This window comes from Paramormyrops kingsleyae, chromosome 19 (genome assembly GCF_048594095.1).
Source record: "Paramormyrops kingsleyae isolate MSU_618 chromosome 19, PKINGS_0.4, whole genome shotgun sequence".
NCBI classification, from domain to species: domain Eukaryota; kingdom Metazoa; phylum Chordata; class Actinopteri; order Osteoglossiformes; family Mormyridae; genus Paramormyrops; species Paramormyrops kingsleyae.
Window position 1 is genome coordinate 23,522,077 of NC_132815.1, and position 70,538 is coordinate 23,592,614.

Consider the following 70,538-nt stretch of genomic DNA (forward strand, 5'->3'; position numbering starts at 1 on the left):
AGTCCACAAATCGAGATTCATGATAAGTAACACCCATGTCTAAGATAAATAGCATAAAATCATAAATACATGCAATATTTCACGGATTTTTACATCACCAAATTACATATTACAAGAGCATGCGTTACATGAAACGATGATTGCGTTTTGAAGGGAATTATAACCTATAAATAATTTTATATCAAAAGTAAAATACCCTAAATATGTATTTGAACACCCCGCGACCCAGTAGGATAAGCGGGTTGGACAATGGATGGATGGATGGATGGATGTATTTGAACAGCGTGCAGTACTTAATGATAGATGTTGTACAGCCTCCAGTCTGAAGATGGCGGGGCAGGCTTACACTGTGTCCCGGGTAAGCCTCGGAAGTTACAGCTTTTGTCTATATTTATGCGTAAATGGGCCGTAGGTAGGCTATTAAACCCGCTTTCCATGTTGCATCTGATGAGCAGAATCTTGGTCACGCTTGCAAATGGACTGAAGTGCACTGTATGAGACGGACGTGTTACTGCGGGTTTAGACGGTAATAACATCTAATTCGTTTTTTTTATTGCATGCATTACCCTACTGGACCTGTCCGCTGCATGAGAACCGGTTGTTTTCTACAGACCTAAAATATTTAGCATAAAGCTGCCGTATACGGTAATCTAATCTTGCGACAGCTTGGTGATTAATAAAAGAGAAAGATAATGGAGTGTTATTGATCAGCTAGATGTGCTTATTAGACTGTAGATGTTATATTATTGTAGTTAATGTGCAGGGTCCCTTCGGATGACGGGAGGGTGTAGATGGATTGTGCCACCAGCAGCGTAGCCGCGATCGGGCTGATCGTTAAGTTGTTAACTGGGTATATATCCAAACTGACCCGTCCCTATTTCACTCAGACCGGTGTGCGGATCCCGGTCTTCAACATAAAATGGTTGACATGCCTACGGTTTTATTTTGCTTTTTAAAGTTCTGCTTTCGTGGTATTTTTTATTATTGAAACGCGTAGATGAATAATAAATTACGCGATCGTCTTCCAGTCGGTTATTTTTGAAATCCTCTTAATTATTTAAATGAAAAGTAATATGATGTCACCTTGCTAGTTAGTTGGTTGCATCTGGTACTCTGTCGTGTTATCAGTACAGTCAAAGCAAAAAATACACAGCGTAACCGTGGGGAAAAAAGTTATTTTATTGTCTTTTTTACATTCTTTGTGGCAGTTGACAACAAATTACCGTAATTTTTACCATTAAAGACTGAGAATCCGAGATACATTATTTTGTGTAGATTTAATAAGGTCTAATGTAGAAATAGAAAATCTTTTTTTCTTTAAGGTTATAAACATGGTTCGGTCGAAGTCCCACACTCACTCCTCCAGATCGAGGTCAAGATCTCACTCCACCACTAGGTCACGGTCAAGGTCACGCTCTAGGAAGAAGAGATACAGGTGAAGAGTGTGTGTGTGTGTGTGTGTGTGTGTGCGCGCGCGCGCTCTTTGTGGCGTGCCTGTCTTGTGTTGGCTTTTCGGTGTTGTCTGAAGCAGTGCAGTGTCTAACTACTGAGGCATGTTGTTTTCTGCCTGCAGCTCCAGGTCCCGTTCACGGTCCTACTCTCGTTCCCGCAGTCGGGAACGGAATTACCCTAGGGAGTATCGGCGGGACTATCGCCCCAGCAGAGGCATGAGGCGTCCCTACGGATTCCGCAACCGGGGCAGGGGCTACTACCAAGGCGGGGGTCGCTTCCATCACCGCGGAGGCTTCCGGCCCAACTGGCAAAACCGCCGCTACTCCCGCAGTCCCAGGCGGGGCCGCTCTCGGTCCCGGTCCCCAAAACGCAGGTCCACCTCCCAGAGGTCTCACAGCAAGTCCCGTCACTCTGGACGGTCTTCGGCTTCCGGCCGCTCCTCTTCCTCCTCGTCTTCCTCAACCCCTCGCAACCGCTCTTCGGCACCAGCTGGCGGGAAGCCAGAGGGACCAGGGGAAGAACATGTAGGGGCAGCAACAAGGGGAGGTGTTGCCACAATACCGCTAGCCCCACCCTCTGAGGGTTGGATGGGCATTTCAGCCTATGGGGACAACAGCCCGCAGCGAAGCCCCTCCCCTGTGCCCAGTCCCCCCAGCCAAAGCTCCTCCCACTCTGAACTGCTGGCTCATTCTTCTGCACCGTCTGGCAGCAAGGTTTTCTTCCCACAGAGTGATGAGCAAGACCTCTCAAAAGTGGGCAAATACTTCAAAAGGTACCCCTTCTCCCAATGTCTGTACATATACCAGTTAACATTTTGAATGTGGATTGTGTGAGTGTCATGTCAGAAGGTGCACATTCTCCATGAACAGCTGTGACTTCCTCCTTTTGGGCAGGTGTCTACAAGAGGGTGGAGATGCTGTCTTTTCTCAGGATCAGGGAGTAGGGCGGCAGAGCGAGCCCCAGAAGGTGCCGCTTTCAGAAAGGGCCCAGTGGAGCCGACTGGACATGGAGCTAGAGCTTAACCTGGACTCGGGGACTAAAAGCAGGGCCGAGAAGGTGCCTTTCTTGGGGGACTCGCCTGAGGTGGAGGAGGAGGACGAGGTCCAGGCCTACAGGCAGCCGCACCAGCTCAGGGTGGCGGGCCAGGCCCGGGAGGGAGCCTGGACGCGGGACACTGCGAAGGGTCTCAGGCTGGGCAGGGAGCCCGAGCGGCTGCTGAAGGCCAAAGAGCAGGGCCTCCAACCCGAGAGCGGAATGGCATCGCCGCAGCAACCGAACGCCGGACCCTCAGACGGGAGGGGGGACAGTGCCCCCAGAGCCGGGCCCAGCCACTGCGGCCGGCCACAGGTTAGAATGAAAATGACTTCCTTGGACTTGGGAGATACCAGGTGAGTCGTGTTTTTTACAAAATGGGGGGGGGGGGGGTAGGGGCTGAATGACACACGATGACTGCTTGCCTGTCCTCCTCCCCAGCCCAAGCATCTCGATAGCCGGGGACCGTTCGCTCGCCAGCGCCCTCGCCTGCTCAGCCAGGAAAGAGCAGCAGGCCTTCCGCTCCATCTTCCACCACATCACTCAGCCTCAGGCCTACAAAAGCACGGCTGAGGCCTTCGCTCACCACGTAGTGTCCTTGGTCCATCATGTCAGAGGTACCTCAACAAGTCCCTCACTGTTGTTACGTGTAAGATTACTTATTTCTTGAAGAGCAATGTTGCTTCGCTGTTATTCATATTTCAGATATGACTTTGCATTCAGTTTTTCTGTAAGTGATATAATACATTTCCTATACCTTTCTGTAATGTTTTTTTCAGTCTTTTGTGGATATGATGGACTCATAGCTCAGTGGTACTCTGCAGTGGCGATGTGCAGGGGCTGATGGGAAATGCAGTTCAGTCTGCACAGTGATGTTCTCTCTTTCATTGCGAATAGGTCATGCCAGTCCGGGAATGGGCATTGCAATGCCAAGGTCCATGTTACTGTAATTACACTTGAGAGATACCGATGCGGAAACGGGCACAGTTGAAGCCCCCGTGTCCCTGGCGTAAAATCAGTTGCTAGCTCCAAAATGGCCTCCTTCCCCATGTTGGGTTTGATTGACGCACTACTCTGGTAGTGACCGAGTCGATTGTTAGGCATTGGTTTTGAGACGAAGAGGCGGTAAGTTGAAAACCGGACTTGTTAACAAAAAGCTTCTTTCGTTTATGAACTCTCCAGACTTATGTAAATGTGTCAGACGTGGCTGCAATATGTGACTGATGTAAAACTGTATATATTGTGTATATGTAAAACTACTGTAGATCATTCAAGGTACAGTCACGTTTGTTCAGTTTGTAATTGCAGTATTGAAAGATCTTTATTAGATGTTAAACAGTGGATATCGATTTAAATCTTGTCAATAATACTGATTAAGAATTGTCATATGGAATCGTCATTCTCATGATTACAATGGCATGTAAACAATTTCCTATGCTATTCCTGTAACGAACAAGCTAACCAATTAGTCAGATGGGGGAGATACTTTGAGCGTTCATGCCTGCAGTGTATAAAGTTAACCTTCTGTAAGATGTGCTTCTTTCCTCCGCTAGATCGGCCCCTACGGGTGATGTCGATCTAACTGAATCACTTGTGCCCCCTGCCGCCCGCAGAGCGCCACTTCCAGCCAGCCGCTATGTCCCTCCACCAGCGCTTCACGGTCTATCAGACAGCGGCTGTGGAGCACGAGGCCCGACACCAGAGCCCAGAAATCCACAGGTAGTTAGCAGGGTTAGCTGCTAATACCGTTAGCCACATCACTTAGCAATATGTCTGGGAATGATATAGAGGTACCAACCATGATTATTTTGCTTATATTGGAAGGGTTGTCTTGCTGAAGGCCACAAAGAATGCTCATGTTTACTGGGTTATTGCAGATCTCCTCACGTAACTGTACATAATTTGTCTTAAATTATGGCAATTTTTAAGCATGTTATGTGTCATTGTTTCGAGGATTCAAAAGCTTTTTTCATCGTACTTGTACAAATGATAAAGAACAATAAATAAAAATGACAAAATAGTGTCTTGCTGGCATTAAATATTAACCAATCATTCATAGTTGTTCTTATTTCTGATCAAAAGGAGGATTGACGTCTCCCCCAGTGCTTTTAAGAAGGCAAGAACATTCAAGGAAGATTCCAAGGTATGGAAGCCTTCGGTGATGTGGTGTCACACCTTAAAAATTAGTTTGTGGAAGGACTGCATCACCTTTAACGTCCATAGGGGGTCAGCAGTGAGCAGTCAGTGTAAATATGTGAGGCTGCCAGTCAGTTTGAGGTGTGTTGTACATGAGTGTTTTTTTTATTACTGGGGAGGGCTGTCAGGTATCACGGATCACGTTTTAACACAGCGAGAATTAATGGGTGCTCCAACACTGCTTTGCTCTGATAGGACGAAAAAAAATCGAGGTGCGATTCTGTTGATTTGCGGTACGATATCGATCGGCGGCGGACCGAGCAGAGCCGGGACCGCGATGAGGCCAGGATGTCCCGGGAACATAGTCCGCCCAAGAAAGGGGACAAACTGACCAAGGAACCCAGAGATTACAAACCGTTTAAGGATGAGAGGTAAGACGTCTGACACCAGGGGATGTTACTGTCAAAGGTGTTTTCCTGTTTAATGATTGCCTTTTTTATTAATATCAACAATTGTTCATCATTCCTTGCTGCTATTTATATGAAAATGACCATTTTGTTTTACAGCAGTAATCAGTTTTTTGCGCCTTTTGTTGGATGAGGACATTTGGGATTAGCAAACAAAAATGACAATAAAATGTCATATAATCCAGGCAACAGCACAAGGTTGGACTTCATTGCAGTGCACTTCTTAAGCACATTGTGTAAGAGCTGCAGTATGGTATTGCATTTTTATTCTCTATCCTTTCAAAGGAGATTTCAGTATGCTGAATGTTTCACCTTTAGTACTAGTTTTTTTTTTCCCCCTTTACTGTAGACAAACTGTTACCATGGAAACCAGTACGGGTCTCTCTCTAACAGAATCGTTAATCCAAGTACATGCAACTTTGACTGGTGGACTCCTTACCTGGAGACTGAGTGCTCAACTTATCTTGCAGCAAACACAAAAGCAAGGAGCGGGGGCGTTCCAGGTCGTCCTCCGGGTCGTCAGTGACGCGTGAGGACAGCAGGGAGAAGCGCAGGGCCAGGGAGGAGGAGGGGGCAGCCCTGACGGAGCTCAAGGACGGCCCTGGCTTCCAGGGTACCCTGCGGCCCAGGGGAACCTTTGTAAGTACTGCGGGGGGGGGGGTTATACCTTGTGGGGATGGGAAGGGTGGTGTGTAGGTACACTGCTGCTATGGCGACCGGTGAGTCATGCAGACAAATCCTCTCTTGCACTGTAGCAGTTCCGCATCAGAGGGGGGCGAGTGCGGGGCCGGGGGGCCTTCCCTCCACCCAGCTCTGGACCAACCCCTCCCAGCGCCCCTTTTCAGAAGAGACCTAAGGAGGAAGAATGGGACCCAGAATATACACCCAAGAGCAGGAAGTACTTCCTGGTGAGTCTCAGGCTCCCTGTCGAAAGCTTGTAATTGGATGTGAGACTTGGATATTTGGCCCTGTAATTTGATTGGATTGGGTCAGTATCCTTGGAAACATTGTTCACTGAGAACTCCAGTGCTTGTAAGATTCACATGAAAATGGGGCACTTGAAACCCAGTTCATACCACGCTTGTGTTCATACTACATTTAGCTGTGGATGCAGATGGTGCATGCATACAGCAGTGATATTGCACCAGAGCAGGTTACACATGCACTGTCCACAGCTGTCTGGCGTAAACCTGACAACGAAATTTACATTGCTTTACCCCATGCATGACAGAAAGCATATGTAGAAAAGTGAAATATGGACGTAATGCCTGTGCTGTCATACCCTCCACAGCACGATGACCGGGATGACGGCACGGACTACTGGGTAAAGAGGGGAAGGGGGCGGGGCCTGTTCCAGCGTGGGAGGGGCCGATTCCCCTTCAGGAAATCCAGCAGCAGTCCCAAGTGGACTCATGATAAGTATCAGTGTGAAGGTAACGAGGAGGAAGAGGAGGAGGAAGGAGCAGAGGGTGAGGAGAGGAAGGACCCACAGAAGGATGAGAAAGTGGAGTGAGAGTGTAAGGAACTTGTAGTCGCGCTGCGGTCTGACTATGGCGTCGGTGGTGAAGACCCAAGTGATCTCTCTTTACCTGTTAGGTGGAGAGTACATAACATTCATATTTGGTTTGGTTTAAGAAAAATCTGTTCCAGCGATAATTGCTTTTTCAGTTAAGATTTTTCTACACTTGTTTGTTGACTTTAAATTAGTCTTCCTATACTGATTACTTTCAGTGGAGACCATTACCTCTAATGCCAGGTACAGGCTTTCTCCTCGATTTAAGTTGGTTACAAGATCATTTTTCCCTAAACCTGCATCTATATTAGTAAATGTGGAACCACTAAGAAGCACTATTTGCTACCTTCAGTTGTATCAGATTAAGTTATAGTAACCATGTTGCTACAATAAACCTTTTATTCAAACTATATGTGCGATAGTCTGCTGGGTTCAAACCATCAATAAGTTGCACTCAAACATTTTTCCTCACAGGAAACAAAACTTCGCAAGCTCTGCAATTTTAATGATGGTTCCTCTTCAACATTGTGGTACATGTTCAAAAAAAAAAGTTTATCGCATGAGGTCTGCATGCACTCAGTCATAATCATTCTCCTCCTTGCTGTTAAACTCAATGATAGACCATGTGGCACAATTGTGAGATATTAAGTCAAAAGGAGAAAAACGTGCAAGAACTGGTCACAAAAAGACAGTCTTCCACTGTATGGAAATATCTTGTATTCCTTAGAGACAATACTGAGAAAAAGCAAGTGATTTATTGGCATTCCTGATGTACTGGACAGGCTATTTGTAGATGAGTTACATTTGGCTATACAGTTAATTTTCAAATGTAGTTCTCAACGTGAACTTTTTCCAGTAGCGTTCAGCCCAAAACACCCAATACGTTGACAAAAAATATATAGTTGATATGGCTAAGCGATGGGGCTGATCTTTTCAGCAGCAATTATTTTGACAAAAAGGAATCGTACGAAGTAAGTAAAATGATTTGTCGAAGTGCTGACAGAGGCCGGGCTACTCGGAGATGCTAAATGGCGAATATCTATGGCTAACCTCACATCATCAGATGAGTTTGTCAAACCTGAATGGTCTTCTAAGATGTATTTGCATTGCAGTTGTGCTTTGGACCCTCGTTTTCTATGCGCCATCAATATGACGTCTACTTATTGCCGTACTGATGAGCAATCGAGAAGGAAATTTTTAATCCATGATTTTAATAAGAGTAATCGAGTTTAATCGAGTAATCCTGACAGCTCTAGTTTACAAATATGTACCTAAAGACATTTTCATGTTTTTGAGCCAAGATTCATGTATTAGAACCACTTTCTTCTGGCAACAAACATTTTGCTTGGAAACAACCCAAGCCACCGTCGTCAATTCAAAAATTTTGTTGCCAAGACCAGTCGTTAATTTGAAATTGCCATTTCTGCTAACTTAACATTCCGATTGTTGAACAATTTAAAGTAACAGTATAATTAAAGAATTGACTTACTACTGCGATTCACCCCTCTGTGTGCAGCTATACACAACTAATGAACACCCTTCTGACCAATCAGATTTGAGAGTTCAACAGCATTGTGGCATAAATGCCTTTAAGGAATCTGGGTGGAAAATAAGATCAGACTCCTTTTATTTGACTTTCAATTCAAGTTTTTTTGAAAGTCAAGTGAAAATCAAATATTCAAGACAGAACACACATAGACATTAAAAGATATGTACAGGGAAGACAGGAAAAAACAAACAAACGGCAAGATGAGCTTCACCAGTAGAATGTCCTGGTGAGGAAGGTAGCCGCAGCGTTAAGCCAGCTTCCGCTGGCATCAGCCTTGGCGCCCACCCGGGATATCGCCTTGTCCGTGTTGCGCTCCGGGCTCTCATCCTCGGGCAGGTAATCTGGCAGGTGGACGTTCTCCTGCACAGCAGCGGCTGTGGTGCCGAGTGGGACCATGACCTTCAGGGACAGACAGTCCACCATGACTGGCTGCAAGCAGCTCCTTCTGTGATGTTAAAAGCAGATGCCTAGAAACGTGGACTCACCTCTTCCCCTGCGTCATTTTTCACAACCTGCTCGGCTGTCAGCACCTTGGTGGTGGCGATGGCGGATGCTAGACACTGCGAGGCAAAGGAACAAGGATCCTCAAACCCATGCTGGATTACTTACTATACGTCTTACATGACGTCACTGTACCAGTGCAGCAATTAATCATATTGCGGTTCAGTTTGTCGCAATATGTTCTGTATTCTGAACCTTCGCGTCAATTTATTAATTTATTGCAGTACCGTTTAACACCAGCAGATGCCACTAGAGTCAAATGTTTTATTTCACAAACTTTTTTTTTTCAGCCGTTGATTAAACGTACACTGTTTATGTAGCCTACGCTAAGTGCACTGCAATGCAAAAATACAGCTTCTGAAATGTTTTGAATGTATGAATGAAATGTTGCGACCGATCCACGTCGGATACTTACTATAGTTTTCGGCAGTCTGTAAAAAGATAACTCCCATTTCTTGTTAAATCGATTTGTACAAATCAGTAGCATGGCAGATCTTCCCCATTTTAGATGTATTTTTGCGACATTCAAGCTGAACACTAATGGTGCCACTCAGTGGGTTGTGATGTCATGCGCATAACCTTTGCAATAGGAAGAGCGTAAGACCATCAGAGAGTGAGGATAGCAAATGTGATTTACCAGCTGGCAAAGCAAACTGTTTAGTGGAAAATCCCATTAAACTGTGCAGACAACGCAAATATGAAGAGAAGCAAAAACACTTCAAATAAGATGTATAAGGTGAAACAGTACGTTACGCATGTTGACCTATTACGCCACGGACGTAAAAAAATTTAAATAATGGGTGCGTGGACAAAAGAAGTGACGCAAGCTTTGTTGCGATCTGGGGGGTATTCTCCATACGTGGATTACTCGTTTAGCCAGATGAAATTGTTGATGATTTGCCATGATCCTGGATCTGTCGGTTTTTCGAAACTCTTGCTGGATGTGTTGTTATAGCAACACATCCTAATCGTCAAAGCTGCTCGGAGCAGGTTTGTTCTGTGTAAACAAGGTTTAGCTCGCACATGTAATCAGTGTCCATGCATAGAAATCGAATCGGTCAGTTGGATGATATTCTTTTCGAAAGATACTGCTTATATATATATGTCCTGTTTGTACTTCAGTTTAACATGTTCCCATGTCCTGCATGATTGTCCTTGTATTTGATCGGTAATTATGACAAAAAAAAAATTATGAAACATTGGAAATGTAATAGTGATAAATACAATAACTAACAACTACTTACACATTTAATAAAATAAAAAAAAAGTGTGGGCAGTGGTGGCTTGATGGTTAAGGAAGCGCACTTGTAATTGAAAGATTGCAGGTTCGAATCCCCGACCAGCAAGGCACCACTGAGGTACCCTGAGCGAGGTACCGCCCCCCAGCACTGCTCCCCGGGCGCTGAATTAGCTGCCCCCTGCTATGTCACATTGTCACATATGGGTTAAATGCAGAGGACACATTTCATTGTTGTGCACTGTGTGCTGTGGTGTGTAGACAATGACCACTGATCACCTAATTCTTATTTGTCAGACACTTCTTGCCAGCCAACTTTTTTTGGTTTGGGCCGCTTTTGATGAGTTTCCTTTAGTACATATTAAATCTTTTATTAAAGGGGTATGATGAATTCAAAGGTCCTGCTCGGATTGCGCCCTGTTTTTTGACGTTTTGCAGAAGCCAATGAACTTGCCAATCAAGTTTTCTAGACTGGATACATATAGGCTTTTTAAGCAGCGCGGCGTGCGCAGTCATCTTGGATGATTGGATCCAGCTAAGATAATCTACTCCTGAAGTGCATTTCAGGAACCGAATTACCCGGATGATTTTCACCGCCATTAATTGATCTAAGATGAGGCTTTTTATCTTGGATAATTTAAGCGGCATACAGAGAATACCCCACATGCGGAAGAACAGGGAGGTATTTTTCATACATGGATTACCCATTTAGCCGGATGCAATTGTTGACGATTTGGCATGATCCTAGATCTGTCGGTTTTTTGAAAAACTTGCTGGATGTGTTGTCATAGCAGCACATCCAAATCCTCAAACCTGCTCAGAGAAGGTTTGTTCTACGTAAACAAGGATTAGCTCACACACTTAATCAGTGTCCGTAATTGGAAATCCTTTTAGTCATGACCTCGCCATTCATGAATGAGCGACCAATTGATATTAGTGCACAAATTAATATGAAATTCTCTTCTTATGAGAGGGTTTTGCGTGATCAGTCACTGCACAGACTGGCCGGGAAAATTAGTCGCCCATCGCTGTTCTAACAACAGAAGATATACGTACATCTTAAGTTCATTGTAGTAACGAGTATTAGGTAACGAGTATTAAGTAACGAATACTGGACTGCCGAGTACTCGGTAGTAACCACATCACTATAGTGGACTCGCTTACAACGGAATATCGTATATAGCAGACGAGGTCCACTGGTCCCAGCCATGCGCCTTTAAGTACAGTGGTACCTCGGTTCTCAAACTTAATCTGTTCCGGACTCCGGATCGAATCCTAAAAAGTTCGAGTTCTGATCGAATTTTTCCTATAAGAAATAATGGAAAACAAATTAATTGATTTTCTCTTGTGAGTTATTGAAATTAAGTTTGAGTATGTCCATCGCTCGTTTCTCACCTCGGGGGGCAGGTCGGACCGGATGCGTACAGTGCACCTCTTCAGCGCCATTTGGAAGGTAAAGCTGATGACCCCTTTGACCTTGAGCAGAGCTTCTTCACAGAGGCCGCGATGGACCTGCATATCGGGTTAAAGGCCTCAATCACCACCATACAGCAAAACAGCCATGACACCTCCAATCAGGAACTGGCAGGTTTGCGCACTGATTAGAGAAAAGTATAAAAACTGGCCTAAAACCCTTCAGAGTAAACTTCTAATTTCTTTGTACAGAAATGTCACATTTATATGATTTTTGTCATGAAAATGTCTTTGCTAACCCATGCCTTACCTATTCCTTTCAAAAGCCGCACTCTGATTATCCATTGAAATTATTCAATAGTTCAACCAAAAATATAGTTCAATTTTATTCTCAACTTCCTCACAGAAGCCACAAAAAACCCATTAAACTAGGTACCAAAATAAAGCTCAAAAAAACAAAGTTATTCAGGAGATTTGTATAGAAATCCACACATACATTCACTCACAAATGCACACCTACGGGAAATTTGGTAACTCCAATTAACCTCAGTTTGTTTTTGAACTGTGGGGAGAAAACTCCTTAACGACATGGGGAGAACATGCTAACTCCACAAACATGGAGCCATAGCGGAGACTCAAACCCCGGAGCCAGAGGTGTGAGGCTTATGACTTGAAATATTTAGTTTCTTTATTTGGTATCAAATTAAAACATTCTGACTCATTAAATGTAACCTGGGCCAATTATCACCTGCCGGTACCTACTCCAAGTTAGGCGGTCTAAACATACCACACTGTCCAGGCCCTGTATGTGAAGGGTAACGGACTTGGCCTTTTTGTTGGTGCTGTTGATGAAGAACTGTGACTTGGCTCGTTTTGGCTGCTCAGGGGTTTGGAGGGTCCCAGTATGGAGAGGTTTACTCAACAAACCAGAGACTTCTCTGGCTAAATCACACACCTCATTCTGTCCACGTCTACTGAAAGAGAGCAAAAAATTAATTATAATGTCAATAAGAAGCCACAGAAAGCCATACTAGGAATCCAGAACCTTTTTTCCCCTTTTGGCTGTTCCAACTTGATAACTGTATGTCCTGGCATATCACTCAGATTGTTTTTTGCTAATGTTGTGGTATTCAATGGTCTGTGGTAAAAGCATGAGAGCTTTTTGCCCCTAAAAGTTAATCCCAAAAAGACTAAAGATATACCCCAATGCTTTAAAATGAGACTAACCGTTGCACAAGGTTTTCCAGGCTCACCATCATGCCCAGTTCATTCTTCATTTTATCCCTGTTTAGGGGGGACTCGGCAAGATAACGAAGAGTCTGACAAAACAGAATAAAAAGTTTACCGGCTCGGGCACATAGAGGAGCTCGAAATATTTCCAACTGCGTGCAAATATGAGCGGTAATGCCAACCTGTAGCGTAGATAGCAGTACGTGGGAATCTTGGTGATCCAGAAACAGAACCAGGCCGGGAAGACAGCCTTGGTCCTGGACTATGGGCTCCCTGTTCTGCGGCTCCGACGCCAAATCCCGCAGTTGATTAACGACTGAAAGCGCGTCCATCATGTTTCTGGGGGATATTAAAACGGTGCCCATTACCTTAGATGCGTGTTAAATGTACAGCCATCACCCTTATACACAGCAGCGTTTCAAGGAAACACAACCAAGTAAGTAAGCAGGTAAGTATAGTTCATTTATTAAGCGTCTTTCACAGACAAAAGAGTCACAAAAGAATATTCAAAACTAAAATGCAGAAAAACGTATAAAAAACCAAACAATAATGTAAAAACACACAGCAATACATGGCAAAACACGATTTCACAGGATCACATTTTGCCACAATATAATCCCATACATACGGTGTATATTTCCATTTTAGGTGACAGCAAAGAATCGCATTTAATAAGTCACCGAAATAAACTGCGATAATGATAATTATACTGGTAGACGAACAGCGAATTACCAACAGACTAGTAACTGTACATCCTGATATATATCGCATGTACCGCGTCAAATATTACGAAGGATTATAGTGCTGTGACTATCGGGGTTATAGTCACATTTTAAAAATATAACAGGTATAAGACGTAACTAAAAAAAGATCGTTTTACTGTCCTTACCCAACACCCGATATCCTTGCAAAGTCCGAAATTAAATTTAGTACGAATTTTACGAAGTACAAGCCGATTGGCTAGCCCGCTAAGCTGACCTCGAACTGTACTGCATGCTCATTGGTTTATTTTTTCAGCATACTGAAGCGACCCACTCAGTGTGCTGTTTGTTGACGCGGCTTTATTTGAGTTCCTTTTACCTGGAAGCGTGGCTACTGTTAGGGGGAAGCTGGGGAAGCTTCTATCGTATGACTTCTGCTATGTAGTCACTCAGTGCGTTATTTGTTAACAGGCAGTAATTTGCTGTTTATTTCTAGAAGCAGTGATTGTAATTGTCATTTTTTACGATCGGGATTCGGTTGATCTTCGGGCATTAATTGCAAGCTTTTACGCGTTCCTTTTGCATATTTGCAATATGGTCATCAAGACTGAGTAGCTGCTAATGTAGCGTCGTTTGAACTTCGGTATTACTGTTAGCTTTAAATAACATCTGCAATGTCTCCCTTGATTGGCATTCTTGATTTTCTACGGTATGTGCTTGAATACTTTGGACTTCCAGCAGACATGGTAATACCGAGTTTTTATTTTGCTATATTTAGTATTTAAAATGGCTTATACTGAAAGTAACCAAATATTGCTTATTAAACTACTGCTGTGAATTTGATCCATCTTTTTCAGTTATTGCCTGTATGCCAGAGCAAATTATGTGGGCAGTATCGCAGCATTGTTCGTTTGATTGGAAGCAACCTTCCCTTGAGTCCTCGTCCACGAGTTCATTTTCAAGTACGGTATAGACAGGCAAATATGATGGTTTACGTATGTAGTAAATGGGGCTGAATATATAGCGATACTTGCTTCTGGAGGTTTCACATTGTGCTCGTTCACAGGTCCCCTTCCTGACACATGCGACTCATGGAAGGGTCGGCTTTGACTTGGAGAGTCCCACCATACCGTCTTTCGCCGATGTAATGTGGGTTGTTAGAAATGACAACGAAACCGTTGCAAAGTTTAGGTAATGTAATCTAACACTGATAAAGCAGAGTGTTTTACTTTACACTCAGTCACTGAGGGGCTGGGTTTGCCCCTAGTTCTGCCGATATTGCACCATAATACTTGCATTACATGTTTATATTATACTCTATGTTTGCATTGCACTGTGCACGTATTTATTTTACTTTATTATCTTATTGAAGCACCTTAATTTCTGTTTAATTTGTGTTTACCAGTGGCTGGAAGGATATGCAAAGTCATATTTTTATCATACAGTGTAACTAATGGTTTACTGTACATATGGCAAACTCCTGAATCTTGAATGTTGTGAGTGTGCGTGTTTTGTCTGAAGTTTTTTTTTTTTTTTTCGTCAGCCTCTAACACGCTGGTGATATTTACCCCAGTTACAATGTTGGATGTGTATCGTATTACAGGAGTGGCATCCACCTTCCCAGTGGACACGGAGTTCGCCACTGTGCTGCAGTAGAGGTTGGCCCTGAAAGGGCGGTGGCATTGAAGAAGATCACAGCCCTCGAAGAGGAGCTGCTCCGTTTACGGGCTCAGATCGCCGTCATCGTTAGTGCCCCGATAGGTGTGTGCTGGTACTGCTCTTTCCAACCCTGCTGGTGTTTTTTTTTTTTTTTTAATTTCATTACACCCATCTAGCTGCCAGATGGTGTTAAGAAGCAGGATCTAGTACTTTATAAAATGTTAACTAAATCAATGAGTGAGGTGTGAATATTAAAAAATCTAATACTTCAGATGCCAGGTAGCAATCTCCATAGTGGCAAAGCAACATTGTTACCTTTCTTTTTAGGTCCTGATATGTCCCAGAACAGTTTGGAGATCACTGGGGCTCCTCTCCCTGCTCCTCCTCTTCCAGTCCTCACGTCGACTCCTCGCTGTTTCCCTCCTCCTCCCCCTCCTCCTCCTCCTCCACCACCTCCACTTTCCAGTTATGAGTCTGTAAATAGATCAGAGAAGACTTCACTCTCGGCCTTTGCCATACAGTCCCAGACAGGTGACCCCGAGCAGAAGAAGAATCATTGTAGCCAGGCAGCTGGATCAGAACCCAGTAAAGGCCCCAGCATGCTGGAGGTGCTGAAGGATCTGAACCAGGTCAAACTACGTGCGGTGGAGAGGTATGAGCTGGGATGAGCAGTGAGGCTGAGGGATACCACTTGATACATGTGTGAGCCAGAATATCATTCATAACTTGTGGCAACCCTCAATGAAATGCATGACAATGCTAAGCTAGCTAATGCAAGTTTCTTGGTTGTCAATCCACCAAGGTCGCCAGGTGGGACCCCTGTGAGACTGAGGCGAAGGACGCTGGGGAAGACCTTGCCCTCGGATCCTGCTTCCATCATAGCCGAAGCGCTAAAAAAGAAGTTTGCATGCCGGCAGCTGGAGGACTCTTTTGACAAGGAGAACTGCTCCTCTGAGCTCTCCCCTTTCGGAAGCCCCGAGGTGCCCTGTGTGAGTTCATAATTCACTGTTCTCCAAGGCAGGAAGGATTGTGGGTAAATGCTTATGGAAAGGTCTTTGTTGGTCTGCCTGTTTATATGGTAGGTAGTCTTTTATTTTATGCAGCTCTTTTAATTGACAAATGATCTATTCTGTATAGTTCTCTGTAATACTAGCTTTATTTCAGCAGAGGTCGCTGTTTCACCAATTACGTAAAATTTTGAACTTGAGTAATATGTCCTTGAAAGAGCATGATGACATTTCTGTATTTGACTGTTAATCTCCTCCATTTGTTAACCCTTATTCCATATGCTGGTTTGTCGTGTTACACACAGGCTACTCTGTTGACTTAAGAGCTGCAGTGCATATTTACTCATTGTGTCTTGTCCCGTTTCAGATCCCTCAGCATGTGAGGCGTGATCATGGCAGGCTGTATTTGTGAAATCCTGTTCAGCCGGCAACTAATCAGAACAAGGCTTTCACTCCGAACTCTGCTGCTCCTGGACACATACAGACTTCTGTGTGCCGACTCCAACATAAAGATTCTGACGTTCTCTGGTTGCTGTGTGTGTTAATGTTGCTCGGTCTGCCACAATTCTATAACGCCTTTATATCTTAAATACATTTTGATATATTCCATTGAGCTTCTAATTTCTGAAATGCACTCCAAAAACAATACCATCTATAGGAAGAGATTCAGGAATTTACTGCGATGACCTGTTTCATTGTGAGCTCAGGTTAGGAAGTAGTATGTCCAGGCAAACTGTATGAGGCACTGAATAAGGAAGCTATGTGTACTGGTTAAAGCCTCGCCGCAGCTCTGCATTTGAAACCTTGTGCTCTTTCTGGATGGCGTATGACTGTCAGGGTGAGGAGTTTATGGATATTGTGACACAGGAACCAGCAGCGTTCAGCTTGCATTGGAATTGTAAACGGTTAGCAGTCTTGCTCCTTTGTGTGCCTGTTTTGCAGGAGAATTTCCTGTATAAAATGCACAGGTTTGCCTTTTCCCTGGTATCTGCTAGAATAACATTTTTGTGTGTAAATATTAAAATGCACTTCAACAAGAATCCCTCTGAAATCACAAGACCTACTCTAATGATACTGCTGTAGTGTAATATACTGTTGTATTGTGACTTTGTTGTAACTTCTGAGAGACTGTTCTGGGGCTTTGAGCTGCCTGCCTTTTGTACATATCGTTTGAAGTGTTACTGGTCAGTTGTTGGATACCTGCACCTTAATAAATCATGCATCGCCATGGGAAACTGCCAATCGGCCAGTACCATCAACATGGCTGCTTTAAGACAAACCGTACGCTCCTGCTGTGACCTGTGTTTGTGCTCATCTGTGGTCAGTGTGCGGTAACTGCATCCGTGCAGTGAGCACTGGTGCAGCCAGGTGTATTGCAACAATAAGGGAAATGTGATGATTCTTTGTATTGGACTGTATTTTGTAGTTTATATTAGAAACACAGGAACAGTTGGGTAGTGCATAGTGAAAAATGCAATATGAATAGTTATAAAAGTCATGTTAAGGTTGCCACTGTATTTGCACAAGGTGTAGTAATCAGGCCAAACGGGTGACGTATGAAGCTGGTTTTAAAAGTGACCATATTTGTCACAAGTCCCCTTTGTTCTAAGCAGGTACCAGTGTTCAGGCATTTGTTATGAGAACCAGGGTGGATATGTACACACAGGGGAAAAAATACACGTATATATATATACACACATAAACACACACAGATCAGCTTATTGATCATTTGTAAAAATCAGGAATTTGTGGTAAAATGTGCGAGTGCTGTTTCTGAGGGCTCCTCTGGTCCCATTTAGAAATGATGTGAAGAGGAAAGTTCAATGTAACACTGGAGCACATTTTAAAAGGTGAAGAGTTGCAGTCGTGCTCTTGAGGGATTTTTCACAAGCTCCCCGCTACAGACACACGCTACTCCAGTTCCGTGGTGCAGTCTGGCAGCTTCGACACTCTAGAGAGGTCATTTTGGTCCACCGTTTGCAGTAGAGTTGAATCATGGGACGTGGAATACTCGTTCTCAGAGAACTCTGCGACGAAAACATACCCGGGCTGCCTCCCAATTAATACCAGCCCTGTGGACCGTGACAGAAACTGAGGTAGGAGAGGGGCTGATTGGTTGCTGCAGCCTAGCGAGCTCTGATTGGCCAGTCGCAAGCTCTGACTCTGAAGCATACCAGAAGGCAGCCTGGCTGTTTGCAGCTTTACAAGGAAACCACCACCGGAGTGAGACAGACATTCATGGGGAAGCATCTAAGGGACCCCCGTGCCCCCCCGAGAAGGGGTGGCCCGTCCCGCAGCCTGCTTGTGCTGTGTATGAAGCAGCTGCCTCCACAGAGCCTTGTTCCTCTTCAGGTGTCCCAGCATGTTGTTTGCCAGGAGGCTTCCATTGGTAAAGCGCATCCACTCCTCAAACAGCGGCTCCACGATGTAAGTGATGAAACCTGAGGGACAGGGGAGGGTGCCACTGTTAGCTCACAAGGTGGCTGGCTACAGAATGCAGTCGCATTATTGGCAGAGATGGTCAGGGACTACCTATCTGAATGACGGGAATGGTCTCCAGCTGCTGGTCACACAGAGGGCTGATCTCAAGGTGGCACTTCCTCTCAAGGTCACCTGTAAGATGTGCAGCATGAGCAGATGTCGGCAGATAAGATGTGCCTGATGTCAGCTAGTGCCCTTCATGGGGATCTACGTGTTCCTGCGTGAAACCTTGGCAAAGAGTGATTATTTTCTCCAGGTGGGTAGGAAGCTTGGACAGGAGCCGTCAACTGATTGAAGCACGTCCTACTGACAGAATAATGATGCCTGGGGGGGGGGGGTTAAATCTCATTGGCAGTCATCCATCCATCTTCTAACTGATAATTGTGGTTGAGGTCACAGGGCGACCCTATCCCAGGCAGTATAGAGCACAGGGCTGCGGCACAGGACAGGATGCCAGTCCATTGCAGGGCACACACACTACGGGCAATTTAGACTTATTTGTCACGAGCTAATGGGAGCTGGTGACGTTCGTGGTCGTCATTTTGCCTCCTTCATCTCTGTCCCAGTTTCATTTTAGCTGAGAACAGCTACTGTGATAGCAGGCGACTCTGACCCTAGAATACAGTCATGAAGGAGAGTTAGCATCACAGGATTCTTTGGGGAAATGGTAATGCGCCCAGCGCATGGTGCTACGTGACCATCCAGTAATGGCTTTAGGAAATGGGCTCTTCCTGTTTTTTCAGGGCACTTTCTGTCCTCCGGCGGAGCCGTGTAGGACACACGCGGTCTCAGAGCCTACGGGTGCATCGAAGTGGCAGGCAGGGTCGAGCTGCTGGCAGCCATGTGACTGACCTTGTCTGTAGAACTCCTCGCACACTCTCTCGCTCCACTGGCTGCTCAGCTCCCAGTCGCGACATGGGTTGCAGACGTCTGCGCACTTCAGGGCCATCTGGATGGGTGACAAGTGGGCAGCATGAGCCGAGCCACCAATGGGCTACCGACAGGACACTGACAGCCTGTGCTAAAAGGCTATGATGCAGCAGGATGGAAAGACATCAGATGCTTCGGGGGAGGGGCAAGGTTGGGGAACAAGTCCTTCCAAGTGATAGTTCTATGCAATTGTTCATATCAGTGTTTCGTAACCCAGTCCGCAGCGACCTCCAGACAGTCCACATTTTTGCTCCCTCCCAGATCCCAGCCAATCATGTACACTGTACATGATTGGCTGGGATCTGGGAGGGAGCAAAAATGTGGACTGTCTGGCAGTCTCTGAGAACTGGGATGAAAAACATTGACTTACAGAGCAACATAGAAATATTTAAGATATGAACTTTCAAAGATGGGAATGCAGAGAGAGAGAGGTAGGTGTGAATGAGTATTCTTGATAGGAGTTGAGGATTGGGGGAGGAGAGAGAGGTAGGTGTGAATGAGTATTCTTGATAGGAGTTGAGGATTGGGGGAGGAGAGAGAGGTAGGTGTGAATGAGTATTCTTGATAGGAGTTGAGGATTGGGGGAGGAGAGAGAGGTAGGTGTGAATGAGTATTCTTGATAGGAGTTGGGGATTGGGGGAGGAGAGAGAGGTAGGTGTGAATGAGTATTCTTGATAGGAGTTGGGGATTGGGGGAGGAGAGAGAGGTAGGTGTGAATGAGTATTCTTGATAGGAGTTGAGGATTGGGGGAGGAGAGAGAGGTAGGTGTGAATGAGTATTCTTGGTAGGAGTTGAGGATTGGGGGAGGAGAGAGAGGTAGGTGTGAATGAGTATTCTTGATGCAGTAACGTAGACTTATCAACTGACTTAAAACAATGGAAAAAATGAACTCTCAGTTGTTGGTTGCTAAAATGCACACGAAATCAATAACAAGAATACAAATATTAAATCTTAAAAGCATTATTTTATGTAAACGAGGAGAGCGGTAGGCTAGGTGTATATACGCAGTGTAGAGCAGCTCGATAATGGTAAACGGTGAGATTAACTGACGGAAAGCGATGGAAATAAAAAATTCTCAGTTGTTTCAGGTTAAAATACACCAGAAATGTATAAAAAAAAATACAGAGATGAACTTTTGAGAGCATTTTCTTATGTAGAAATAGCTGTTTGTGTTCATGTTTGGTAGGAGCTGAGGGTTGGGGGCTGGAGCCCCATCAGCTGGATGCTCAGGCTAACTTTGTTGCACTTATGAACATTTGGACTTGTGAACCCACTCACAGAACACAACTGGTTCGTATCTTGGGCACTTACTGTATTCTGACTACCTGTCATATCCCAAGCCTGCTAAAAAACTGCTTTCTTCCATCTAAATCCCTATGTCTTGTGACTTCGTGTGCCTTCTGGAACATCACATATTTTTCCAATGTCATCTTAAATGTTTAAGAGTTCATGGGGGAAGAGATCAGGGTTCACCTGCAGCATGAAGTGTCGATGTCCAGCATCTTCCAGCTGCAGGTCTTTGTTGTCCAGGTGGGATTTGAAGCGTCCCAAGAACTCATTTTGGCGGCTGATGTCAGTGGCTAGGATGAGTGAGCCCAGCTGCTGTTCTATGTCTCGCCTGCAGGGGGTGACAGATTTGCTCCTTTTCAAGGTAGGCCAGCTATACTATGTTTGAAAATATCATAACCAGCTTCCTAAGTTCAGTTGTTCTGGGCCTATTATTCTTCACCATGGTACGAAACTGCACCATGCTTAATAAGCACAAATTCAAGGCCCCGAGGGACTTGGAAGAGACAGAAACTCACAAGGTACTTGGGGGAAGATGGGACAGCAGGCTGCACTCCCGGAGCATGCCCACTAGGGAGCGCCAGTGGTGATTCTCCAGCACTGAGGAATTCTGTGATTTGAAGGAGATGAGCGTGTGAGTCACATACCCCTCACACACACAGATGCAGATCTGAGAAGGGTCATCGCTGCCAGGGGAAATGGAGGCAGACCATGGAGGCAGACCATGGAGGCAGACCTGGTACAGGCTGGCCAGATGGTGTTTGGTCTTGATCAAGAAGGATTGGTTGACCCCGGGGTGGTCTACGTCGTGGGCGGCTGCCGCCAAAAGGGCCAAGAAAACATCCAGTGGCGTGAGGTGGTGAGCGATCTACAGGAGGCAGAGGACCCAGCATGAGCTGTCTACACAACTGCCTTTCTTTCTGCCCATCTGCCTGTGCCCCTACTATCAACCAAGTCGCTGGCAAAAACCCCTTTTTGCCCACCTTAGGCTCCTGTAAGTAGCAATGCATTGCCTGGGTGACATCTGTGGCATGAATGGCATTGTGGTAAGGGTTCTGGCTGTGGTAGTCCTCCTGGACCATCCCTGGACACACAGCAGGGACACGGTTTGATTGACATGTCCCAGAGGATCTGGGGGCAAAGCCTAACAGATGGGTGCTCTGGTAAAACCCTATAAATACATGATCCTTAAATGGCCACTGGAGAATGGAGAGGGTCACCAAGAATGAAGATCAACTTAAGCTGCCTACATGAGAGGAATTTCCAGATTTTGTAAAGCAATATTAAAACGTATTTAACTTACCAAAAAATCTATGCAATTTGACCATATCTAACTGGAAATGACGAATAAGCCCATACACATTGAAAAGATGACAGAGAAGTGTCACCAGACTGTTTCCTAGAGAAAAAATAAAATTAGCAGATTAAAGCCCTTCTGGGACACATTAATTAACACACTGTACAAATCAATGGTAAAGTACTGATGCCTTTCACTTATGACTAATCGCGTAATCCGAAAGAAAACAGAACAATCACTGATAAAAGTGTCAATATATGTGGCTGAGTACATTGAGCACTCAGAGATTCCGGCCCGTTGGGTTAAAAAGATGAAAGTAGTTTAGTTTGATCAGGCTACACAGTTAGCAATGAGAGATTTGCTCAAACTCCGCTCACAAAGAGCAGGGCAGCAGGAATCAGATGCACAGGAATCAGCGCAGGCAGCATGCAGCGGATCAGAAAGATGTATTCGTTCAGAAAGCCTGAGCATAAGCGACTGAGATGGAGGTGATAAGAAGTGGCCGAAACAGCACAAATGAGCTATTTCCGCTCAGTTTCAGGCCAGAAGCCGACTTCGCTAAGGCTGCAGAGCGAGGGGGCTGGGATGCGTGCTTCAGCGTGCTTCAGCGTGCGACAGGCCAAAGCACTGCCTGCCTCTTACCGTTGGAGAGTCTGTCGAACAGGAAAATATCAAAGCTCCACGTTCCGACTTTCGACAACATATGCTACACGACAAAACAGGACAGCAGGAGAAGATGTAACGAGTATGATGCTTTATATACCATGCACATATGAAATCGACTTTAAAACTATATATCTATAAATAAAAAAATCAAAAACAATCTCCCAATGCTATTTATGACGACAGTTTGAACATGCAGGTAACATCAAAGGTTTTACACATCAATTTGTATTTCTGTATTTCAGTGTAATGACTCCATACGTACACTTTATCAGATTATGAAACTGAAACTATGAAAAAATGTTAGCTAATTTCGATTCCGGAAACTGTCCATGTAGATATTTTCAGAAGCCTATGCTGGTGCTCTCTGTGTAGCCTCTGTTGGTGCTATATATTCCCAATGTTCCTGTTATATGAAGTCAGGGCTGGTGTTATATGTAGCTTGTGCTGGTGCTGTGTAGCCTATGTTCCTGTTATATCTAGCCTGTGCTGGTGCTATATGTAGCTTGTGCTGGTGCTGTGTAGCCTATGTTCCTCTTATATCTAGTCTGTGCTGGTGTTATATGTAGCTTGTGCTGGTGCTGTGTAGCCTGTGTTCCTGTTGTATCTAGTCTGTGCTGGTGCTATATGTAGCTTGTGGTGGTTCTGTGTAGCCTGTGTTCCTGTTATATCTTGTCTGTGCTTGTGTTATATGTAGCTTGTGCTGGTGCTGTGTAGCCTATGTTCCTGTTATATCTAGTCTGTGCTGGTGCTATATGTAGCTTGTGCTGGTGCTGTGTAGCCTATTTTCCTCTTATATCTAGTCCGTGCTGGTGCTATATGTAGCTTGTGCTGGTGCTGTGTAGCCTGTGTTCCTGTTGTATCTAGTCTGTGCTGGTGCTATATGTAGCTTGTGGTGGTTCTGTGTAGCCTGTGTTCCTGTTATATCTTGTCTGTGCTTGTGTTATATGTAGCTTGTGCTGGTGCTGTGTAGCCTATGTTCCTGTTATATCTAGTCTGTGCTGGTGCTATATGTAGCTTGTGCTGGTGCTGTGTAGCCTATGTTCCTCTTATATCTAGTCCGTGCTGGTGCTATATGTAGCTTGTGCTGGTGCTGTGTAGCCTGTGTTCCTGTTGTATCTAGTCTGTGCTGGTGCTATATGTAGCTTGTGGTGGTTCTGTGTAGCCTGTGTTCCTGTTATATCTTGTCTGTGCTGGTGTTATATGTAGCTGGTGCTGTGTAGCCTATGTTCCTCTTATATCTAGTCTGTGCTGGTGCTATATGTAGCTTGTGCTGGTGCTGTGTAGCCTGTGTTCCTGTTGTATCTAGTCGGTGCTGGTGCTATATGTAGCTTGTGGTGGTTCTGTGTAGCCTGTGTTCCTGTTATATCTTGTCTGTGCTGGTGCTATATGTAGCTTGTGCTGGTTCTGTGTAGCCTATGTTCCTGTTATATGAAGTCAGGGCTGGTGCTATATGTAGCTTGTGCTGGTGCTGTGTAGCCTGTGTTCCTGTTGTATCTAGTCTGTGCTGGTGCTATATGTAGCTTGCGCTGGTGCTGTGTAGCCTGTGTTCCTTTTATATGTGGTCTGTGCTGGTGCAACATGTAGCTGGTGCTGGTTCTGTGTAGCCTGTGTTCCTGTTATATTTAGCCTGTGCTGGTGCTATATGTAGCTTGTGCTGGTGCTGTGTAGCCTATGTTCCTCTTATATCTAGTCTGTGCTGGTGTTATATGTAGCTTGTGCTGGTGCTGTGTAGCCTGTGTTCCTGTTATATCTTGTCTGTGCTGGTGTTATATGTAGCTTGTGCTGGTGCTGTGTAGCCTATGTTCCTCTTATATCTAGTCTGTGCTGGTGTTATATGTAGCTTGTGCTGGTGCTGTGTAGCCTATGTTCCTCTTATATCTAGTCTGTGCTGGTGCTATATGTAGCTTGTGCTGGTGCTGTGTAGCCTGTGTTCCTGTTGTATCTAGTCTGTGCTGGTGCTATATGTAGCTTGTGGTGGTTCTGTGTAGCCTGTGTTCCTGTTATATCTTGTCTGTGCTGGTGTTATATGTAGCTTGTGCTGGTGCTGTGTAGCCTATGTTCCTGTTATATCTAGTCTGTGCTGGTGCTATATGTAGCTTGTGCTGGTGCTGTGTAGCCTGTGTTCCTGTTGTATCTAGTCTGTGCTGGTGCTATATGTAGCTTGTGGTGGTTCTGTGTAGCCTGTGTTCCTGTTATATCTTGTCTGTGCTGGTGTTATATGTAGTTTGTGCTGGTGCTGTGTAGCCTATGTTCCTCTTATATCTAGTCTGTGCTGGTGTTATATGTAGCTTGTGCTGGTGCTGTGTAGCCTGTGTTCCTGTTATATCTTGTCTGTGCTGGTGTTATATGTAGCTTGTGCTGGTGCTGTGTAGCCTATGTTCCTCTTATATCTAGTCTGTGCTGGTGTTATATGTAGCTTGTGCTGGTGCTGTGTAGCCTATGTTCCTCTTATATCTAGTCTGTGCTGGTGCTATATGTAGCTTGTGCTGGTGCTGTGTAGCCTGTGTTTCTGTTGTATCTAGTCTGTGCTGGTGCTATATGTAGCTTGTGGTGGCTCTGTGTAGCCTGTGTTCCTGTTATATCTTGTTTGTGCTGGTGTTATATGTAGCTTGTGCTGGTGCTGTGTAGCCTATGTTCCTGTTATATCTAGTCTGTGCTGGTGCTATATGTAGCTTGTGCTGGTGCTGTGTAGCCTGTGTTCCTGTTGTATCTAGTCTGTGCTGGTGCTATATGTAGCTTGTGGTGGTTCTGTGTAGCCTGTGTTCCTGTTATATCTTGTCTGTGCTGGTGTTATATGTAGTTTGTGCTGGTGCTGTGTAGCCTATGTTCCTCTTATATCTAGTCTGTGCTGGTGTTATATGTAGCTTGTGCTGGTGCTGTGTAGCCTATGTTCCTCTTATATCTAGTCTGTGCTGGTGCTATATGTAGCTTGTGCTGGTGCTGTGTAGCCTGTGTTCCTGTTGTATCTAGTCTGTGCTGGTGCTATATGTAGCTTGTGGTGGTTCTGTGTAACCTGTGTTCCTGTTATATCTTGTCTGTGCTGGTGTTATATGTAGCTTGTGCTGGTGCTGTGTAGCCTATGTTCCTGTTATATCTAGTCTGTGCTGGTGCTATATGTAGCTTGTGCTGGTGCTGTGTAGCCTGTGTTCCTTTTATATGTGGTCTGTGCTGGTGCAACATGTAGCTGGTGCTGGTTCTGTGTAGCCTGTGTTCCTGTTATATCTAGTCTGTGCTGGTGCTACATGTAGCGTGCACTGGTGCTGTGTAGCCTGTGTTCCTGTTATATCTAATCTGTGCTGGTGCTATATGTAGCTTGCGCTGGTGCTGTGTAGCCTGTGTTCCTCTTATATCTTGTCTGTGCTGGTGTTATATGTAGCTTGTGCTGGTGCTGTGTAGCCTGTGTTCCTGTTATATATAGTCTGTGCTGGTGCTATATGTAGCTTGTGCTGGTGCTGTGTGGCCTGTGTTCCTGTAATATCTAGTCTGTGCTGGTGCTATATGTAGCTTGTGCTGGTGCTGTGTAGCCTGTGTTCCTGTTATATCTAGTCTGTGCTGGTGCTATATGTAGCTTGTGCTGGTGCTGTGTAGCCTGTGTTCCTGTAATATCTAGTCTGTGCTGGTGCTATATGTAGCTTGTGCTGGTGCTGTGTAGCCTATGTTCCTGTTATATCTAGCCTGTGCAGGTGCTCACCACCGCTTGCCCCTGATAGTCCTCGTCTAGCAGGTGCAGGGAGTTCTGGAAGCCTGGACCCCGCAGCCGGCGCTGAGCATGGAGGTACCTCTGAAAGCTTAGCAGCCTCTTCACCTTCCTCTTGGTGCTGAGCTCCCCTGGGGGAGATGGGGGGTCACGGGATCTCAGTTAAACGCCACTGGTTTGGAGTCAATATTGTTTTCAGCCATTCTAGGGATGCATATGTAACTACAAGACTGTGTACTGTGGTATACCATAACTAATTTATGGTTGCTGCTGTAACTAAGGAATTTCCCAGTTGGAATCAATAAAGCACATCTGTCCATCCATAAGATGAGATTGTGTTTACAAATATGGAAGGTTATGTGATCACTGCTGTGTCTGTAAATACAGAGGGTCTGTGATCACTGTAGGGTCTGGGAATACTGAAGGGTCTGTGAGTAATGCAGCATCAGTAAATACAGAGGGGTCTGTGATCATTGTAGAGTTGTAAATACAGAGGAGTCTGTGATCACTGCAGGGTATATGAATACAGAGGGGTCTGTGATCGCTGCAGGGTCTGTAAATGCATAGAGGTCTGTGATCACTGCAGGGTCGATAAATACAGAAAGGTCTGTGATCACTACAGGGTTTGCAAACAGATCATTGCCTAGTCTGTAAATACAGAGGGGTCTGTGATCACTGCAGCATCTGTAAATACAGAGGGGTCTGTGATCACTGTAGAGTCTGTAAATGCAAACAGGTTTGTGATCACTGCAGGGTCAATGAATACAGAGGGGTCTATGATCATTGCAGGGTCTGAAAATAGATAGGGGTCTGTGATGATTGCAGGGTCTGTAATTATAGAGGAGTCTGTGATCACTGCAGGGTCTGTAAATACAGACTGTAAATACAGATGGGTCTGTGATCACTGCAGGGTCTGTAAATACAGACGGGTCTGTGATCGCTGCAGGGTCTGTAAATACAGACGGTTCTGTGATCAATGCAAGGTCTGTAAATACAGAAGGGATTGTGATCACTGTAGTGTCTGTAATACTGGGTCTGTGCTCACTGCAGAGTCCATAAATACAGAATGGTCAGTAAGCACTGCACAGCCTTCAAACACTGCAGGTCCTATAATTACATCAACATTTGTAAACACTGCAAAGTCTATAAATATAGAAGATTCTGTAAACCCTGCAGGGTTTGTAAACAAGGTCATGATTCTTCAGTGAAGCCAGGAGGAAGCAGGCTTCATCTCAGTCTACATCTCTACTCTTCCTTAAATACTGATGCTGTCTAAATCTCTGGGTTGCTATTTTTACAATGCCATTGTGATGAGGCATATTTCAAAATTATTTTTCTGCTTGAGAAAACTGGATTTTTTTTTCCTTCATACTTTTCTAAAAATGCACTTTACCAGATGCACATATGATTGAAGAGAACTGGAAGGAGCTATAGAATAATCCCAATACAAACCACACACTGAATGTGCGGCATTCTAGGGAAAATCAAACACCAAGCTTCTGAATGGTTGCTTATATTTATTGACTGGAAATATAAATACTGTCCATGATTGCTTAGGGATGTGTGGAATGTGGGCAAGCGAACAGGAGCCCCTGGTTCTCCGGATAAAACTCCAAGCTAAAGAGAAGCCAAATGCTAATGGATCTGTGTTCTGTATAATCTCGAGTGTTTGGACAGCTCGCAGTCTGGCTTTCCGGCCCGTTTTCACGTCGGTGTTTGCTGAGACTCACTGTTTAACAGCCGCAGGTCGATGGATGGGTAGGAACCTCTGCGCTCCGACTGCAGTCCTGCTGGTGCCCCCTTCAAACCTCCATCCCCTGGAGAAGAAAGTCACCCGTAACCGATAAAGTGGCTGGTGCAAGTCTTGAGATCTTGCTGGACTAAGTTTGACAACAGCATCCAGTCTGAACTGCCCAAGTGCATTATATAAATAACAAATTCTGTCACTTAATGTTGAAAGATGAGATAAAGATGAGATCTACTGCCACATGATTGGCTGATTAGATTATTGCGTGAATAAGCAGGGCTAATAAAGTGTTCAGTGAGTGTATTATGTACTTATGTTCTTATGTTCTTATGTATATTATGGAGGAATTCTGGTTTATTTTAATCTATGGATACAGGCAACACAGGCAAATCTACACCTAGCTAACAATATCAGCTTGTAAATACAATTTATAGTTTCATCACGACTTAATTAGCCTCATCAACGAGACTTAATGAGCTTATCCCTCTTAATGTAGCATTTTGGGAACGCCAGGGTCCTCACCAGCCAGCACCCCTCTCTGCTTGGCCCGCAGCCATTCTCATGGGCCGATCCTATTCTCTAGCATCTCATTCAGTATTTGGCTTTGCACAAACTCAGTCACCATGAGTAATTTCCCAAGACTTCCCAACAAAAACTGGTGTTATTTGACTAATGGGTGGTAGATGTTGTTTTTTTTTTTTTTATTTCAGTAGCAAATAAACAAAGTACCTTTATCAGATGATGACAATATGCCAAAACATATTTCAGATCACAAAAGGACCAAGGAAAAAACATGAAACACATACAATGGACTTCAGGTTAGCTGCATTATGGGAACATGCTCTCCCATCAAATCTAGCTTTGAGTTCCGAGAATGTTTAATAAAAGCTGATCCCATGTTAATTCAGGATATATTTTATCTCATTATTATGAGATGAACCATCTGCTTTCGGTTCACAGCGTTTTTAGTACAAAATTGGACATTGTAAATACAGCCCATTGGTTAGAGCAGGAGTGTCAAACTCCAGTCCTGGGGGGCCAGAAACCTGCACATTTTTGGGTTTCCCCTCGTTTAACACACCTGATTCCTTGTGCTAATTACCACATGGCTCTTGAGCTGAATCATTTGTGGTGGAACAGGGAAAGAACTAAGCTACACAGGGTTCTGGCCCTCCAGGACTGACTGCAGTTTGACACCCCTGGGACACAGTGAGCATGTATATTGGCGCTTCCACATGGTTTCCTCATAAAAGGAGGTAATTTCATCACCAGCAGCCTAAGGGATCCTCCACCAGCCCAGGATCTGTCCTTGTCGAATGAGGTCACCGTGACGCAAACCTTATCCACATTCCTCCTTGAGCAGGTTCCTCAGCAGGAAACCCTGCGTCACATCCTGCGGCATCTGTATCACCATGCCGGCTATAGCTTGTCGGGCTGAAGCCGTTCAGCAGAAGTCCAGCCGGGCCAAAAAAAGCCACCATTCCCTGCAGTGACCCCACCTGGGGCACCATTCACCTGCTACCCAGAAACCAACCCGCACCTTATTAGCTGTGCTGAGTACTGCAGGATACGCAGTTTGCAATACTCTGCTCTCCTGCTTTGCCATGACGACAATGTCGCATTTATAGCCACTGCAGGAAGCGAACTCCTGCGGGATTTTGCAGGATGCTGCGTTAGTGAGGGCCCTCTGTAATCCAGCCGAATGGAAGGCAGGGGCTGTGCTATAATGTAGTGGTTCTCAAATTATTTGGACCGAGTACCGCTCCAGATCAATTCAATTTATTTTTATATAGCGCCTTTCACAACAGAGTCTCCCTCAAGAGTGTAATACATTCCTAGTATTTTGTACACAATAATTCAAAAACAGGGAAAAAGGAGGAAAATGAAATCAAGGCAGCTGAGTACCACATGGGTGAAAAATCACAGTAACCTGAAATAGAGTGACAAATTACCGCAGCCTCCGCATATACAGTACCTCCTGGCACCACTCCAAGTCCCACAGTTTGAGAACTTCTGGTATAGATAACGACCAAGAGAGACAGCAGGCACTTGATGTGACGGACGGTTATGGAGAGTAAGAGCTGGATGAGCTCAGAGAACCAGCAAAGACCTGAGTGAGACAGCAACTCTACTATATCTAAGCCAGATGGCGAAGGGACATCAGCACTGACAGCCTGTGGGGGGCAGGTGGGTATACTGTTATACCGTGTAATTCTGTACATGCACCTCCCCTCTTATTGATATGCATTTCTCAATTTTTAGGTAGGTATACAGTAAAGCCATTTTTTAGAGCTGGATATACAGTGTATACCTGCATATACCAACCACTATACCTCTGCTGATAGCTACACATCTACTATCATAAACCAGGGGTCATCCAAAGAGCGCTATGGCCTTTCACTGCGGCTAGGAGATGCGGAGCAGCGAATCTGCTCACACGCAGCCGGGCTAACTCCCCCGCAGCCGGCCAAGTGGGTCACGGCGCTCCGCAGAGCAGAACTGGGTCACCGAGCACCGAGCGTCAACCCGTGCATGAGGGAGAGAGGGAGAGGGTCTTAGCAGGAGTTTACACAGCTGAGGCTGCTGGGGGGGAGCAGCAAACCACTGACTCAGGTCCAGGGGATCTGGTCTGATTGGCCAGCAGAGCCTGTGACCCCACCCCCAATGAAATCCTGCTCCACCACCATCTGCCACGTCCAGATTCAATACAAAATCACTTTAGCCAATAAATTCAAACAGCAACTTAATCAAAGTGATGATTAATGATGGCCCTATATCCATCTTCTATATCCTTCTGAAGTTCTGATACATAAGAATCCATGTGACCATCTGGACCTTCCTTGCAAGCTGGCACCGGTCCATCCTGGGGACTGTGAAAGTCCAAATGCTCATACAGTGCATCAGCAAGTCAGGAGCATTACCTTGGAAGTCAGACAAAGTCACAGTGTCCTTAGTTTCTTAGCCTGCACTTCCTGGCCTGTCTCACACAGCAGATCAGCCCTGGGAGAGTCATCTCACTTAGCCTGGAGCTCCAGAACAGCTTGAAAACAGAAGGCGGACCACAGCTGGACCTGGAAGCCCTGAGGTGCCCTCTCAGTCAGTTTGAGGTCTCGTACCCAATGCTGTAGCGTATGAGAGGCGGTCCTAGGGCTGTTTTGGGGCTGTAGCCCCCCAAATAAATGTACACTAATTAGTGTAAATAATGTGAGCCATTTCCATCAGATCCCCCTAATATAGACTTAGCCCCCCCTTTCACAAATCTCTAGTGACGCTGCTGCCATAATACCTCTTGACACTGCATTCTAAGGTCGTACTCACACTGTGCCCAGTTGCATTATACCATGACGAAGCACGGTTGCCCCCCTCCTCACTCCCCCGCTGGTCTGCAGTCACGTTACAGGTAACAATCCTGGCCCAAGCACGCTTTGTTCATCACCGTGCGACTTTCTTGTGTTGAAGAAAACATAGGAAGCGCAGTCACACAACAGAATGTAATGCATTAATGTCCTTATTTTGTGACTTATTTGGAGTAGTTTTTGGTACAATGACAAGCAACCCTCATAGATTTATCGTATACCAAATATTTCAGAGTTTTTGTGTGTTTCATCCTGTTGTTCTTGGAGACTCAAGTCAGGCCAAATTTCCAGCAAACACTGCACTTCTGCCATCAACCAAAGTGACCCCATTCTCGCAATGTTTGTTAAAAATTTGTTGCTACTCGATCTGTACAGCCTACCCAAGCCATTCCTTCTGGGTGTGGTTCATGAGTAGTGCACCTGTGCACATGCATGTGTAGTAGGGTGGGGTGAAAAAAATCAAAATTTCCAATAGCAATTTCCAATAGTGCGGAAAAGTTGTCACTGGACCTCGTTATTAAATGTACAAAATATCTTTGAAATAGGTTAATATTTTCAGGTTCCGCAACATGATCGAAGTTTTCACCTGTCACATCGATGGGCAATATACACTATCCATTATCTATCATCGGTGTTGTGTTTGTGCACTTTCACAACATGATAATCACTACAAAATACCAACGTTCAGGTAGCGCAGATTTTTACTGGGTATCAGCCATACACATACATTACATCGCTCTGCGGCTCTACGTGCATTACGATTAATCACCTGTCACATCAATACGCAGATCCACGCTACGTATCATCCATATCATAACACAATATAAAATTGTTCCTCAGTGCCACCAAAATGAAAAGTATTAAGCATGACAGTCAAAATGGTTAGATATACTATATTACTAAAAATATTGGGACACCTGAATTCAATGATTTGGAGGGGTGTCCCAATATTTTTGGTAAGACCCAGATGGATAAAGCGGTATAGATAATGGATAGTGTATATTGCCAGTATGTCAGTGTAAGCATGCTCCCGTGGTATAGATAATGGATAGTGTATATTGCCAGTATGTCAGTGTAAGCATGCTCCCGTGGTATAGATAATGGATAGTGTATATTGCCAGTATGTCAGTGTAAGCATGCTCCCGTGGTATAGATAACGGATAGTGTATCTGGCCAGTATGTCAGTGTAAGCATGCTCCTGTGGTATAGATAACGGATAGTGTATATTGCCAGTATGTCAGTGTAAGCATGCTCCTGTGGTATAGATAACGGATAGTGTATATTGCCAGTATGTCAGTGTAAGCATGCTCCTGTGGTATAGATAACGGATAGTGTATATTGCCAGTATGTCAGTGTAAGCATGCTCCTGTGGTATAGATAATGGATAGTGTATATTGCCAGTATGTCAGTGTAAGCATGCTCCTGTGGTATAGATAATGGATAGTGTATATTGCCAGTATGTCAGTGTAAGCATGCTCCTGAGCTCCACATTTCTGAATGAGTAGTTTCCCACTTACTCTGCGCATTGATGTGACAGGTGAAAACTTCGATCGCGTTGCGGAACCTGAAAATATTAACCTATTTCAAAGATATTTTGCACGTTTAATAACGAGGTCCAGTGACAACTTTTCCGCACTATTGGAAATTGCTATTGGAAATTTTGATTTTTTCACTCCACCCTAATGTGTAGGTTGCATCACTGACATTATGTCTGTGTTCCAAGTTTGGACACAGTTAGCAATCGCACTATGTGTTCCATGCCCGCGTCCAGCCAACTCTGCCCGGAATCACCTCTCCAAGCGGGCCAAGGAATGGTTAAGCATATTGTGCCCGGTCACGGTACGCAGCGATCACATTAGTCAAACAAACTGAACTTTGGGGGTCAAATGTGCCCGGGCAGGGTACGAATCACCTAATGTGTATACAACCTAAGAGCCCAACACCCCCCACCGACAGAAATTGAGGTCAGTGGAGGTTACACATAGTAGCCTGACATTCTCGGAGAAATCAGATGAAATTGGCGATCTCATACTCAGCCTGGAGCTTCACAGAACTTACAGAGGGAACATGGTTTATGGGGGCTGAACTTGCCCCGGAGTTTTTGGGCTGGAATGGGATTTACTTTCCCATGCTAGTGAACGTTCTCGAATGCTAGCAAGACGTACTGAAGGGAGCCAGACAAGCATTTACTGTACAGGCCTCAGGAGCATCTACTGATCCCAGAGGGACTTTAAAGAAGCCAGAAGTTCTGCCCATGATCTAAAATTAGGGTACACAGCTCTAATTTTCAACTGACCTGACAAATGAGGTCAGTGATAAGCGGTCCATTGTGGGGTTCTCCACTGTGGGACCACATGGGTTTGGATCACAAGCCTCTTCATGACAACCTTCACCTCCCCGATCGTAACAGCACACAGGAGCAAGCAATCTGTGTTAGCCTCGCTCCAGGTCTCTTAGTCCTCCATGAGACCCAGAGGAGCGTAGAAAGAAGCCAAACAAACATCAATCGTAGATCAAATCATTAATATCCCTTTGGTGTCATTATTACTTAGTCATCTCATCCCCAAGGCTTAGAAATTAGCCAGAACAGTTTGTTTTTTTATGGTCTTAGATTTTTTGTTAGATTAGACTAACTGTTCCTTTCCTGCCCCATTGTGCTCTGAGGAATTCACTCAATGGGAATCAGTCGTAGAAACGGCGCGTTTGCGTATCCCTGCGACAAAGACAGCAAGCATGGATCTTCTCTTGCCTGCATACATTTAACTAAGCCATAAATTAAAGATTGCAAAAAATTCTTTGGAGGGAGGCAAATGTGTGTGTGTGTGTCTGTGTGTGTATATATATATATATATGTATGTATGTATGTATATATATTAGTGCTGGGCAACGATTAAAATCTTTAATCGTGATTAATCGCATGATTTGTCTGATTAATCGTGATTAATCACAATGTTATGCGCAAAATTTAATAATGAATTCAAAAGTAGTGTTTTGTTCACTTTATTTTAACCCTCTGGGGTCGGCGGTCCCGCCTGACAGAAATTTCGCCAAATCATTTAAATAACACTGCGAGTTTTTGTCATATACACATTTAAAAAACACCCTCAGAAACCTTGGACGGTCTACTTTTCAAATATATATAGGTAGAAATTGTTGCCATTTTCAGCAGCGATTCTTGTACCTGTGTCCATGGCTCAGTGTGCTAAGCCTGTCTGCCTGTAATCACAAGATCGCTAGTTCAAACCCATCCTATTTAGAATGTGAATAGTGATCTTCAGCTGAGAGCAGTCCTATACACTCCTGATGCAAGTAAAACAAAGAAAGGTGGTACAGTTTGCTTTTTTGCCTATTTAACCTAATTTAAAAAACTTTAATACTTCCAACAATGGAAGTTTTGAAAAGAAGACCGATTACAGATTTAGTCAGTGTTTTTTTCATGATTCTACATAATGATTTCAGCGAGATATAAACTGAAATACACAAGAAAGATACGCGGTTGACGATGCCCTCGTCCCGAGTGTTAATAATAGTCACTGCATCATATTTATCGCTTTCTATATTTATATGGTCACAGTTTCATTTTTCATTCCATCTACCAATAAACTGTGAAAGGGATTTTATTGTTGCTACTTTCTTGCGTTTCAATCAATATTCATTGTGAAAGCCACTGACTTTGAGGAAAAAAGAGTGTCACTCCAAAATTCTAACACTTTAGTAACCAAACCACATAAAATTTCAGAATGTCTCTTTCACCTATGTGTAGCCAACCCCTGTGTCTAAGCTTCAGAGCTCAAAAGTCTTACCTAGAAATGTCTATAATGTGATTTTTTTACAATTTCTCAGCATGTCTGAAAATAGGTTTTTGAAAAGTATATGTTCAAAGATTTTAACAAAAAATAGAATAATAACATTTTAAGTGGTCTCAGATTATTGGTGCTGAGTTTGTGCTGAATAAAAGCACATGTAACAATGCAGCAGTCTTAGCCCCACCCCAAATGCTCTCATTGATTGAAACGCGTGATGAAGCCCATTCCAAGCCAGTACTGATCAACATCCCTCCCCTCCTGTGACCCATGGTTTGTAGGTGTATTCAGAGCAGAGCATGTGAGCGGAGTGGAGCGGTGAGAATTTCCGCTCCTCGCTCACGAGGCTGTTGGCTCCGCCCGCTCCTCCGCTCTAATTCGCACTAAGCCGCTCCGCTCAACACCGCTCCTCGCTCCACTAAAATTTCCTCCCGCTCCAGTCAAATCGCTCCACGCTCGCCCCAATTTAAAAGAGGGACAAATAATCTGCATGCCTTACAAAAGTCACCTTAAACCGAAGCCTTATGTCATAAAGAAATATGAGCAACGGCAACATTGCCAGTCAGAACAGAAAATATTTATTTTTAAGCAACATATAGACAACAACAGACAGGTTTGGCAATGGCATTCCACGCAAAAATAGGCTTAAAAATAAAGGAATCAGTGGGCTTAATAGCCTAAATATACATGTACGTTTTAAATTTCTCAATTTTTTTCTGTTGATGCTGCTGCTGCGTCTCTATAAAATAAAATTTCACTGACAGCGTTACGTGAAATTTAAAAAATCCTATTAGACCTACTTTGAATGACAAAATGAATTTATTTGATTACCGATCTTTACTTTATAGGCTTTTATACTTTAATTTACTATAGACTTGATATGCTACAACCATATAAAACTTGCTCGCGTTTTGCTTTGGCTTCCGCCTGTTCGTGTAGCACCCTCTCATGTTTCTGAGAAAAGTGATTCCAAAGTGAATCTTTACTCACTGAAACAGTTTCACCACATTATTGTTCTTGCTCTACATTATTGTCATCTATACGTTTGATAAGAATAGTACACTTGTATGATTTATCAGTTTCCTTTGTGAAATACTTTGCGAATTCCATCTCGTTCCAATTTGTGTAACAGTCTTGATAGTTGTACAGATGAATTCTGGGTAGATTTGGGCGCGCCTCAGAATCGTAGTGTGAGCGGTATCGGAGCGAAATTGGAGAGACAGAGCGACCGCTCCAGCCTTAATTAAAAAACCGCTTCGCGCTCCGCTCCACTCCGCTCACATGCTCTGATTCAGAGCCAGCGAGCAACAGACTTTCAAAATAATACTACTACTAAAATAATAAACTGCGTTAATTCGCGATAAAATAATTGTCGGCGTTAATAAAGTACTGCGTTAAGGCGATAATAACGCGTTAACTTGCCCAGCACTAATATATATATATATATATATATATATATATATATATATATATATATATATATATATATATATATATATATATATATATATATATATATACACACACACACACACACATACTTCTCAGACGTTTTCCTTCTGCATGTACCAGGCTGTTCCTGTGGGAATCTCCCTGTTAGATTCCTGTCTTGAGCAAATGCTGTTTATCTGCGTTGTGGATGGGTGGGGAGGGAGCGGGCATTGGCCACTTACAGAGTTCAGGGGAGACTGATTCCCAGCTCAGACAAGCAAACATCAAAAGCCAAGATTCAGCCTAGACTGGGCCAGCCTCCAAGAGCCCTCGGCCCCAAGCCACAGACGAACACTTTCACACCTTCCCAGAATTCATAACATGCAAAACTTAGGGCGTTTTTCCACCTCACCAGGTACCATACTTTCGGTACTTCCATAAAGTGCCGAAAGTATGGCACTTCTTTCGTGTCGGTTTTCCACTGGCGTAAAAAATGGTACCGGTGTTCAGGGCAATTCAGTTTCCCTATGTTTCTCCTGTCTATCAGGAAATAATGTTTCCCCTAATATTAAAGCAGAGGTATATGTGAAATGTCTGAAAATCACTCAGGTACATTATTACATGTGAATACAGTAGATCGTCACGCATAATATAGTCTTATTTCATCAAGAAATATCTCTATCCAACGAATTAAATAATTTAATTTATTAAAACAAAAAACATCGAAAATGCATGTGATGTTTTAAAATATATGGCTTGATTATCTCAAGAGCTTCGTAAAAAGACATAAAAACAACAGCGAAACCGTGTACAAATCAGCGCGTGACAGGGGAAACAAAGGGAAACTGAATTGCCCGGAACATCAAAAACTTTTTCGTTTTTCGTGCTATCCAAATTCCGCTGGATCTGTTCATCCGACCATATGGCGATTAAAGCCTGTGTTTCCTTGTTTGTCCATCCTTCCGTTTTACTTTTTTTATATTTTTGTTTCTACTGCTTTTTTATTTCGTTTCTCGCTGTTCGCTGTGTGTATTTTGTATTTCAGCGGCAGGCTATTTGCATAACCAATCGACAGCAAATACGTTTGTAAGTCTCACCCCAAAGTACCGAAGTACCAAAGATGTACCACAGCTGGTTTGGCACTTTCGGTACTCGAGCTTTCGGTACTTGCACTCTACTGGAAGTCAATGGAAAGGAGAAAGTACTGAAAGTACCGTACTTTGTGAGGTGGAAAAGCGCCCTTAAAGTAGTTGTCTGCTCAGTACTCTCGAACACAATGGTACAGTCTGCAAGCCATTTTATGTATGTAACAGTCTTTGCTCAAATGTGTATCCTCAAACCAGATCTAATTATTTTATGAGAAAACCACAATTGCAGAGGGTAGCCAAATACTATGATGTATTTTTCAAATGGATATAAGAAACTGTGAAGGCTTCTCTCTGCATGGATGTTTTATTAAAATGGTCGATAAGTCATCATGACTGCTGGTAGGCCCAGGTGTGCACCTAGCCTTGCTTCTAGTTTAGAGTCCAGAACATCACGTCCCAAACTGGATAAGGGCTCTGAAAACATATGGGTGATAAAACACTTTTGGAGGGAACAAACATCCTTGACCTTTGACTTCAAAGATCTCAAGGATGTCCGTGCTCAAGACAAACCCTGCGTGTTTCCACACTGGTAGGTGAGCAGCCATCCTTGCCAGTGTTTACAGTGGGTGGGAACTCCAGTTGAAACTCAAACAGATAGCAGTCCAGCAATCATAGCAGAGGGGATAGAAGGAGAAAAGATATACATCCATTTGCAGGAAAGTGAATAATGTGTGCTACTCCATAGGTGCAAGAACGCTGTCTTTTCTCAGGGAAGCTCTCTGCTGTTTGTGGTTTCTGTGCTTAAAATAATAGTATTCAGGGCTTACAGATACATTCTGGGACTCAGTCCTTGGAAGCTAGTCACGCATACTAATAGGGCCATTTTTATCCCAAAAGTGCATTTACTTTGGAATAACCAGAAACACTGTTTCTTTGGTGCTTAGTCTTGATTAGAAAACATTCCAATAATGTCCTCAATCCACAGTACAAAGCTCTTAGTGGCAGGACCAGTGGCACAGCTGCAGCACGTTTCTCTGTGGAAGGAAAATTTGCAAATATGCCCCAATGTTCATTGACTGATCATTTGAATACAGACAGTCTTATGGCACTTTTCCACTGGCATATAAACTAAGCCATACCCAAGTCGTATTGTGAAGAGAGACTAGTTACAGCGTAGATCCAGCTTCAGTTTTACACTGCAGAAGGGTCGGCTCAGTAAAGGCATTGCCTGGTTTCGAGAGCAACTGTTCACACAGTGCACATCATAATTTTCTGTATGTAATTATTATTATTATTGCTTTTCTGTGTGCTAATTTCTGCTACCGCTAGCGCACCTGCAAGAATCACCGTGTTATGTTTCAAATGCTAGCGGAATTAACATTTGCTTGCCTAAATTTGCTTTATCGATCCATTTTGTTCAGCTCTTCTATAGTACTTTTTAAGTAGGAGGCTGGAAATTTTCAAGTTCCAATTTACCAGAACATCTTGATGATATCAAATACATACGACTAATGAATTAGGGTGGTATGACAGTATTAGAACTAGAATTTAGTGACACACCACAGTGCACAACAACAAAACATGTCCTCTGCATTTAATCCATATGTGACATCGTGACATAGCAGGGGGCAGCTAATCCAGTGACCGGGGAGCAGTGCTTGGGGGTGGTACCTCGCTCAGGGTACCTCAGGGGTGCCTTGGTGGTGGGGGATTCAAACCTGCAATCTTTCAATTACAAGAGCACTTCCCTAACCATTAAGCCACCACTGCTCATTATAGTATATACAGATATTTAATAATCCCGAAAGTATTATTTTTAATATAATAAAAATACAGACGCTCCACTTTCTATTAAAGTGATACTGAGATGCGTCATGAATGCACCATAAACTGTCGGAGCATGTGAAACCTAGTGCGGAAGTGGGCGCAGATTGGGCAGTGACAGTGATGTCAATAAATAGTGATCTTTTTAACTCTTCAACAAGGAGCTGTCTCCTCATTTCTCTACCATTCAACTTCCACTCTGATAAGCCCCTTTAGGCTACCTCTGATTCTGGAGTTTACAGTAGCCTACATGATTTTTTTTGCTAAACTGTCATATAGCGTTTACCAGATGAAACATCAAGAAGATGTGATGGTATGAAAAAATAGACACCACCCAAGCCTATTATGAATAAAATACAGAATTGACCATCTTTTCCTTCAGATAATCCATGCATATTGAGGCGGATCACCAGTGTCTCCATGCATTTCAACCAATCAGATGGTGGCGACGCAACCAGCTCAGCTTAATGTCAGCGCAGGTATGGGTCCGGTATGACTGGCATAAAATGAAAAACCATCAATTTGCGGTACGACTTGGTTCTTGGTGGCAGTGGAAAAGCACCATTAGCAAATTGTGATCATGGGGGAAGTCAGGGAGAGAATGGGGGATACAGTTTGCACCACTGGAGTGAGAAGAAATGAACTGAATTGGCAGAACTTACCCCTGCCTGTGTGCAAATTCACTCACAACACCTATACAGAGAACTTTGTTGGGTCTTTTGGAGTGTGAAGGGGGGTAAAGAACTCTCCTTAATATGTATTTCAGCTGCCTTTCAGTACCCAGTATACGTCCGCACAGATTTCCACACCGAACTTTAGCAGAATCTCCGCTCCACTTGATGTCCTCCTAGCTCTCAGTATCATGCTTCACTAACAGCAGGCATCTATAAACTTCACTTAAAGGCTCCAATTTCTCTATTAAGGCATCCTGCTTGCCAAGACTGGGCAAATAAAAAAATGCGTATCTATTCTATTTTCAATTCTATTTCTATCCCAATTTCTATTCTATATCTATTTGAATTTCTGTTCAGCATACTCTCTCCTCACGCCAATGCATGGGCTGAGACACAGGCTTTTGCCTGCTAGACAGCGCGTGTCTCTATGAAAGAACCTGAAGATGGAGATTATGAGTGCTAGAAACAGCTGGCGTGAATCTTAGCCTTAACGTGCCGGGAAAGCCGCGGGCCACCTTAAGGTGAAATGCAGTCAAATTTGTTTAAACAGCTCTGGTGTTTCTATGAGTCAAAAATAAAAATAAAGATTACCACACGGTTATCTCTCAGCCCCCTTCAGCGGATGCTAATATACCAGGCTGAGAAAGAGCGAACGAGGCCCAGCCTGCTGAAAACCTGCCCAGTCCAGGGTGGGCAGAGAGATTTGAAGCTCCAGTCTGCACACAGGTAGCAATCCTGAGTGGGACCCGTTCTGTGTGTGTTTGAGTGGAATGTTCCGGAATCATTCTCATTATTATGGATGTCAAAACACTGCAGAAATTCATAAACATTGTTTAATACAAAGTAGCGACTCATCTCTTACCCAGCGTACGGCTGCAGACAGCATTTTGGTCTGGACTTTCAAATGAGACCGCACCCAAACTCTAAAAGGGAGGGAGAGGGAGAGAGAGAGAGAGGAATCAATTAGCCTCACATATTTACAAATTCCAGTCAGCAGCTTGAGAGACGAGACACCCGGGATGTGTAAACATGTCCGCGCAGGGACGCAGGCAAGCGTTACAGACGGCAGAGAGCCTTGGAAAACGCTGTGGGACGACCTTTCAGCGACCTTGAACAGTGTGTCATTCAGAGAAAAGGGTGGTCTGAGCCAAGCTGTGGGACTAGAATACAGATCGCAGTTGATAGGCAGCCGGATCTAGCAGATATGTTTTTCAGGGCAGGAGCAAAGTCTACATTCATAATTAATCCAACTGCAACAGAAACGTTGGGGAGGGCAACTGGATGAAAGAGAGGGCATTCTCCAAGGGGGGCAGATACATATTTACACAGAATCGTTAAAGAAGAGAATTCTACAGAGCAGACACCTTCTGAGATAAACGAACATGTTTGGCACTGACAGCATTAACGCTTGAGGTTGCAATTAGGATTCCCAGATTTCACCCAATTGCCCCCTGACCTTAACCTGCTCCCAAATGGTGCCCAAACAGGACTAAAGCTGCCACAGGATATCACAGAAACAAATGCGGGTGTTACAAAATCACTCTCTGTCCCTTTTTCACTTTATATGTAATGTGAATTTGGAAGAGAGGTAGCTTTCATGCTCAACAAACAGTAAGTTCAAAGGTAAAACTAGCAAATATTGCATTCCTCAATAGAGTGGTGTGTGGCTCTCTGGCTTAAGATGCTGTGCTTGTAATTGTAAATCCAGGGGCAACATAATGATACTGTTATTGTGCCCATGAGTAAGACCCTTAACCTCCAATTGTTCCAGGGACTGTCTGGCCCTGCTTTCTCTGTTTGGATCAAAGTGTCTGTGAAATACTTTAAAATGCCAAAACAAGAACAAAGATCACTAACCACTTATGGACAAGCAAGGGCATGAACTGAGGACAATCTAACTGATAACAGGGTTTACAAAAAGTAGGAATTCAGTGCCCCTGAACAACAGATCATGTACACAGAAACTATTTATTTAAAATAAATAAGAATTTTGCACATCAAAAGTTGCTCCATGGGAAGAGTAGCCATTTGAAGCACTTTTTTACTTCATGTATGTATAATTGAACAACAGTTTATTTCATGGTGTATTGACCACAATCAGCACATAGCACTATCATTTAAACCCTTGTCTTTAGGATCTTTCTGTTAACCACACTGCAACAAACCTTTAGCAAATATACATTAGAAACCAAGGATTAGGAATTGGAGGGGGTAGGAAAGTTGATTTGGTCATACCAGTTCCAAAAAGAAACATTTCTGCGTTTTATGGTTACCTTTAAAATGTCCCAAACAAATAAAACAAATAAATAAATCTGAAATTGTTCATCCAAAGCCCATATTAGTCTGGGACACTTGTCACTCTACAGTCTGGGACACTGCCTTTGTTTGAAACAACAAAAAAATACACAGTATCATCCATCAGGTATGTGTCACAAAAAAGCAGTGTTCAGAGACTGAAGTCTGACCACTGGCCTGTACTCACACTCATATAGCAGATTCATGAACATGATACAATACACAGAATTGACGTCAAGGATAGTCAAATATACTAAGCACAACCACGCAGGGCATTTACACTGTAGTAAGCTAATAGCAAGTGTAACTACACTGACTTTTTACAATACATACCACTGATAAAGTGTGATGCTTCAGCACACATAGGTGACACCATACACAGCAGACTGCACTCATGCTGTCATGCTACAGTGACCCCTTATCAGTTCAAGCACATACGGTTTGGTGTAACTTAAGGCTGGAAAAGTACATTATTTTCGGCTAGATATGCACCAAGAAATGAATGAATATGTTTATAGACAGAGGGGGAACCTAAATTCACAAGCAGATGTTCAACACCAAAAACATGCTAATTGTGGCTGCGAGTTGGGCATGGCTAAAACTGGTCTAGGTCAGTCAGAACTGGCAGTTTGGCGACATTTTGGTTTCCTATTAACTTGCACTAACCCTGGGGAGAGAGAGGATAACTTATGAGACCAAAACACCTTGTTGAATCTGTTTAACCAAACTCAGATTTGTTGCTGGAAACACATGCAACGTGCTAAATAACTGTAGGGGACATCATCTGAATGTGTGTACAACAGGTGTTCCATCATTTCATCCTACCTATTGAAATGTCCTACCAAAGGCTACTGCGCATGCTCATGGCCATATTTGTTTTTCATGGCTACACGTCCATAAATTTTTGCTACCATCATATGCTACTAGAAGACTAGTCTGAAATAGCTCCACGAGAACAAAATGAGTAGAGCACCAAGTATTTTTTTTATGTTTTAATATAGTTACAAATATTTTTTTCCACAGCTGAAGCTGTGAAAATGGGGTTAGGTTATCTAAACAGGTTAAATACCAATGGTAGAATAATTTGATTGTTTTGGAGCTATCAGAATATGCTACCTGTGGCTTATGGCCAGTAAAGTGTCATAATTAAAATCTAAACAGGTTAAATTCTAATGGTAGTATGTTCTGATGAGTGTGCCTGGGCTATCAGAATATGCTACCTGTGGTTTATGTTCAGTAAACTGTCATAATTTAGAATATCTAAAGAGGTTAAATACTGATATCAATATTCTTCCTATGGTTTAAGAGCTACCGAGTATCACTTGCACATCGCACTTGTAAGTTGAACTATTGGGCGGCATTTTGCTAACTATGCCAAGTTAGAAGGACTTAGGCTACACCTCTGATAGGACTGTTTGATGTCGCTATAAATATATGCTGCGGTAGGACAGCCTCTGCAAGGTAGTCTCTACCACCAAAATCAGCTACAAATATATGCAGTAATACTTGGTAGTAGAGCACACGAGATATAATTCATTATTATTGTTGATTTTATATTTTTGAATTTCATTTTTCATATTTATTTTTACAGTAGGCTATGCAGATAAGCGCTTCTTACGTTTTGTGATTCATATGATTTATAATTATACTTTCCATTTGATTTATAACTGTCCATAATTATGCTTGTGTTTGCAGTTTTAATAACATACTGTTTCAAAACAAACTGCCTTCTCTGCTGTACCTAAATTGCACCGAACCGTGATCCCCAAAACCGAGGTTTGTACTGAACCGTACATGTACCCACTGTGGACACATATGAAACCAGCTGGCATATTACACCATATCTTAATCAGCATGCCAAAATTACTGTCAGATTCCCATGGGGCACCCAGAAAGTCTGAAGGAAGTTGATGTGGGTTTAGGAAGATGAGAAGCGCGTTCCGTCGCTGGCCATCGTGCGCAATGGGAGCGAGAACAGCGTCGCGAAGCAAACGAAGGGTGACATTCAGCTTCAAAGTGACACCTGCAGTTACGGGAAATATACACGAGAAAAACTGCCTCACTAATATCTGCAAATATATCCACTGAATACATCTCAGTGATTACCTGTTTAGGACAGCCAGGAACAAATGGGGACACTATTTGGGGACCCCTTCGTAAAACTGACAAATGGTACAAAATTTCAGGTAATGACTGATTTGACAATTGATGGAGCTAATGGGGCAGCCAAAGGCACATCCACATACCAGCACTCTTGTTAGAATATTAAAAATATCTAAAATGCAATACATGCAACCAAACACATTCTGTATAACTTACAACACACCATTGCTGTTCAGTGCTTCAAATTGGACAACGTTTTAACAAATTAGTTAAACGCCGAAAAGCATATTCCTAGCTAACCTCTGAAAACCACCCCGAACAGTTATAAAGCAGGGCTTTGCAGGACTCTTCGAAATTCAGCTTCGAATCCCAGGGCGCTTTAAAAAAAATTATTAAAGAAGATCGCACGGGCTCGCCTCTTTGGTGAAGTTATTCACATTAGTATTTATCTCAGACTGAAGCTTATGCGTGACTGAGACGTCAATCTCCCCATGACTAGAAACCAAAAAACATTTACAAATAAAAGAGGTACTGCACAGACCTACACACTACTCAGAAAAATTCCTTTAACGTCAGCTAAGAGTTTGTTTCCTTTTCATGAAGAACCTACACGAGTGCAAGCTGTGTTGGAGCAAATCTATGCTAATAGCAGTTCTACGTCAGATTTGTTAGTTGTATTCTGCAATAATCTGTTATATGTAATATACTTGCATTAGTAGGCTACAACAGTGTTCATGATTGTTTGTATAACAGAAAAACACAGCTGAAAACATATTTCGGTGTCTGCCTTCTCATTCTCGTATTCTCATCCAGACTGGTGGACAGGAGCTGGTTCCCTCAGATCGTACCGAGCATCAAACCAACACCTATCCGACCCCAAACTAACTTTAAGCGAAAGCTCAATGGGCACTCAAGCAACCATCACTGAACACAGAAGAAATATAGGCTACGCATATAAACAACATAGGCTATAGTTGTTATGTGAATTCTGGCAACACCTTTTTTCACTAGCCAAAAACTGTAGTTTCCATAACTACTGTAATACCAGTAATTTCATTTTTAAACCATTTCGTTATTATTTTCCATATAAAATGTAACAAAAACTATTTTCTTTTACACAAATACACCCTCCTAACTAGAAACGTCACGTTAATAAAATATTAAATCGCAATTTTAAAATATAAATAAGTAGGAAATTTTAATACCACCGAACCAAAGCACAAGATATTTCATATTAATAACTAGAAAACGTTTTCGGAATACAAACAGCATTACCAGCTAACTCATGTGTGCTGACTTAAGAGGTGCGTGTACGAGCGCATAGATATGAATGCGGGCGATTTGCATGCGTTTTGACTGCAACCACAGTATTATTCGCATGCTGAATTGCAATATAATTAAATAACACTTTACATATGTTTAAAAACTCCTACCTGCATAAATGGGAGTATCACCGTGTAAATGAAAAGAACATATAATGGGCGAAAGTGAAAAAGAAAAAAATAATGTTGTCAAGGACTCCTCAGCACAACATGCCTTGCAGAAAACATCCAGTAACCCCGGTTATCATTTTCAAGTAGTCATCTAACCGTAGTAATTAGTAAACCGCAGGCTTACCTCAACCATTAAACAAGACATTTAACCATAGTGGCTGATCGGCGACACGGGAATTCAGTGAAATTTTGAACGGGCACAGCTCGCTCATTAAGACGCAGTGTGCAGTATCCAGGAACCGCATGCAGGAATATGAAAACAGCGAGATCTAGCCGTAATATAACCTTGTCTCTGCGTCTTTCTGTCTGTCTGAGCTTTAGACTTGAGTGTAGGACGAGGCTCATTAAGTTCACTACAGGCTGTGTCGGCAGGACTGCTGAGATATTTCCAGAGGTGGGCAACGTTGCAGAGGCAGGAGGTGGTGCGCACAGAAAGCGAGGCTGAGCTATAGAGGAAGCACTCCAATGTCTGTAATGCTGTCGGGCTGCTCTAGTGACAGTTTAATCTTTTTCACGCAATCATTCAGCATAATTCCAAAAAACAAACATGTTACATTTATCCGATCAAAAGAGAGTGCACTGCACATTCATTCAGTAAAATAACTTTCTTTTTCTCTCTTTTCTATTCCGCCTCCGCGGATGACGTCAAACACTTTTTTCCTTTCATATGCTATCATTTGGAAATAGGGACCATACTGAAAATGATTTGCACTGTTTTGGAAAGGGAGAGCACGTCATGCCATACGAGGAGGACCTGAACGATAATCTTTTTTTTTAAACTTCAATAAAATCACTAATGCAACTTAAATGTGAACTAAGAGCCTACATTTAGTCAGTTTGGGGTAAATTTGGAGACTTAATGACTGAACCTTATCTAATTTTAATGTAAGTGGAAAGTAACGGGATGAGTAGCTGCATGACCTACACAGAACTGCGGTAGAAAGCATTTATTACTGGCAGGTTTAACGATAAACTCTAAATCTGACATTTGTTTCAGAAAATGACTACATAGGAATTTTACAAGACTGATTTATGTTTTATTAGCCAGTTTAATTCAGATCAAGTTTATGCGGTTTTAATTAATTTGTTGTTCCATAGTTGTGATGTTATGCAAACTCATTAGCCTATCTGATAAATGTGGTAATTTATTTGAAAAGGCACCGTGTCGACATATGCTTGAATAGCGACTCTATGGTTTGAGACCCTATAAGGTGTTCACTTACACTCTTGCGCTAAGGTACCGTACTGAAAGTTGTGTCTCAATAAAAACGTATTGATTCGCTTTCTCCACATTAATTGTTAGTAAGAGTTAATGATTGACGCAGATCTTGAGTGATGTACACCGTAGTAAGGGAGCTGATTAACTTAATTGCCCATCAGGGGATTCACTCCCCGTAAAAGCAATTCATAGGATCGTTTGTTTTCTTAAGCTTCGTTTGGGTCAACCACGGTCAAATCCTCATTCCCAATGCTAAATATAAACACACAAGTGACCAACAGACTCCATCAGACACAGCTAGACTTTCTCTCATGGCGCTGATTCCTGTGGACCTTTTACGAAACCAGCGACGTTAAATGGACATGGTATTCTTAGCCTTTGGGCTTTCATAAACCAAGTTCTCATAAGGATTTTTGGATGTGAGAATTATTTAAAGAGCAATAAATGCGATCATGCATTTTTAAGCATTATATAACCATGCCATATTTCTCTAAAATCATTACAATGTGACACGGTTTCTTACGAAAATAAATGGTTTGTTGAACATAGGGAATTATTTTCACTGACGGGAAAATGGAGATAATCCTGGTAGTTATCTTGGTAGGTCTTCTTGATTTTCCTGTGGAACAGACATCATAAACCAGTTATTGTTGTTTATCTTTTCGACAAAGCATAGACCCATATAGATTCCAAATGTATATTTTGTTAATTCCCAGATTCGTCCCTGATATCTTAAAGATATCAGGGTGGAATGGGACCAGATATCTGGACATCAGAATAAGACCTTAATATGCTAAGGGTCATCAAGACATCTGGTAGGACTGTCCTGCATAATCCCATGTGAATTTACATCTGATCATACAGTTTTATCATACAGTTGTCCTTTAAAAAATTGATTTATTGCTCCATGATTGGACAGAACAGATACAGAACACCCCAAACCAGACCATCCAAGGACAATGACTCAGGTGTGGATGATTGGCTGGGGGATGGGAACCAAGACCCTGAGGACAATATTAAAACAAAAACCAAACAAAAGGGTTACAAAATAAAACAAACAAACAAATAGATTACAAAACAAAAACCAAATAAACTGATTAAAAAAAAAAAAAGATTACTAACCTAGAATCAAGGCTTTGACAGGCAAGACAAGAGAGCAATGTCTTGGGCTCCAAGAGCAGTCAAATCAGGCCTCCTGGTATTAATTAAAGTTCCAAAGACCACCCCCCCCCTGCCCCATACACACACACACACCATGGCTTAGGGAAATAAATGGATGGTTTTGTGTGCAAATTAGTTTACACACTAAAGCCTGGCCTTTACCAGGAAAAAAAATATAATTTGCAATATGGAAATGTCTCATGACAATTAAACATTATATGTTCATTATATAGGGTTGGCATGGTGGTGCAGTGGTTAGCACTGTTGCCCCACACCTCTGGGAGCTGGGTTTGAATCTCCGCCTGGGTTACAGGTGTGTGGAGTTTGCATGTTCTCCCCATTTCATCGTGGGTTTTTCTCTGGGTACTCCAGTTTCCCCCCTCAGTACAAAGACATGCTGAGGCTAATTGGAGTTACTAAATTGCCCATAGGAGTGAGTGTTGTGTGAGTGTGCCCTGTGACAGGCTGGCCCCCTGTCCAGGGATGTTCCTCACCTCCTGCCCATAGCTTCCGGGATAGGGTCTGGACCCCCCACGACCCAGAGGGATAAGTGGGTTGGAAGATGGATGGATGTTAATTATATAAAAAGTTTCAAGTGATTTATCCTTGTGTTTTTATTTTGCTGATTTTTGTGAAAATCCAGCTGGTTAGCTTGTAGAAACGTCAACAGTGTTTTTCCTGTGTTAAACCTTCAGTATCCACAATACACGCTACCTGATCTCCTGATTTTTTTTTTCCATACAGTGATTATGAATCAATAATGCCATAGCAAAGGAGATGACATTAGAGCAAAGCTTAGCATTCACCTTCGAGTAATTCTCAATTTGTTTAACAAGAAATCGTTGGAGTCAGTGAATTAAGAGACGTCTCTGAGATTCCAAATGTAGATATCAGCTTATTAATGACTGAACATATATAACAGTAAAATGGTACAAATGTCCATAATAACATTGGTAGCAATAAAATAATATAGCTCTGGTGTTACTTGTGGTAGAACGGTTTCATTTGTAGACTACTTGTAATTTGAAGTTGTTTGTGTCACTAGTAGACCAATGCAAAATTACTTCTTTGAATGGCATCATTACTTTGCTGAGCAGATTTCTACTGACCGCTATTCCACCCATAATGAAATACAGTAGAAAAAGTAGAATTCTAAAAAAAGACAGTGGTGACCCAGAATAGAGAATTGTTCCCCAGGATAAACCTGAGCACAAAACCTGCTTTATTTAAAACCTCAAAAAGAACAAAGATTTTTTTTGTACATGCTAACTGTACTTGTGAGCACAATGCACTCAATATAGATTCACTGAGATCAGCAGAACAAGTTTGTACTTAACTCTCACAACTCCCTTACTCTAACACCTGGAGATGTTGATCCTTCTGTTGAGGATGTGGACATAAAGATATAGAATTCTCAGGGTTGACATCCCCAGTGGGAATATAAATGACGAAACATTAGTTCTGACCATCAGAAGCCCAGAAAGAGTTTTGGGACCAGTTTCATTCCTGGATGTACAGTCAACTTTGCTCACACTTGGTCAGCCTTCCTCCTCAAACACAAGGTCAAAACGGAGCCTCAAGGTAAGCAGTGTTAATACATTTCTGTCAGAATGTTTTTCACAATTTCTAGAATTGCGATTTTAGTTATGTTTAATTCAAGCCAGCAACATCGTACTATCTCTGTCTTCACTGGAAAATTAAACGACTTTGATGACAACATTCTGCGTGACAGGATTCTCCTGACTATCTGGGATATCTCACTGAATCATGTCCATGACAACGCTACATATTCAGCAAAGGAAACATCAGATTTTCCTGTGACACATAGGAATTAAAAAAAAAAAAAAATGCATGATCATAATTATTTAGATTACATTGTTTTTCTCGTGTATAATTATATACTTGAGCAGTATAAGTTTACAATATATGATGTGTGTGTATGTGTGTTCAGGATACAAATCCTTCCTGATATTTCCAAAAGCATCCTTTGAGTAAAAACCCATCTTGCTGGCCACTACACAACTTGTCACATCACTGCTGTCTTCCAAGAACTGCAAGTGTAATTCTGTGAAGCATCAGTTGTATATTCACGCGTATATTCAGGTTCACTAAGAGTAGTTTTTTAAATGACTGAATGTACATATTGTTACACCTACCCATCACCAACTTAAGCATTTACTCCATTATTACAGCTATGTAATTGATACATCACAATTGAATCATACCCAATTCCAATGTATAATGGTAACATTATGCTTTCAAATGATGAAGTTAAAGCTAAAGTTTACCTCAGTTTAAGAACCATATTGCTGTCATGTGTTGATTGTTATATTTAGATGTTCAGGTGATACAGTGTTGACTTTAATGGTTTGGCTGAGATGTGTTTTCTAGGCAATTGGCATTGCGCCTTTTGCCCTTTCAGAAGCACAGAGAATCATAAGCCATATGGCACAGTGCATCTCTCATTTCCTTGCTGCACAAATCCTGCCCAGCTTTTGGGGATGAAACAGGAAAACATCCTATCGGGACAATCAGAGAAGCTCCTATACTCCCCACACAGGGACACATCGGAGCTGTCAAGCTCTCCTCAGCGGGGGTTGGTGGTGGGGTCAGAGGAAAACCTTTCTCGGGCCTCATGGAAAGCTCCGGAACCGGCTTTGCAGCCAGTGTCGGAGCCAAGGGCCACACTTCCTGTGCAGGCGCCGGTTAGCGGGAAACTCCATGTGCTTCCTGGGCAGGGTGGGGAGGGGTGTGTGTGTGGGGGGGTGCTGTCAAGATGCGCCATCAAAGGGCTAGGTTAGCTGCTGACCCAGCAGAAAGAGCCTCTGTCGGCAAAGGGCCACGAGGCACACCGAGGAATGTGTCGACGGCTATAACACAAAACCAGTAAGTGGCGCTGTGTTGAATTTGGCCGGTGACACGCGCCAGAATGTCTTTATGGCTCTGCTGGGGACAGTGACCCGCTGAGCGGTGGGCTGGGCTAGGTCGAGTTCAGTCTGCTCCTGCAGAAACATCAGCTCTATTTGCCGTTAAAAAAGCAGCAGTTAAATATTCAAAGATGCTGAATGTATTATATGTTTAGTAGTCCAATGCATGGTTACTAAGCAGTCTATATAAGTCTCACAGAGGTTCTTTACATCTCACATATATTTATCATTTGGAATGGAATTGCATGCATGGAAGACATTTTTTTTTCTTGAATATTTGTTGGCTCTTAGCCCATCAGTGTGACTTTATTATGCTGTTATACAGGTCAGTCACCCGTTGTCTTCGGGGCGGTGATGAAGGTCACCGGGCCGCCTCCTGTCTTTGTGCCAGGCTGTGCCCTTCGAGTCCATGTGGAGGGAGACCTCGCTGATGCAAGCGTAGCTGAAGACGGCAGTTCGGCATGGGACGCTGTCACATACGTTATATACCTCCGCATAAATCGCAGAAGCTGCTCTGTCAGGCTGCCAAAGGACACATCAGTGGAATAAAGCCAAGCTGACCACTGGCTGGGACCCTCCTCCTCTTTTCTGTCATGCACTGTACGAATTCACTTCTACTAATTACTGGATCCAACAACAGCAACAGCCAGTACATTTCTACTGATAGTGTGTCCTGTGCTATATTACCAGAGACTGCGTGACGCTGTTCACTTTTGATAATGACAGCAAGTACATTTGCTTCTGTAGGCGTTTTGCTATAGCAACAGGGAGTTTATGTGTGTTTGTAAGCATTTCCGGGGACAGCCCCGCCTCAGGTCTGTTTGGCTGGTGATGGCCTCTTCTCAGCAAAGCCTTATGGCTTCTGGGGGCTGCAGTTCAAAAACAGATCAAGGCTGAAAGGATTTCCCAGTCATCTAGGCCATCTATCAAACCATGTAGAAAATGATAGTGCTGATACAAGGGAGGATGACAGTGGTTCTGCAGGCTTGGACTTTTTGCCCGTCATTGAAAGACTGCAAAGTGATGGCACCATTGGGCTCCTGAGCAAGGCCCTTAACGCAAATTGCCTTTCTTAACTGCATGTCACTTTGGGTGAAAGCGTCTGCTAAATATGACTATGTAAGAAATCCTTCTGATGGCTCATAGGTAAAGTTCAACGTGTTTGGGTATCTCAGGCAGGCTGCATCTCTTACCTCCTGCCTACTGACACACTGAGCTGGAGTCTCACTTTTCACTGCAGAAACGGGCCCCAGACTCTCAGATCTTCGCTCACCATTTTCTCGGGTCGCTGGCTGTCACCGTGGAGCACATTTCCCGGTAGCGACGAGGCCGTGCCCCTCCCCTCCCCTCCCCGCATCAGGAAGTGCTCCCCGCCTGGCTGATAGCGATTTGCGTCATTCTGGTCACACTGTGGTCACGCTGACCGCGTTCACACTGAGAGGTTGCGCAGTCGGCTATCACCCTCCCCCCCACAGCGCATAGCATCTCCACCGACTCGCTCTAGCGTGTCTGCTCGGCGGTGCACTTGGCTCTGTTCCCAATAAGGCTTTCCTCTCTGCATCATGCCGATACTAGATCGGGGCCTCAGCCAGCTTTGTATGTCAACAGGTTTGGCCCACGTACATGTGGCCTGACGGCATATGGCGCGTTTCCACTGGCATACAGGAACCAAACCGCACCTGAGCTGTACCTCGTCGAGAGACCAGTTACAAATTCGCATCATTTTTCCACTGCAAAAGGGTCGGCTCAGTAAAGGTCGTTGCCAAGTTTGGAGAGCGACAGCGATATAAAACCGGAAAGACGCTTTTTTTTACTGTTCACACAGTGTACATCATGATTTACTATGTGCTAATTTCTGCTAGCAAGTCCGTGAGAATCGCTGACTTATGTTAGAATCAAATGTTATCATATGTTCAATCAAATGAAATCCAACCTCCTACTTGAATAACAAGTTCGGGATAGCATCAATATATTGTGATGTGCGATACTACTAAAAATGAATAGTATATAGAATACATCCTTTTTCCCTTCTGATAATCCATGTAATCGATGTGGGTCACAGGTATCTCCCTGCATTTCCACCAATCAGATAATGGTGATGTAACCAGCTTGGTTTGGTCGTGCTTTTGGCCCTGTCGGCACGGGTATGAGATAAAACCAAGCCTATGAGGCCCAATTTAGGCCATAACTCAGTTTCATATGGTGTTTTGCCTTTGCATAGCAGCTTGATTGTAAATCATTGAAAATGAAATGAAGAAATGAAGCGTAGGTTTCATTTCAGTATTGGTAGGGACCTGCTCAGCCCCAAGTCCCCCACCCCCGTAAACATACACAGTACTCCTACAATATAACATGACCCTACTGTCCATATCCTTAATCTATGCCCTTGGATTTTCAATATTTTATTGATGTTTGGTGAAATGCGATTCCACCTGTTTCTTGAACTGTCTGAAAGGAAATTTGCAATACAAAGAAAAACAAAATAGTATTAATAGATAATAAGAAATAAGAATAAAATAGCAATAGAAATAAATTGACAGCAAAATAGACAATAAAACAGTATATCGGCAGTTGAAAAAAATGTGCAGTAACAATGTGGGATGCTATAAAGTGCTTAGAGAATAGTTGCTTATTTGTTATGGGAGTTCTCGTTAAGAATATTAATGACCTGTGGGTACTGAAGATATGGCCTGACAGCTTTTCTCTTTCAGTTTTGGTCTTCAGACTGCTATGTTTGCCTGTCAGGGTTGATGCCTGTATGTCCTTGTCCTACGTGTTATGTCTCCATTTGGCCAGCAGGTGTTGCTGGCCATCCTCTTACACGCTCTCTGTCTCCTATCCCTGTAGCCTTAGTGTGTTCCCCTTGCTCCCTGGACTGCTACATGACTTAGTGGGTTGATCGTGTGGCTCGGAGAGTGTAAACGCTCTGGTCAGGCCTTTGAGGCTAGCCAGAGAGGCCAGCCTCATCTGTTTATTAGTATTTATAGTTTTCTGTTTCCCCCATGTTTCTTACAGTATGTTGTGTTTTTGGTTTTCCAGTCTTTGGTTTGCCCTGCATGTGTCTAGTTCACTTGTGGTCATGTTTGCATTTTGGTTCTATGTCAAATATTCCTAGTATAGTAATTCCTGTTGTGTGATTAGTGTTCTTAATTTCAGTGATTGTTAGAGATCCCTAGACCTGTACCCAGGTACCCAGACCTGTACCCAGACCTGTAATTTGAGTACTTGCTCAACAGTTATTTGTCCTGTGTATGTGTACCATTTAAGTAAGTTCCTCCACCTGTTGCCTGTTTCCCTGTACTGTGCTGATTGGTTAAGATGTGCCACATCTGCCCCCTCATTAGTCCGGTTGTCTGTCAATATTTAAGTGGCTGTTTCTACCCTGTTCTGTAGTTAGCCATTGTGTTTATGCTCCTGCAAGTATGTTACTCTGCTTGTTTTCTCTGTTTTTTTTAGTTTAATCTTCCTGTTTTTGTTTTGACCCCTTGGGGTCCCTTTATTTTGTGGTTTCCCCTTTTGGTGTTCTGGTATGTTAATTAATAAAGCCCTTTGTCTTGGAGTCACCAGTGGATTGTCACCTTCTTTCTGTCTGCACCATGCCACACTGCTATGACAGTACTCCTTCATATAACCTCAGTAATATTCAAAAACCTTTAATGGGCATATAGGAGTTACAGAGAAAAGTTTCTTAGTCCCAGTCATACTGCTTCTCTAGTGGTGTCCCAGTAGAGATGATACTTGGTTGATTAGATCTGGAGATACCTCATCCAGAATGACATATTCACATTTTTGCAGCTATGATAGATCAGCATGAGTAGGACATGTGAATTCACTCCACTCTTAAACTTTATTAATCTAAACAGATGGGTGACTCACCTTGTTTCTTCAGCTTCAGGTCCAGCTACAGTAGCTGAACTCCTGCGATACAAATACATTAGCTACCAGTTCCTTACAGTAACCGCTTTGTCATTAGTTCACATTCACTCACAGTGAAAAGATTGAGGGATACAATGAGATATTTCATACCTTCTGATGGTGAAAGGATTGTTTTCATTGTCACAATAGGATGTAAAGCACAATGAACTTAGTTTGACATGGATGCACACACTCTCCAGCTGCTCCAATGTGAAAGAGTGTATATGGCCATCAGCTGCTGACTTACTCTGCTTGTGGAGTAGCAGAGCTAATATGACAGCTCAGTGACAGAAAAGATTTGACATGCCTAGACAAGCCATCAAGTCATTCCAGAAAAGAAAATACTACAAGAATACAAGAAATATCATGTGACGTGAACCACACCTGTAGTCAATCGCAGTTTCAGAAATTCTATGTAAATCACTGTAGGTACTGTAGCCAGACAGCCTCACAAATTTCCTTCTGAGAATGAACACTACCTACCTATCGGCAGAAGCAGGGATATTAAAATATTTATGGGTGGAATTCAGACTGTCGGCTAGAAGCAGAGATTCTGTCATTAGCCTGGTACATAAAGAAGGTGTTGCGGATTAGAAATAACTGTAGTTGACAGGCTCTCATACAAATGATTATGCAAGTGAACTTGTGGAATTAACTCCTTTCGCTGACATCCTCTAGGAATGTGGAAAAGGAATTTACAGAATAGTCTGCATAACCTAGTTTGTAGCTGCAATGTTCATATAATCCTCATTAGAAGATGCTCAGACGAAGGGTAGTCGATCACGTGGGAACGAAAAGGGGAGAATCGTTTACATAGTTCCTCCGTCGTGTATTATGGGACATTGCGTACTTGTATTTCTCCGCAGCTACATCAAAATATACAATCTAAGTCAATAAACAACAAAGCGACCGCGACTCAAATACCCATGTTTACGTAGAAAGAACGGTTTGCGGTTATTCTAAGATATCATGTACTACATATGACGTCATATGACTAAGTATATGCAGGAAAAAAAGAAAAGAAGAAAAACACCTGCTTTGATATTTCACCTCAGGCTACTGTTGACACATGGAAAAAACGTGAAATGATATGAATTTGAATGCAAAGAAACATTAAAAACTGACAGTTATTCAGCTTAGGCATTACTCTTTCGAAAATAGAAAATAATTAAGTTGGAGATGAGCAGATTCATCTTCCATGTAAACAAGCAGGCATACTTTCTCTTCGTGCCGACAGATATTTGGAAAAAACACGGCAGGCATTTACAAGATAACAAGACAGACACCGAACAGGTAAGAAAGTATATGCAATGGCGCAGTTAAACAGGTACAGTTTTATTAGCGCTTTCTTTTAGGAGTAAATAATTTACTTAATCAAAATCGACTGCCCATACGGCGTCATCGGTGAAAACAGATACACGGAAGTCTAAGAAACATTCAATTTGTGCATATCTTCCTCTGATATAATGATGCGCTCTTCCAAAAAGAAAAGCCGTATTTTTCATCTACAGTTATTGTTTATATGCGTGTTTGTATGTAGGCCTATGAGACGTTTTTCATTGGAATATAAACCTACGAATTTTTTTTTTTCTTCAGTTGTTATCGTCAAAATATAGTGTTGCGTTTTAAATAGACTTACTGTATATTTTATTAAATTAAGTTTGCTGGGGTGACATTAATTAAATTGGTCATATTGCAAACCTTTCTATGAAACAAATGTCTCTAACTTAAACTCTCTAAGAATATTAATCCTGCTGGTTTAATGAATGATGAATGACAGTGGAGCAAAAGAGCCACCTCTTGGTCACTAACAATAGTTTTTGACAATTACTGAGTTAAGGATTGTGGGACTATGCACCGTGAGCTGGTTTGTTCAGATGTATTCTTTGGCTCTATCACAATATGTGTTAATGTGATTATTCAAATATACGTTTTCAGCATAATACAGCAGAATTCATTTATGTATTATGTAGTTCGCTTGAACGTCGCTTTGGATTAAAAGCGTGGGTATAAATAAATAAATGTACGATAACACTTTTATTTGGATAGTCGCGATCCGCCTACATTGGGTTAACAGAGTATTTGTAATATTTGAACATGCATGCAGTCAAACTCATACCACGTGTATAAAACCATTAATCTGTTTCGCTGTGTCTGTAGATGGTTAACAGAATATATGATATTTAGAACATATACGATTCATGGACATATTCTTAAAATAATTGATAACACTTTACTTGACGGTGCACAAATCATGTAGTATTACACTATTACTTTTGCATTAGTTAACCACAATCTAAGTCCTAGTTACATACTGATCTAACGTTAATTTAGCATTTATGATTTGTGATGCATGTTTTATCTCACGTAGTTACTATACATTTGTTACTATAACTACTAATTCTGTAAACCTTTGTGAACTGCTGGATGAACAAGTCATGAATAGCACAAGTGAAATACTGATCTCATGTTTGTTCATCATTAATGAATCGTGACGCATATTTTATTATGATTTGGTCATAATTTTTACTTTAGTAGTAACTGAGTTATTACTAAGTATTTGTGCCCATCACGTAAAGTGTCACCGAATAATTTATTTGAATTTGAGTACTCGCTCAACCGTTATTTGTCCTGTGTATGTGTACCATTTAAGTAAGCTCTATAAATATGGAGTTGTATCTATAATTGAAAGATCTGTAAATTCTGACAACTGTCCAAGAAGGGCTGTGATGGAAAATAGGATTAATTTTACTTGTTGGTGTTACTTAAAAGTAATTATGTTGTTACAGTGTAAATGTATTAGGTTTTATGCATCATTCTTTGAATGAACATTCCACACAACTAGAATGAGTATCCTGAAAATGAAGCATTTATAAGTTGATATAATAAAAATTGAACAGCTGTGGTTGTTAATAAAATACCCCCTGGGGGCGTATTTGTTGATGTAAGGCCATTTTGATCACCAGTCCTGGTCTTGTGGCCTTGGATGAGGGGTAATATATGTAGAAAGGTGTTAGGAGAGCTGTGATGCCCTCTGCGGTGGACCAGTGGTACTGCATGTGTATTTATATAGAAGAATACCTCAAGACCTGCTCACACTGACTCTGTCATACTGCATACATTAAACAGAATCCTTCAGTTATACTCCAATAAGTACTACTACAATACACAGTCAAGGGGCTAACAGACATTCACCAAATAACTTGGCAACCCAAAAGATCCTTAAGGACAACTAACAATAAAATGTGGTAGAGACTAATTAAGCCTAGTAAAATATGAATATTAAATAAGCAAAATGATTCAATTTGTTTTTCTATCTCAAGTCGCAGTGTAAAAGCAATGAGGCTGCCACCCATTAGGGGTACAACGTGATCTCGTCACGAGATCTCGCGATATTACATCACGAGATTTCTCGTCTCGCGAAGGCGCTACAAATCAGCTGCTGTAAGCATGTTGGTGTCTGACGGAATTACCATAGTAGATGCCCCAGACACTTTTAAATCTTTTGTGTGGCAGCACAGTAAGTGCGCGGCGGAAAATATAAACGGCGAAAGGGTGACAGACAAAACACGAACCATCTGTAAGCATTGTAGGAAAATACACTACTATGCAAAGCCATTTGGTTTGCAGCACCATCATACAGTAGCTCTTTACTTAAATCCACTGCACCGGTGAAGAAAACATTAAAAAATGTTTATTTATATTGTTTTATTTATATTTATTTTATGTTCAATTGAGTATTCAAATACGAGAGAAGTCTGTCATTTGAGTCTGTGGTGAAATATGTTATGGTGCTAGATATTTGTTTTGTTCTTTACTGCATATTATGATGGTGATTAAAAAAATCACCATACATCTACATTATTTGGCATTTTTTTTGTCTTTCAAATTAATCAGATAAAAGGCTGCTTTCCAGTAATATATTTCCTCTTAGAGTTTTCCTTAAAATATCGTCTCGTTCTCGTGGGTTGAGTGTCGTTACACCATTATATCATTATACCATTATATCTGCTCTAGTGAAAATGCACTCGTATAGCCACTAGGGGAGCTCTCACCTTCTCTCAGCCCTGATAAATACTTAATGTTATAACTCAACAATATTCTGTTCTCAGAACACAAAGTGAACACATCAACATAAAAAGAATGATTCATTTTCAAACTATAGTATTCATTCTAGTTGTGTGGAACCACTGTGCATGATTCAGTTGAGTTCATTCAAAGCAACTTTTTTCAGTGCAACTGCAGAAGATAAACGGGCTACCGGTAATCTAATCACGCATTATTCTTTTGCAAACCTGTTAGCGCCAGTTAGGGTATGGTATGTTATACTTTATTATCCCAAAGGAAACTTGTCTTGCTCTCCAAGCCACTGCATTACACAGCACACTTGTCAATGACGTGACAATGCACACACACACAAATACATAGATCATGCAGTCAAACTCATACCACGTGTATAAATTTACATGTTGACAGTAGTTTCAGATAATAAAACCAAATATAATCAAAACAGATTAGAAGGTAGACAAAAGCAAATTAAAATAAATAAATAGATTAACTGACTAAAAATCATTTAGCACTCCTACTTATTGTTATATATTGTTTTGATGGAGAATGGAATGGATGAATCCTTGTACTGATTCACTCTGCAATTTGGCATCTTGAACCAAGATGCAGCACCTCAGACTCTGGGTTTGGGGTGTGTGTTGGGTCATTCAGAATCTTTTTGTGCCTCCCTAAGGACAAATCTTTCGGATAAAGACTGATGGTAGTGCTGTTCTTTTTCCCCTATGATCTTCACAGCTGTTTGGATGAGACATGTGAGCTTAGACTTCAGCTGTGTTGACAGATTTTCATAGCATAGCATACATGTATGCCTAATCAAATTCACCCACTAATATGATTGATAAATAAAAACATAAGTTTGCTATTTACACCATAAAGTCCAAGCCTTCATAAAAAGAACATTCTCTGCTGTAGACTTGTACAGAAGTTTTCAATGTCAACATCCCATGTGAGTGAATAGTCAATGTGAGCACCAAGATATTTATATGAAGAAACTTTGTTTATGGGTACATTGTGAATGAATACTGGACTGTGGTCAACAATTGGCTTTGGATCGAATATCATCTCTGGTTTCTTTGCATTCACAATAAGGTGGTGAGTGTCACAACAGGTCGACAAATTGTGATAAAGTGATGGATCTTGGTCTTTGTGCAATAAATCAATAACAGCTGTATCATCAGACAGTTTCACAATGTAATTCTGGGAAGTTTTGCTCACACATTTATTTGTGTATCGTAACGAGAAAGGGGAAGCTCACACACCCTTGAGAACTCTTTTGCTGGTAGATTTTGAGTCATATATTGCCATGTTATCCTTTACATGTTGAACTCTGTTAGAAAAAGACCATTTGATAATAAAAGGAATTATATTAACATTTATAAATCTGCATTCAGCATTCTGTTAGGGGTATCGTACTGCTGCCAAAAGTACCTCATTTTTATTTGAAGGCCATTGAGAAACAAAGCTATTTCATTACTGTGAAGAAAGTGGCATGTTGATTATTTGCTAACGAAGCACAAGGTTACAGATTAACTGAATCAGGCGAAATGGATATAGTACACTAAACTATGGAAAGTCTATGAGAGAGGTGGCCAATCTTATCCGCAAAGGGCCGCTGTGTGTGCGGGTTTTGGCTGCAGCTCCCTAATTATATTACTAATTAGAGGACTGATTGGCAGAGGAGTCCTCACACCTGGGTTTGAACAGCTGACCTAAAGGTTACCCCAAAAACCTGCATCCACACTGACCCTTTGCGGATAAGATTGGCCACTGCTGGTCTATGATCAAAAAGCAAAGTCATTTGCTTCTTTGTCTTTTTATTTATAAGAGTTGATCTTACCTGTTAATAACCAATGGTGAGTGTTCGGGCTCCTTGACTAATCTTTCATCTGACTACAATAAGGTTATTGAGGTTTAAGTAGAGTGACCGAATAATCCACGTCAGGGAGGGTTTGATGCTATGTCACAGGTCTGGATGCTGTTCAGCCAAATGACTATTTCAATATTAGTCTAAACACTAGAACTCGTGGCCATAAGTGGAAATTAGTGGGAGAACATTTTAAAATGAAATTGAGAAAGCACTTCTTTACACAGCGTGTAGTTAGAGTATGGAATAGTCTTCCTGCTAGTGTAGCGCAAGCTAAAACCCTGGGTTCCTTTAAATCAGAGCTAGATAAGATTTTAACAACTCTGAGCTATTAGTTAAGTTCTCCCCAAACGAGCTTGATGGGTCGAATGGCCTCCTCTCATTTGTAAATTTCATACATTCTTATGTCAGGTTTTACAAAATATTTTAAAACTGAAAGGCTCCTGAGCTCGTCTAAATAGTTCAGTTCTTGAGCTTTGACTGGTTTTTTTCCTTCATTAAAAGTCTCAGCTGTTTCACATTACCATTAGTGACACATGCACTGACCAATCAGCAAGGAGCAAGAACTTAATGTTTAAATAACACCCAGGTTCTTTTAATTGAGAAAGTAGTTTACAGATTCTGTTCTAGCTCAAAGTGGCCTCACTGACATGGATTATCTGATCATCCCAAAGCTTAAAGTTTGTAGTTCATTGTTTCTATGGTATTCACTTAAATGTGTCATTGCGATAGAGATTATAATAACTCTCAGCTTCAGCTGGCTAATACCTATATTTACCTATGGTTCATTCAACATTTCGCTGGCTGTACAAATTAATTTTACAGTTCGAGTACTGTATGACTTAAAGTTACATCAGAATGAAGGTCCAGCATCTAACCCCCTTTATCCAATAGCAGCAAGGCTGAAGCTTATTGCACAAAACAAAGAATATCATGGACCATCATGGGAAAGAGTCATTTGGAGGCTCCTGATCAACTCAATCATATCAATCTGGACTGTGACAATCTGTGACCCTTTTTATATAAAATCTTTAAGAAAGATTTCTTAAAGAAACGTTTCTTCTGGTTTATTTAAAATCTTTAAGAAAGCTCCAATTTTAACGAATAATAAATGTATATCGATATAAACAATATTGTATCATTCTGTATCTCGTTTTTTTCTATGTTTTTCAAGTACTGTCCACCTCAGCCCTCGCCAGCCTTGTATATAACCTGTCTATGCCTTGTAAATAGCTCTTGTACGTACAGTGGTACCTCAGTTCTCTCATTATAACTCAAACTTCTTAAAAGTCAAACCAACCAGTTTGAAAAAAATGTACCTAGAACTTGATCTGAATCTCAGAAGTCAAACCGTGAACGCCGACCTAAGATAACTTGTACGCGCGAGGAAATGAGTCACGTGGCCTGTCTCTCAGCGGAAACAAAGGGTAAAGCTTCAGTCTCAGCCTGGCATTGGCGTGCATGTTTACACTAACTGAATACATATATTTAGACAGTAAAAATACATTTAGACAATGATAGACAGTAACAGTAATTATTATAATAAAATACATTTAAAAAGAAAGATTTATTTATTTTAATATTAAGAATAAACCATTATTACATTTAATTATAATAATATTGTCATACCCAGCAGGACGGAAAGGAGACAAAGGCGCAGACGTCAGGGTATCGGGAAACACGGGGTTTAATTACAGGTACGGCAGGCAAAACGCTGACGTAAAATTCAATGACCGGACTAGGGAAACAAACTGAAACTCGGACTAAATACAGAGGACTAATGACAACAGCCAGAAACAGCTGATGACACGGGGATTCCACAAGGGGTTAACGAGGGGGCGTGGCACACGGAGCGGACGATCGGGGCAGGACACATTGTTTGGATATATTTTCTTACTTTAAAAATTACTGTTTTGATAAATGTGCTTAGATGTGTTTAGGACGGTATATGCTCTTCTTGTTTTATATGGTTCATTTTGTGTTTAAATGCTAAAAAAACATATTTCGGTGTAATTTTTTGGGGCCGGGAACCAATTCATTGGTTTTCCATTATTTCTTATGGGGAAAATTCGATCAGAACTTGAACTTTTTAGGATTCGATCCGGAGTTCTGAACAGATTAAGTTCGAGTTCTGAGGTACCACTGTAGTCTATATATCGGTGGAAGGAAACACTGTCCTGAAAATGTTAGGCTATGGTGCTACAGACTAGGCTTTCAATGAAGTCGTTAGCACTAAAACTTTTCGTTGCAAATGTGCTGACTCATAGGCATGACTTATGGTGCGTTCGTTTTTCTCTCGGAACTCGGAAATTCCGAGTTGAGTGACATCACATCCAACAATCTCCCGTTCGAGCTGCCCACATCTCAGAACAAACATGGCTTTATTATACATTTTAAATGTATAATAAAATGCATTTTAAAATGTATTTTATTATATAATAATAGTTACTGTTACTGTCTATCATTGTCTAAATGTATTTTTACTGTCTAAATATATGTATTCAGTTAGTGTAAACATGCACGGTGCTATCACAGCGAATGCGAGGCTGAGACTGAAGCTTTACCCTTTGTTTCCGCTGAGAGACGTGCTGCGTGTTACAAGTTATCTTAGGTCGGCGTTCACGGTTTGACTTCTAAAATTCAGATTGAGCTCTAGGTATTTTTTTTTTTCTAAGTGGTTGGTTCGACTTTTAAGAAATTCGAGTTCTAATGAGTTCGAGAACTGAGGTACCACTGTATATGGACATCCCGAGCCCTATCCTGCCTCAGTTGTAGGTCCAACAACGCCAGAGTTGCCATGTTTGTTTAGCTGGTTGGCATGAGATGCTCAATTTGAGACGCATTTGCATGCATGTAACTGGTTTATTAACTTGTAAATAGTCCGTAGGGTTTGCAAACTACCACACTTTTACGTTTATAAGGGAATATTTTTTTGCGTGAGAGTTGTATCGACGGACATTTTAGTGAGGCTCCTTTTACGTAAATAAAATCCTGAATACGTATATACAACATAGACATCCCCTATAATGAGTATATTTCACCTAATCCTGGAGAGTCACCTAATCCTGCATTTATCAAGTCCTTAGTGATAAAGTCATTATATCACAAGCATTGTTTTGAATCAAAACTATTCCTCAGTGGCACAACTTACTGTAGCGGCCACAGTTAAACTGCATGGTTTAGATTCACCTAGAACAGGAACTGAACTGTAAAATATCCCTACAGGTCAAGCTCCAGCTTGTAATTTTCGGACGTGTTGCTTTCTTTCTTTTTTCCTTTTTATTGTTGTCTGATATGTTTGTATCATTGTCACCGCTTTTATTACAAAAATGTTTTTTTTTTATCTGATTATCGGCGGGTGCATGATTTATGGCTCTGAAAGAAATTGGCCTACAGTAGGTTTTCCACGCTTTTCCTCTTAGTGAGGTTACTTTTATTGTGAAGAAATGCATTTACTGTAATGTTTAACAGTGTTTGATAATGGTTTACTTTACTGTGTAGCCTGTATTGTTTTTATTAGATGATACAATGGACGAGATAATCAGATTCTCTGTATAGTATTCTTCGGGACTGCAGCCTGCAGTTAAGAAAAATTGGTCCAATTAGGCAAACGAGCTATTATAATACCTAAAACAGTACATGAGGTCAGCGTGGCCCTGTTTTGTGCAGAAAAACAGTGAAATAGGGGCACTACTGACTGCAACCAAAAAGTGTAAAAATGGCATTGAACCACCATGAGACACCAGGACAGATTAAAAACTTGGAGGGAATAAATCAAATAGACACGGTTTGAAGGAGGAAACAGGAGACGTCGACTCTTTTGGTGTTTTGCTGGTGATGGTTTTTTAAGCTTTGTCCGGAAGTGTGTATCTGATCGGGTTCGGCACGGCCGTGACAAAAGATTATCTTAATGTTTTGACTATTCAGTGCATTTTCCTATATAATGAACACCATCACTATTTTTTTTTAAATGTCCATTGATGTTTTCCTTGTTATGAAATGGGCTGAGTATCCAAAGCCAGCCAGGGAGACGCGCCGCTCCACATAACACGCGCCGACGGTGGGAAACAGTTTTAAACGAATGTTGCGGTTTGCACGTTGTTCCATGACCCTTTAATCTTTAGATCTTCTCCTATAACCTGGGTGAAACCACATCCTTTTAACCTGTGACACTTCGTGTGGAGCGGATATTCTTGGTCTACCAATACAGGACGGGTTAAACGCCATTGATTGTTTTTGTTATTGTTGTGTGGTTACATTATTGTGGGGATTTTTTTTCTGCAATAATACCATTTTAGCTGTGTGTCTGATGGCTTTTATGTTTTTTTTTTTCCGTGAATGGAAACTAGATGTTCTTTCGTTAGATGATACACTTATTTTAATAATATTCTTGTTGCCAGACTACCTTGAATATCTAGTGTTTGATCTGTGTTGGCAGTTGAGTTTATAGCGCTGACCACGTTTCTTGTGGAGGTCAATGTTCTTTGAATTTAAGGTGAAATTACAGTTAGACTTGAAACCTGGTTCATTTATTCACCTTACATGCATTTGCACATCAAATTTTTGTACAAGAATGCAGGTTTGAATAGAGATTTATGAATGTTAAATTACGTTTCAGTGTATTGACTGAGAATATTACAGGGATAAAGTATTGAAAAAATATATGCTGGGTTAGATTTACAATTTATCAACTGTTTAGCACCAACTGCTGTGTTACATATATTGGAGGGAAAGTGTACCTTTATCTGGTCTTGGTTGTAATGCTTTTCTAGCTTTATATCAAGGTATTTGTTCCTTTAGGTTATATGGCAGAACCTTAAGATTCCTGGAAGAAGAAATGGGAGCGTGTAGCTCATAAGGAGGAGTACGTTCTCAGATTTCACAGAAGAGAGGAGATGCAGAGCCTGGAGATGAAGGAAGAGGAACAGGAAGTAAAAGAAAAAAAGGTGAGTAAAGAAAATGCCTGGAGCAGCAGATTGTTGGGTGCTTAGAGACACTTACGTGTAACATAGAACTTTGCATTTTAAGTGTCTTGCGTCTTCACATGTTTTCCTAATGGCTGTTAAACTGACGATCTTTGACTGTGTGGTTGACGCTGCAGAGCTGAGAATAGTGGTCTTAAGCTGCCCTTAGATACTTGGCTGTTCTGACTGTTCACCAGTCCTGTCTTACCTTGTATTGAAAGTTCAGTTTGCGTTCACTGCTTCAGCAGGGGGCACTAGTGTCCTCCCTTCTCAGGCACGCAGTACTGCATCACAGGTGTAGAATGACCCTGAAGCTGGAAGTTGGACAGCTTTTGTTGTTGCTTTTCCTCAGATGTTGTTGCCTTCTCTGGCTTCAGCTTCCCACGAGGGTCAGCACCCTCTCCTGCCACAGAATAGCCTCTTCACATGGATCTTCGACCAAGCCACCAATGGGGAGTGACCCGTTTGGGACTGGGGGTGACCTGTATGGTGGCACTGCGGTTTGAGGAAGGGCACTTGTCCTCTGAGCTTCCCCTTTCCGTCTAACTGGAAAGAAGCTGTTTTTCACACCCTGCCGGCTCTTTTCTCACTACTGTGCTCCTACATGCCAGCAGGGAGGAAAACCTCGAGGTGTTAGGTGGAGGTTTTAGCGATGTGATGATGGACGGAGACGGGTCATCGCTCATTTAGTGTGCTGAGTTGTGTATATGTCTCCCTGAGAAGCTGCCTTTTGCCGGTCACGTAGGTGGCCCGCCGATTACTGTGTGTGCCACTCAGGTGGTTTCCCATTGCTGAATTTTCTCATATAACCAGCTTTGTGTAAGAAGGCTGCACCCCATTGAGTCATCCCTGGGGAAGCAGAGTGACCCAGTTTTTCTTTTCGGTAACGTGCCTCCTGGCATGTGTGTGAAGACATGTCTTAGTGTTGGTGTGTCTGAATACGTAAGGGTTTGGGTTCTCAGCCCAGGGCCCATCCTGTCACCTGAATTCCCAGGTTGACGTTCAATCCACAGGCCCATCAGGAGCAGCTGCAGTTTATGGTCGGATTGGAGGTGGGGGAGGGGGGAGCATAAATGAATTAGCAATATTTTAGAGTAGTGGTTGTAACTTCTGAATCCCAGCAGGGGGCGCCATTGTTTTGCAAATGACCTGATTGGCCTCTGCATAACATAGTGTCAAAACAAAAACTTCTACAGTCATAGAGTTCAGCTACCTGAATGACAAATAATGTCTGTGAAGTACTAATGTCATATTATGATATTTTAGAGTAAAATTAAAGTTTTTAGTCATTGATTTATAGGAGATTATAGGGAAATTCTGTGCACCTATTACTACGCTTGAGGTCATCACTAATAAAAACATTTGGTAACACTTGTGTATTAATTAACCAGAAATTAAGTGTTAATTTCGTACTGATCCCATGTTCGTTCATCATTAGTCATAACGGTTCATGTATTTCATGCAGTCGCTATATTTTTTCATGATTTGTACTTGAGTGTAACTGAATTACTAAGGTCCTTGTGCCCCAATAAGTGTCACCAAACATGCATCTTTAAATTAACTGTTGTGACCAGTGGCTGAGTAAGGCAAAGCCGCCTTATAAAATAAGGTTCAGAAGGTCCTTAAAATGCAATTGAAGCTTTGTTTTAAGGAAGGGATCCATAAAAGTCTTGTGACTGAGGCCCAGCAATGCCCCTGGTTTCTTAGAGCGTGTGGGCCCAACAGGTGCTACCCGGGAACACTCTGAGGAGAATTTGCATGCCTGCTGCTTTGCATTGAAAATGAGCAACACAAGGATTTTAAATTCAGGGCAGCAGTTTGACTCCCCAATCACTATCTGGCATGGTACTTTTACGGTGCTATTGATTGTTGAACATTATTAAGGCAGGTGTTAAATAGTAACAAGTTCAGAGCAATAAAAGTCCCTTTGTTTTGTTTTCTGTGAGAAAACTAAGGTGGATTTTAATTGAGCATAACCTGCTGGTGACTCTCATTGGTGGGATTACCTGCTTACTGGTGGGATTTCTCCAGATGGGCAGATACTGGGATTGTCTAGATCCCACTGTCTAGATACTGGGCCCGAATACTTCCTCTGATGGATGACCTCTTGCCCCACGATGCCTCTGGGAGAAAATCATGCAGATCTGGCTGGGTGGCAATACTGAAACCCTGGCATGAATTTTTTGTAGATGGACATGTGAGGTGTTGCCTTCCAGTGTCTAATCAGATCATAGAGGTGCTGCTTGAACTGTAAATATTTACCCAGCAAACACAGCAGACTCCCTGGGCTAATCGCCGCACTTCCGCTGTGTGAGAGGCTGCCGCTGGCATCCCAGCATCAGCGTGGAGTCGCTTTACAAAAAATCCATGCACCCTGACCGCAGTGGGGGCCCTGAATAATTCTTTTTAAGATTCGCTAGCAAATAGCAACATATGTGCCTTATCTTACTCTATATTTGAATAAACCCAGTGCCATTCCATGTCCCTGGGACAGTCCCTGGCCAGTGTGTGCAGCTGGGTCAGGGCCTGGTTGTGGCACCTGCTGAAACCACACCACCACATGAGTTATGAAGAGCACCAGATTTTCCAGATTTTTGGTATAATTGTTATCGATTAAAAATGTTACCTCTGTATTATGAATTAATGCAGAGTTCAATTCACAGTTATCACATGTATAAGTTATCACATGTATAAGTATTAAAAGTAATATACATCAAAGCCATTTAAATCACGGTCCTCAAGGTATGAGCACTGCAGACTTTCCAGCCTTCCTTTACCTGTGAGCCGGGTGTGAAGCCTCTGGCCAATCAGAATCAGTAAATATTAAACTAAATATCTGGGACAGCTGATAACATGGCCTGGATTTGGAATCCAGGGCCAGTTTTGAAGATCCCTGATATTCTTATTACTCTGTCAACTACAGAAGCTCATGGGACTCGCCTGACCTTTGGGATGAAGGAGGGTGTCACTGTCGCACTGTGCACTCGAGGCCTTGTCCTTACAGCAAGACATGCCCTGTGCACTTTGTAGCACAAAGAGATGTCAGGTCTGCTCATAGCTGCCATATAATTAAGACGACAAATCTGTATGAACAGGGGGTTAAGCATGCAGGCTAACTGCTCTGCGCCATGGTCCTGACGCTGAATACTGTCCCCTCTTTGCTGCAGGACCAGACTGATCTTAAGCCGTGCGTCTTGTTCCTGAATGTGTTTGACATTCTTTGTGTACCAATTACCCCAGTGAATAAGTAGCTTAGCAGTGACATCAGGTTTGAGGATATGTTACCGGATGTGTCATTTCATTGACAGCTCAGCGGACAAACAATGCTCTCATCCGATTCACTTTCTTAGCCTTCTACAAGCAACAGAGTACTAAACGCTTAGTCACTGCTGCCTCATGAAAAGACGAAGATTCGGTGACTAAAAAGCTACCGGTTACAAATTCAGAAATGAGAATCACGTTCAGGACAGTCAGAGAAGGCTGAGAACGCCGCGAGCTTTTGTTTAGGCCGCTGGAGGCGTCGAGGTCATCGGTGTTTGCGCTGCGTAATGTGATAAGGCAGGTGCTTCACCTACTACTGGGTGGGGTTAGGGTTTGGATCTGCTCATGTTTTTTATTGCCGCACTCAAATGGGCTTAATGCTTATTTCACAATGTACGTATTAGAAATACAGCTACCTGGGCTTTGGATTTTTCTTGCTGGGTTTGTAAGGACAGTTTAAGCTGAAATGCACATTCCTGGTCCCCAGGGACCAGATTTCTGGTCAGATGATATGGTGATACGGACCTGACAGACACCTCATTTTGTTCCAGCGGTCACCTTGATTTCATGTGTGCGTATGTCCCTTGGCAGCATGAGAAAAAGCCTGAGAAAGTACAGATTAGGAATCTTTTCTTGGTTAACCCTTTCTTTACCGGTACATCTTTCAAGAACCGCAGAATATGGCACAACCTGTCAGATGGTGAGAATTATTAATTTTGCGACCTCGACTCAGCCTTGTGGATTTCTTGCACTCACGGCCCTGTCACTAATACGAAAATGGTGTGGTCTGCTTCTGTCATTCTGCTATTTCTTTTTGTTTAAGAACTGAGGCTTTTCTTGCAGTCGGCAGTTATGCTGCATCTGGCAGCGAAAGGGTTAATCATTTCACTTCTACTTTTTAGTCATTCGGGAGGCCCGCGCCGTGTGCTGAGATGCTCCAGAGTGTTTTCTTACAGACCGATGGAGTAGGTGAGTCATCGGCAAGCCGTAAGAAGCTCCTGCTCGCTTACCCATGTCAGCAATTGCTTTGACCAAACAGAGCATCTGATGGGCGCACCCATACCTACAGATTCGAGTCATTTATGTGCGG

General features: G+C 42.5%; 4 protein-coding genes across 12 annotated transcripts; 2 read left to right on the plus strand and 2 right to left on the minus strand.

Annotated features, from left to right (window-relative positions):
* The first annotated feature begins 265 nt into the window (after positions 1 to 265).
* Positions 266 to 7,010, plus strand: LOC111841155 (bcl-2-associated transcription factor 1). Of its 6 annotated transcripts, none has more exons than XM_023806681.2 (11): positions 269 to 358; positions 1,323 to 1,435; positions 1,574 to 2,224; positions 2,346 to 2,840; positions 2,926 to 3,101; positions 4,098 to 4,203; positions 4,567 to 4,627; positions 4,876 to 5,051; positions 5,558 to 5,726; positions 5,846 to 5,995; positions 6,379 to 7,010. In XM_023806681.2, the coding sequence occupies exons 1-11, from the start codon at positions 329 to 331 to the stop codon at positions 6,598 to 6,600; spliced, it is 2,349 nt and encodes a 782-aa protein (XP_023662449.1). In that variant the 5' UTR covers positions 269 to 328; the 3' UTR covers positions 6,601 to 7,010. The 6 variants fall into 6 exon arrangements, 4 of the variants coding, with proteins under 4 accessions (XP_072559294.1, XP_023662449.1, XP_023662448.1 ...); XM_023806680.2 differs by having other exon boundaries at positions 272 to 358; positions 5,843 to 5,995; XM_023806682.2 differs by lacking the exon at positions 269 to 358 and adding an exon at positions 368 to 526 and having other exon boundaries at positions 5,843 to 5,995.
* Positions 7,011 to 7,808: 798 nt separating this feature from the next.
* armc1l (armadillo repeat containing 1, like) lies at positions 7,809 to 13,582 on the minus strand. 3 transcript variants are annotated; one of them, XM_023806686.2, is made up of 7 exons: positions 13,420 to 13,582; positions 12,713 to 12,869; positions 12,528 to 12,619; positions 12,088 to 12,274; positions 11,283 to 11,399; positions 8,635 to 8,709; positions 7,809 to 8,548 (listed from the first exon to the last, which is right to left on the minus strand). In XM_023806686.2, the coding sequence occupies exons 2-7, from the start codon at positions 12,863 to 12,865 to the stop codon at positions 8,357 to 8,359; spliced, it is 816 nt and encodes a 271-aa protein (XP_023662454.1). In that variant the 5' UTR covers positions 12,866 to 12,869; positions 13,420 to 13,582; the 3' UTR covers positions 7,809 to 8,356. The 3 variants fall into 3 exon arrangements, with proteins under 3 accessions (XP_023662454.1, XP_023662455.2, XP_072559296.1); XM_023806687.2 differs by lacking the exon at positions 13,420 to 13,582 and adding an exon at positions 13,159 to 13,378; XM_072703195.1 differs by lacking the exon at positions 13,420 to 13,582 and adding an exon at positions 13,159 to 13,372 and having other exon boundaries at positions 12,088 to 12,271.
* A 19-nt stretch (positions 13,583 to 13,601) lies between these two features.
* On the plus strand, positions 13,602 to 16,421 carry mtfr2 (mitochondrial fission regulator 2). The gene is made up of 7 exons (XM_023806685.2): positions 13,602 to 13,977; positions 14,089 to 14,193; positions 14,298 to 14,422; positions 14,835 to 14,992; positions 15,218 to 15,542; positions 15,693 to 15,879; positions 16,265 to 16,421. The coding sequence occupies exons 1-7, from the start codon at positions 13,906 to 13,908 to the stop codon at positions 16,307 to 16,309; spliced, it is 1,017 nt and encodes a 338-aa protein (XP_023662453.2). The 5' UTR covers positions 13,602 to 13,905; the 3' UTR covers positions 16,310 to 16,421.
* A 959-nt stretch (positions 16,422 to 17,380) lies between these two features.
* On the minus strand, positions 17,381 to 46,687 carry LOC111841156 (3',5'-cyclic-AMP phosphodiesterase 7B). 2 transcript variants are annotated; one of them, XM_023806683.2, is made up of 13 exons: positions 46,355 to 46,687; positions 41,041 to 41,101; positions 27,986 to 28,072; positions 26,250 to 26,386; positions 22,535 to 22,598; positions 21,899 to 21,994; positions 21,579 to 21,679; positions 21,332 to 21,463; positions 21,114 to 21,205; positions 20,782 to 20,926; positions 19,231 to 19,327; positions 18,430 to 18,510; positions 17,381 to 18,338 (listed from the first exon to the last, which is right to left on the minus strand). In XM_023806683.2, the coding sequence occupies exons 1-13, from the start codon at positions 46,412 to 46,414 to the stop codon at positions 18,148 to 18,150; spliced, it is 1,344 nt and encodes a 447-aa protein (XP_023662451.1). In that variant the 5' UTR covers positions 46,415 to 46,687; the 3' UTR covers positions 17,381 to 18,147. The 2 variants fall into 2 exon arrangements, with proteins under 2 accessions (XP_023662451.1, XP_023662452.1); XM_023806684.2 differs by having other exon boundaries at positions 46,194 to 46,687.
* Positions 46,688 to 70,538: the final 23,851 nt, after the last annotated feature.

What these genes read in the sequence shown, in the direction of transcription:
- LOC111841155 (XM_023806680.2), top strand. Translation starts at nt 329, where the DNA reads ATGGCGGGGCAGGCTTACACTGTGTCCCGG. An exon ending in AGGCTTACACTGTGTCCCGG is followed by an intron (nt 359 to 1,322) that starts GTAAGCCTCGGA and finishes TTTTTCTTTAAG; the next exon opens with GTTATAAACATGGTTCGGTC. An exon ending in CATTCAAGGAAGATTCCAAG is followed by an intron (nt 4,628 to 4,875) that starts GTATGGAAGCCT and finishes TTGCTCTGATAG; the next exon opens with GACGAAAAAAAATCGAGGTG.
- armc1l (XM_023806687.2), bottom strand. Translation starts at nt 13,301, where the DNA reads ATGCGATATATATCAGGATGTACAGTTACTAGTCTGTTGGTAATTCGC. An exon ending in TACAGGGCCTGGACAGTGTG is followed by an intron (nt 11,400 to 12,087) that starts GTATGTTTAGAC and finishes CCCGATATGCAG; the next exon opens with GTCCATCGCGGCCTCTGTGA. An exon ending in AAAATGACGCAGGGGAAGAG is followed by an intron (nt 8,549 to 8,634) that starts GTGAGTCCACGT and finishes CTGTCCCTGAAG; the next exon opens with GTCATGGTCCCACTCGGCAC.
- mtfr2 (XM_023806685.2), top strand. Translation starts at nt 13,906, where the DNA reads ATGTCTCCCTTGATTGGCATTCTTGATTTTCTACGGTATGTGCTTGAA. An exon ending in GTCCACGAGTTCATTTTCAA is followed by an intron (nt 14,194 to 14,297) that starts GTACGGTATAGA and finishes GCTCGTTCACAG; the next exon opens with GTCCCCTTCCTGACACATGC. An exon ending in GAAACCGTTGCAAAGTTTAG is followed by an intron (nt 14,423 to 14,834) that starts GTAATGTAATCT and finishes ATCGTATTACAG; the next exon opens with GAGTGGCATCCACCTTCCCA.
- LOC111841156 (XM_023806683.2), bottom strand. Translation starts at nt 46,414, where the DNA reads ATGAGCCTCGTCCTACACTCAAGTCTAAAGCTCAGACAGACAGAAAGA. An exon ending in CAGAAAGACGCAGAGACAAG is followed by an intron (nt 41,102 to 46,354) that starts GTTATATTACGG and finishes CCTCCCTTTTAG; the next exon opens with AGTTTGGGTGCGGTCTCATT. An exon ending in CATTCCCGTCATTCAGATAG is followed by an intron (nt 18,339 to 18,429) that starts GTAGTCCCTGAC and finishes CCTGTCCCTCAG; the next exon opens with GTTTCATCACTTACATCGTG.